This window comes from Bufo bufo, chromosome 5 (assembly GCF_905171765.1).
Source record: "Bufo bufo chromosome 5, aBufBuf1.1, whole genome shotgun sequence".
NCBI classification, from domain to species: domain Eukaryota; kingdom Metazoa; phylum Chordata; class Amphibia; order Anura; family Bufonidae; genus Bufo; species Bufo bufo.
In genome coordinates, this window is record NC_053393.1 from 188994883 (window position 1) to 189066971 (window position 72089).

The window sequence follows — 72089 nt, forward strand, 5'->3', positions numbered from 1 at the left end:
TTTGGAGAGTGTTGCGCTGAATCTGTTGGAACTGCTGAGTGTTCCCCTTGTCTCCCCTCCTCGGTTGGCCAAGGAACTACGGACTCTGCCGCCAGTGTTGTCAGATGGAAATTTTTGGAGCAATTTTTCAACAAGGATCTTCTGTAGAGTTGAGCGGACACCTAGATGTTCGGGTTCGACGGGTTCGGCCTAACTTCACAAAAAAGTTTGAGTTCGGGACCCGTACTTGACCCCGAACCCTAACCCCATTGAAGTCAATGGGGACCCAAACTTTGGAGCACTAAAATGCCTCTAAAAAAGTCATGGAGAGGTCTGCAAATAGCAGTAAAATGTGGTTAAAAGCATGGCAAGTGCTCTGCAAACAAATGTGGATAGTGAAATGACTTCAAATAACATAAAATACGTAAAAATAAAAAATAATAATCTTGATCTAGGAGGAGGAGGTCCATATAAAGTAGGAGGTTGAGGAGGCGGTCGATGTGGCGGTGTAGGTGGAAGCGGTGGTGGAGGAGGAGGAGGTAGCCAACACTGTTTTTTGTTTTTTATTTTATTAAATTTTTTTTTAAATTTGGGTAGACCCAAAAACATTGGGAAATATAAAAAATAAAGCAAAGAGAAAGTGCGCAGGAGTACAACAATAGCTGGGTGAGGCCGGTATACATGTCTATTCTGCACAAGGTACGAACAAGTCCTGTGGTATCCCTGCCGGTTATCACAACAGTTGCAATTATTTGTTCCTATAGCTTTTGTCCCTCTGTATAGTTGCGGTATCTCAGCAGAACCGCACACAAATGCTGCACATGCACTATATATAAATTATATTATAGGTATATCACACCCCTGCCTCAATCAGATTTTTTTGGGGGGTCAACTGGTATATCACACCAGTTCCAATTAGTTGTTCCAATAGCGTTTGTCCCTCTGTATAGCTGCGGTATCTCAGCAGAACCGCACACAAATGCTGCACATGCACTATATATAAATTATATTATAGGTATATCACACCCCTGCCTCAATCAGATTTTTTTGGGGGGTCAACTGGTATATCACACCAGTTGCAATTAGTTGTTCCAATAGCGTTTGTCCCTTTGTATAGCTGCGGTATCGCTGCAGAACCGCACACAACTGGTGCACAATACAAATACACTAATATACTTGCTATGTTAGAAAGTATATTATAAGTATATCACACCCCTCAGTATAAATAAATAAAAAATAATGGTTGCACACACATATAAATAGAGATGTCGCGAATATAAAATTTTCGTTTCGCGAACGCAAATTTCCGCAAATGTTCGCGAACGGGCGAACCGGGCGAACCGCCATAGACTTCAATAGGCAGGCGAATTTTAAAACCCACAGGGACTCTTTCTGGCCACAATAGTGATGGAAAAGTTGTTTCAAGGGGCCTAACACCTGGACTGTGGCATGCCGGAGGGGGATCCATGGCAAAACTGCAACGGAAAATTACGTAGTTGACGCAGAGTCGGGTTTTAATCCATAAAGGGCATAAATCACCAAACATTCCTAAATTGTTTGGAATAACGTGCTTTACCAAACATTCCTAAATTGTTTGGAATAACGTGCTTAAAAACATCCGTATACGATCAGGTATGATGTTGTATCGATCAGGTAGTGTAAGGGTTACGCCCGCTTCACAGTGACAGACCAAACTCCCCGTTTAACGCACCGCAAACAACCGCAAGCAGTCTATTTGCACAACCGCAAACTCCCCATTTGCACAAGGTTGGATACCAAGTTAGCCATGTCCCGTTCCTTTTCCTCACTGATGTCATTGAAGGTCTCTTCCTCCACCCAGCCACATACAACACCAAGGGTCCCCGAAAGGTGACAACAAGCCCCCTGGGACGCCTGCTGTGGTTGGTTTTCCACCTCCTCAAAGCCACCTTCCTCCTCTGACTCCTCTTCTTCAGACTCCTCTCTCTGCGTTGCCGCAGGTCCAGCAATCGACGACAAGGCTGCTTCTGGTGGTGATGGTGACCACAACTCTTCCTCTTCATGCTCATCTATGGCCTGATCCAGCACTCTTCGCAGGGCACGCTCCAGAAAAAAACGCATATGGGATGAGGTCGATGATGTTGCCTTGGGTTTGACTGACCAGGTTTGTCACCTCCGCAAAAGGACGCATGAGCCTACAGCCATTGTGCATGAGCGTTCAGTAACGCGGCCAAAAAATACCCAGCTCCGCAGAGGCTGTCCTCTTTTTTTTTTATTAAAAAAATCTGTTCTTACCAGTTTAATCTCTGTTTTGTCCCCTATCAGGGGCCGGTGTATGGAATAGATTTTAGGAACCGGGAGATGAAAAAAGATGCTTGGTCGGTCCTCTTACTTCCAATTTGGGGCACTGCGCCGTGCAATGTACTGTGCCACCCTATATGAGTGGTGTGTTAAGTAGTACTATTCTTATCAGTTTAATCCCTCTTACGTCCCCTGATAGGTGTATCGAATAGATTTTAGACAACCGCAAAGAGTTGTCAATAGTTGACACACTCATGACATAAATTTTATTCCTCTATGCGTCAATCTTAGTGTAGTGATGACTGTGCTCGTGCGCACGTTTGGAAGATTGCAGGCGATGGCGGTTTTTCAAAGCCTATGGTCGTGCTGAGGTAGTTCAGTGACAGTTAAGTGAACCAGAAAGCAATGATTCTGCAGTGTGGGCCCATAGTTGGCCTAGTAGTCTTTAATGATCACCTTAGATGATCACAAAGAAAATTAATGTTTTTTGTATGAAAAATTATCCAGCCGATCGCTTTTGGTCTGTTCACAATGAAGCAACGACCTTATAATCTGGGGTATGCCAACATTGCCAACACACTCATAGAGGTGATCGCTTCATTGTGATACGCAAGCCCCTTCACCACAACAAGGTAACGATCACGAAGGGGAATTGACACATGTATGTGCCTTTTGTTTTGTTTTGTTTTTGCAGCCACAGTGCAGCACCAGAGGCCAGAAAAATTAGACATGTACACATGCCTGAAAAATTAGGCATTGTTGCAGCCGCTGCTGTAGCTGTGGCCGGAAAAATTTATGTTTTCCAGTCAAAAAGTGCACTAAAACATTGCGATTTGAACCCTAGTTGGTGGCGGAGAAGTCATGCAAGTCATCCGGCATGCAGAGATTAAATACAGCAGCGTGTGGACCATTTTTAGCCCAAGGCATTTTTTTGTCAAATGCATCCCCCACTGTCAGTCCCTTCAGGATCCATGCCTCGTTCATCTTAATAAAGGTGAAGTAATCTAGACTTTTTTGACCTAGGCGACTTCTCTTCTCAGTGACAATACCTCCTGCTGCGCTGAAGGTCCTTTTTGACAGGACACTCTAAGCGGGGCAGGCCAGAAGTTGTATCGCAAATTGGGATAGCTCAGGCCACAGGTCAAGCCTAGACACCCAGTAGTCAAGGGGTTCATCGCTCCTCAGAGTGTCGATATCTGCAGTTAAGGCGAGGTAGTCTGCTACCTGTCGGTCGAGTCGTTCTCTGAGGGTGGACTCCGAAGGGCTGTGGCGATGTGTAGGACTTAAAAAGCTCTGCATATCCTCAACAACACGTCTGTAAAGCGTCCTGTCCTTGCCGGCGTGGTCGTGGTAGGAGGAGGATTACTTTCACCTCTTTCCCTGTTAGAATCCCGTTGTACTGTGACATCACTCTTATACACTGTGTAAAGCATACTTTTTAACTTGTTTTGGAACTGCTGCATCCTTTCCGACTTCCGGTAATTCTGTAACATTTCAGCCACTTTCTGCTTATACCAGGGGTCTAGTAGCGTGGCCACCCAGTACATGTCGTTCTCCTTCAGCCTTTTTATACGAGGGTCCCTCAACAGGCATGACAGCATGAAAGACCCCATTTGCACAAGGTTGGATGCCGAGCTACTCATGTCCCGTTCCTCATCCTCACTGATGTCATTGAAGGTCTGTTCTTCCCCCCAGCCACGTACAACACCACGGGTACCAGATAGGTGACAACGAGCACCCTGGGATGCCTGCTGTGGTTGGTCTTCCTCCTCCTCAAAGCCACATTCCTCCTCTGACTCCTCTTCCAGCGTTGCCGCAGGTCCAGCAAGCGATGATGATAAGGTTGTTTCTTTTTTTTTTATCAACTATGTTTTTATTGACAAAAGTATTCATATAGTTGACATTTATAGCTTTAGTTACATCAAAATGAATAAGGGAGTTACATACTCCAATATAACGGTATCTATCATTTTCAAAGAAGTACAAGTGAAGTAACAGTTGAATCGCCGACAAACCCGGCTCTCATAAATAACAGATGCAGCTACAGGTACATGAGAGCCATATCAGAGTAATAAAAGTCAATAGATAAGGCTGTTTCTTGTGGTGATGGTGACCACAACTCTTCCTCTTCATGCTCATCTACGACCTGATCCAGCACTCTTCGCATGGCACGCTCCAGGAAGAAAACAAATGGGATGATGTCGCTGATGGTGCCTTCAGTGCGACTGACTAGATTTGTCACCTTCTCAAAAGGACGCATGAGCCTACAGGCATTGCGCATGAGCGTCCAGTAACGTGGCAAAAAAATACCCAGCTCTGCAGAGTCTGTCCTAGCACCCCGGTCATACAAATACTCATTGACGGCTTTTTCTTGTTGGAGCAGGCGGTCGAACATTAGGAGTGTTGAGTTCCAACGTGTTGGGCTGTCGCTAATCAAGCGCCTCACTGGCATGTTGTTTTGCCGCTGAATATCGGAAAAGTGCGCCATGGCTGTGTAGGAACGTCTGAAATGGCCAGACACCTTCCTGGCCTGCTTGAGGACGTCCTGTAAGCCTGGGTACTTATGCACAAAGCGTTGTACGATCATATTCAACACATGTGCCATGCACGGCACATGTGTCAACTTGCCCAAATTCAATGCCGCCAACAAATTGCTTCCGTTGTCACACACCACTTTGCCGATCTCCAGTTTGTGCGGGGTCAGCCACTGATCCACCTGTGCGTTCAGGGCGGACAGGAGTTCTGGTCCGGTGTGACTCTCTGCTTTCAGGCAAGTCAACCCCAAGATGGCGTGACACTGTCGTATCCGGGATGTGGAATAGCCCCTGGGGAGCTGGGGGGGTGCAGTTGATTTGGAGCAAGACACAGCAGCAGAAGAGGACTCAGCCGAAGAAGGTTATGGAAGAGGATGGAGTAGGAGGAGTAGAGGAGGTGGCAGCAGGCCTGCCTGAAAGTCGTGGCGGTGTCACCAACTCCTCTGCAGAGCCACGCATTCCATGCTTGGCAACCGTCTGTAGGTTTACCCAATGCGCAGTGTATGTGATATACCTGCCCTGACCGTGCTTTGCAGACCAGGTATCAGTGGTCAGATGGACCCTTGCCCCAACACTGTGTGCCAGACATGCCATGACTTCATTTTCCACAATAGAGTACAGGTTGGGGATTGCCTTTTGTGAAAAAAAAATTCGGCCAGGTACCTTCCACTGCAGTGGACCAATAGCTGCAAATTTTTTGAAGGCCTCAGACTCCACCAGCTTGTATGGTAAAAGCTGGTGGGCTAAGAGTTCCGACAAGCCAGCTGTCAGACGCCGGGCAAGGGGGTGACTCTGTGACATTGGCTTCTTACGCTCAAACATTTCCTTGACAGACACCTGACTGTGGGCAGATCAGGAGGAACTGCTGAAGGTGAGAGGCGGAGTGGCGGGTGGTTGAGAGGGGGCAAGGAGAACAGCAGTGGTTGACGTGGCTGAAGATGCTGGACCAGGAGGAGGATGGTGGCTTTGAGTGTCTGTGCTGCTTGTACTAATCATGTGTTGATCCCATAGGCGTTTGTGATGTGAGATCATGGGCCTTCGCAAAGCAGTTGTACCTAGGTGGGTGTTGGACTTCCCATGACTCAGTTTCTTTTGGCACAGGTTGCAAATGTCATCGCTGTTATCAGCGGCAGACACACAAAAAAAATGCCACACTGCTGAGCTTTGCAATGATGGCATTCTGGTGGTGGCAACAGCATGCGTTGATTGGCGTGCTGTCTGGCTGACCCCGGGTGCCGATGCATGCTGTCTGACTGTGCCACTAGCTCCTTGCGACGACCTCCCCCTGCTTCCAACTCGTCTCCTCCTTCTCTCTGTCTCCCCAGCTGAACTTTCCCCCGTTCTTCCTCTCTTCGATGCGGCACCCACGTGACATCCACGGACACATCGTCATCATCAACCGCTTCACTTGTATCTGACAACTCAGCAAAGGAAGCAGCAGCGGATACAACATCTTCATCATCACACCGTACGTCCATGTGTGTAATGCTGCCTGACTGAGACATATCCCTGTTATCTACATCCTCTGGCAATAATGGTTGCTCATCACTCATTTCTTCCAACTGATGTGTAAATAACTCCTCTGACAGATCATGTGAAGCGGCTGTGGTGCTAGTGTTGGTGGTAGCGGCGGGCGGGTGAGTGGTAACTTGAGAGGTGCCCGAAGCTGAGCTGGAGGAGGATGGTGCGTCAAGCGGAAGCTGTAGAAGATTGGGTGTCCTGTGTAAGCCAGTCAACTATGTCCTCAGAACTTTTCGAGTTCAGGGTACATGGCCTCTGAACACTGGGCATTATTCTAGGGCCAAAGGAAATCACAGCACTACGACCACGACGGCCCCTGCGGGGTGGCCTGCCTCTGCCTGTCATTTTTTTTTAGATTAGTGGTACTATGTGTGCAAGGTACTGTGCCACCCGATATGAGTGGTGGCCAGTGGGCACAGTACAGTCTGTGGTCCTGACACACACTGGCAGGCAACTGCAATTATATTAAAGGGTAGAAATTAAATGACTTTTTTATCTGCAAGGTACTGTGCCACCCGATATGAGTGGTGGGCAGTGGGCACAGTACAATCAGTGGGCCTGACACACACTGGCAGGCAACTGCAATTATATTACAGAGAGAAAATTAAATTACTTTTTTATCTGCAAGGTACTGTGCCACTCGATATGAGTGGTGGGCACTGGCAGTGGGCACAGTACAGTCTGTGGGCCTGACACACACTGACAGGCAACTGCAATTATATTAAAGGGTAAAAATTGAATTACTTTTTTATCTGCAAGGTACTGTGCCACCTGATATGAGTGGTGGGCACTGGCAGTGGGCACAGTACAGTCTGTGGGCCTGACACACACTGGCAGGCAACTGCAATTATATTAGAGGGTAAAAATTAAATTACTTTTTTATCTGCAAGGTACTGTGCCACCCGATATGAGTGGTGACACTGGCAGTGGGCACAGTACAGTCTGTGGGCCTGACACTCACTGGCGAGCAACTGCAATTATATTACAGAGAAAAAAATTAATTACTTTTTTATCTGCAAGGTACTGTGCCACCCGATACGAGTGGTGGGCAGTGGGCACAGTACAGTCTGTGGGCCTGACACACACTGGCAGGCAACTGCAATTATATTAAAGGGTAAAAATTGAATTACTTTTTTATCTGCAAGGTACTGTGCCACCTGATATGAGTGGTGGGCACTGGCAGTGGGCACAGTACAGTCTGTGGGCCTGACACACACTGGCAGGCAACTGCAATTATATTAGAGGGTAAAAATTAAATTACTTTTTTATCTGCAAGGTACTGTGCCACCCGATATGTGTGGTGGGCAGTGGGCACAATACAGTCTGTGGGCCTGACACTTACTGGCAGGCAACTGCAATTATATTACAGAGAAAAAATTAAATGACTTTTTTATCTGCAAGGTACTGTGCCACCCGATATGAGTGGTGACACTGGCAGTGGGCACAGTACAGTCTGTGGGCCTGACACTCACTGGCGAGCAACTGCAATTATATTACAGAGAAAAAATTTAATTACTTTTTTATCTGCAAGGTACTGTGCCACCCGATACGAGTGGTGGGCAGTGGGCACAGTACAGTCTGTGGGCCTGACACTCACTGGCAGGCAACTGCAATTATATTGCTGAGAAAAAATTAAATTTATTTTTTATCTGCAAGGTACTGTGCCTCCTGATATGAGTGGTGGGCAGTCGGAACAGTACAGTCTGTGAGCCTGTGGCCTCTCACACACGGGCAGGCAACTGCAATATATATATATATATATATATATATATATATATATAAAAAAAATACAAAAAGCAGACTGATGTACCAGCCCTAAATAGTTCGAGACATCTCTACATATAAGCAGTAAAGCTAAGAAATGGGGATCATTCTAAATTCAAGTGGTACTATACCTACTATTGGAATCAATGGAAGCTCTTAGCGCATATTTTGATCAAACTTGTGTTGGGCCCATCCACCACGCGTCAAGGTGGCTTCCGCGGACGGGTCCCTATCACTAATATACCGCCTCTCTTGGACTTATCCAAGTCCACATTATCAGGGCAGTGAAGGAACCAGCTTCATTTGTACTTTGTTCAGAAGCCCCAGGCAGATGGGCGTGTGCTCAGTCTAAAAGAGGCGCCACCCTCAGATAAATATTACAAGAAAGTTTAGACTGGCATATTCTTATTCATAATCATAGTCATGGGGGCACATCCATAAGGCAAACATAATAAATAAAAAAATAATAATGGCTGCACACACCTATAAGCAGTAAAGCTGAGAAATGGGGATCATTCTAAATTCAAGTTGTACTATACCTACTATTGGAATCAATGGAAGCTCTTAGCGCACATTTTGATCAAACTTGTGTTGGGCCCATCCACCACGCGTCAAGGTGGCTTCCGCGGATGGGTCCCTATCACTAATATACCGCCTCTCTTGGACTTATCCAAGTCCACATTATCAGGGCAGTGAAGGAACCAGCTTCATTTGTACTTTGCTCATGCCTTCCATTGATTCCAATAGTAGGTATAGTACCACTTGAATTTAGAATGATCCCCATTTCTCAGCTTTACTGCTTATATGTGTGTGCAGCCATTATTTTTTATTTATTTATTATGTTTGCCTTATGGATGTGCACCCATGACTATGATTATGAATAAGAATATGCCAGTCTAAACTTTCTTGTAATACACCCCTCAGTATGTCACACCTATCGAAAGCACACATATACCAGTCCTTAAAAGGACTTTTATGGACCTATTAGCTAGTGTTTGGTGTCCCTAACAGTCTGTCCCTGCTCCACACTGCAACCTCTCCCTACACTGGCAAAAGAGTGAATGTAAAATGGTGGCCAGATTGGGTTTATTTATAGGGTAGGGAGTATGTCCATGTGCTGAAACATCTCAATTGGCTGTCCTGCCCACCTGATGGATGTGTCATGGGTCAAAGTTCAGCACAATGCAAAAGAATATGGCACCGGCGGACATTGCCATATGCTCGCCTGCTCGGCGAACAGCGAACGAGCAAAGTTTGCCGCAAAACAACCGCCGAGCGAACCGCAAGGCCATCTCTATTGACAAGTGACGTGGTTCTTCCTCACAGAAAATGCAGCTACAGAGTTGTCTCTTTCAGGCTCCTTTATTTAAAATGCTCTGTGTTTGGAATCATGAGAAAGATGAACTGTGGATATCTTGATAATTTGTTAGGCCAAAATAATATCGGTATGAATACTGCGTGTTCTGGAATAAGCTGTGGAAAAAACATCTTAAATGTTCAATGAAATTGGTTATATGACAAGTTCTTATGGCTCCACAGTGCTCCAGGGGCCTTTTTAAGACCTATGCTTAGTAAGATTCCTAATTAAAGCTGTCAAAAGTCTTCTGCTGCCTTGGCAAGCAAAATAGTGCATTTTCTAAACCCAGATTTGTAAACGCACAACTGTTTTAATTAGTGTCGAGAGAATTGAAGTCCACTGGACTTAGATATGAATTTAAGGGAAAATTTGGTTCACCGTGAAGCCAAATTTCCTTGTGCTTCATAGTAGCGATTCCACTTTCCCTGAAAAGGCGGTAAAAAAATAAATAAAAAAATCATACTTAGAGCGGGGTCGCATTTGCGTTATTGAATTCTGTTATAGGTTCAGTTACAACAGAGTTATAAAGGAATATAACGGAATTCTAGGACGGTAAGCAAACGCCTTTAAGAGGCATTCCGTTTTGCTCTGTCCTATTACACGTCTATGGGGCCAAATAACAGGTATGTTTTTTTCCGTTATACATGATAGAAAAAAATATTCCGATCGACAAATTGCATCCTGCATTGCACGGGCACCGACTGTGTGCCTGACATCTGTGAACGTGGGCCACTTCACTTGAAAGGGATCCACGATCCTCTCCAATGGTCTGCATGCACTACTTTTTTGCTCTGTGGAGACATGAACAGAAAACCCACAGAACTCCTTAGTCCTTCTGATCCGTGCCTCTGTTCCACACCGCATGGATTTTGGATCCATTCAAGCGAATAGGTCTGCATCTGTGATACGAGGCACACACGGCTTGTGCCGGTATATTGCGAACCCACAGTTTGTGGGCCGCAATATGGGCACGAACCTGCTACGGTCATGTGCACGAGGCCTAAAGCTGAAAACCACTGTTCATGCCAAATGAAATAATCAAATGGCTACTTATACATCAGATATCCATATCCTGAGTGTTTCCCTGTTTACATGCCACAATTTATCAATAATTAATAATTATATATAAGGTACACATTTCGCGAAGTTAAGAAGTGAAAACTGCAGCCATCCCATTATGTTACATTCAGGAATATAAAGCACTAGGGTGGTCTGAAGTGTAACAACAACGAGACAAGTGAAAGCATGCACAAGTGGGATGAGGCTCACCAGAGGAGGTTGTACATTAATTGTCTGACTAATGGCAGATAAATCTCTCCTCCGTAATGCATACCATAGTTTTTTAAAATAAACCCTTTCATTTTTTTTTAAATCTGCATCTCTCCTTTGCCTGCTTTTTATTTTATTATACACGCCTGGTTTCCATGATTGGTTGCCACATTATATTGTACAACCAGGGCCGGACTGGCCTACCGGGATACCGGGAAAATTCTAGTTAGGGCGGTAGCCTTGACTGCCGCATGGCCGGCTGCAGGCAACAGCAAGGAGGCTCCTTGGCAGATGTAATCCAAGTCTCTGCCACCACACTACCAACTTTCCACTTCAAGTATGCAGGCAGAATTGCTCCCTTTTTGACTCCCGCCCTTGGGGCTGGGCCAATTAGAATGCAGTAAGGTTGAAATCCCGGACTGTGTTTGGACAGCGGGGTGATGCCAGTCATGTGGGCTGCAGTAGCATCCTGCTCCCTGTCTCTCCCATCACTCACTGCTCGTCCGCTCTGTGTTCAGGCAGTCCCCACCCCTGTAGTAAAAGCCTCCAGTGCCCGGCTCTCTCCATGACAGCAGCCTGACAGTGTACCCGCCGGCATGGGCTGCAGCAACTCGTCTTCTTCGGGAGGTAAGACCATTGGGAGTAATGCTGCCAGTTGTGCCGTAGTGTCTGCCCTGTTATGTATGGCGCATATACAGCCTATGTATGCTGTGGCTGCTGATACAGCAGTGCATATAATATCAGGTGGAGAGGAATCCCCCATTGTACATTGCTGTGCATTGTACACACTGGGCGTTAATCTGCACAAACGTACCAAGCCAGGTAGGTTTTGCATATAGGACATTTGGCTGGCATGCTGGCTATTGTAGAAGACTTTATTTACCATTTGATGCAATTGATCTCATTGGACTACCATTTTATTTGACCTATTAGGATATATAGAGGTTAATGGGTGGCAGGCGGTGTTTATGATCTCCCCACTGAAACTGAACCTGCCAGTGGGACCCCACTGATCACTGTGGAACCTGCCATGTCACCTTTAGTTCAGGTGGGAGCGGCTGCAGAGCACGGGTGCCATTCTGTTCAATGCTCACCGGCACTGCCTGCCATCCACGATTCCACGCTGCTGGTCCAGGCTGTCCAGTGCTTGAAGAGCCAGCAGAATCAGCACTCAGCCCACTAAGCACAAGGTTAGCACAGATCCCACTGCCCCAAGTACTTACAGGAGGACTATATACCTGAGTATAAATTAAATATGTACTAAGTTGGAATAACCTAGGCATCATCTGGATATAATTATAAATGTACAGCTAACAGCTGGTATAAATTATAAATCTTTAATGGGCCATGCTGGTATAACCTGGGTACCTCCTGTATATAATGATATATGTACAGTAAGTTTTTTTGCACTATTCATCAACTACTGGTTTTGTGTGTGTTGAGTAACTATCTAATATAAAGTAAGTGTCTTCCATTCTTTAAAGTAAAGTTCTTTGATTATTCTTAGTTCTGACCCAATTGGATGGGATGATGGTCTACTGTAGTGTTTCCCTACCAGGATGCCTCCAGCTGTTGCAAAACTACATCTCCAAGCATGCCCTGACAGCCAAACGCTGTCTGGGCATGCTGAGAGTTGTAGTTTTGCAACAGCTGGAGGCATCCTGGTTGGGAAAAGCTGGTCTACTGTGATAATATGAATAATGGGGGTTCTACAAAAGAGCTATTGTGGGGCAAAGTTCATATTCGTGTTTACACACGTGTTTTAAAATGAATGCTTTCTCCTATTATAAACAAGTAAATAATGACGCAATGCTGTGGGGCTGGTATGCAACTTTTTCCAGGGCTGGTTTTTATTCCCAGTCCGGCCCTATGTACAACTCCTGTTTTCTCTAGATCGTCAGGAGCAGGAAAATACTACAGCATACACCTGGAAAATAACAGTCTTTGTGTAGCACAATGTAGAAAATATGCAGAAATGTCAAGTAACAGTAGTTCAGTAAACAGGGTGCAGAATGGACAAAAAAGAAAATTCTAAACACTATGCACATGCAGCAAAAAAATATAAAAAAAATCCTTGTGAATTTGATGGTATGATGGGGATTGCTTTACTTTATTAGCCATAGATTTTTTGCAGATTTACTTTGCCAGGGATTACAGGCCTCCCTGCAGAGGATAAAATTAGCAGTGGAAAAATAAAGTTCATACTGGCATTATTCTTTATAGTAATGCACCTATCATCTTTCTATATTTCAATTGTGTTTTTAAAAGGATACTGTATTCATGATTCTAATTTTTTGAAACTAAAGATTGACTTTCTCTTTCTTAGGACATTGTGCTTGGTTCTTAAAATATGTTCAAGGGATGATCGTGGATGATAGATATGTGTCACCGAGGTTCTTGGCCTTGGTGAAGTAAGAGTCGGTTTCATGTTTGCTGTTTGACAAGTTAGTATGGCTGTAAATAGCTGATCCGGGACGGCTCTTACTGAGAGTGCTGGGTGGGAGACTTCTCCCCACGTTCCAGGCCGGGTCTTGGTTTGGGCTATAAAACACAGGCAGAACTGTCAGGCGGTGTGGATGACTCCTCTCTGACAGTGGAGCTCTGTCACTCTCTGTGTTGGGACCTGGGGGTTTGGGCCTGGATTAAGGCCTGCTACCTTGTTGGTGTGAAAGCAGGTGAATTCTGCTTTGTCCAAGGACTTCTTCTTTGCTACATGGTCTGAACGAACACCAGAATCACAAGGTGACTGTTTTCCTTGAAACTGACTTCTTGTTTTATCATTTACTTAATGTGTGAATAAACACTGAACTGTTTAATTCAAAGACTTTGTTTTTGCCTCTATACTACGTCAGCTAACCTGCCTATCAGAGCGAATCCCCACAATTGGTGGAGGATGCGTGCATCAGCAGTGAGGCTAGCGTGAACGCCAAAATATTTTTTGGTTTGCATTTTTGGGCATGGTTGTATGTCATACATCAAACCAGCAGTATTACAACCAGTGTCCCACGACAAAATGGAGGCTGATGTGAAGGACCTCATGGAGGCTAATATGCAGCAGTGAGAGACAAACCTGCAAACGGGAGGCTAACAAGCAGCAGCAAGAGACCAACCAGTTGCTGCTACAACACGTGATGGCTTTGCAGACAGCAGGAGCAACCCCGAGCGTCTCCACGATGCTCGGAAGCCAGTCCGTGCAGCGATCCCTAAGACGACACCCGCAGACGACATCGAAACCTACCTGGCGGTGTACGAGAAAGTGGCCACAAGGGAGAAGTTACCCCGAGACCAGTGGGCTGAGGTCAGCGCTCCGTTCCTGGCATCCAATTACCAGCGGGTGTATTTCAACCTGCCGGACGATCAAGCGGCCGACTACCAAAAAGTAAAGGGTGAGATTTTGGCAAGACTGGGGGTGAATGTGTTGGTCTGGTCTGGGCCCAGCGGGTGCATCAGTGGGGGTTTAAGCCGGCTGAGCCCGCGAGACCCTAGTATTATGACTTATTCCACCTTTTGCAAAAGTGGCTACAGCCTGATGTGCTGAGTCCCATGGCTAATGCCCTTGAGATGGTTGACCTGGTGGAGCGGTATGAGGCTTCCCGGAATCTACATTTTTTTTTTTTTGAGAGGGGGGCAGTCAAATCCCACCCCAGACCCAGCGACTTTTGCCAACCAAACCAGCCCGGGATGTACCCCCTATGGAGCCAGCTCCGATAGTCTGCTGGCAGTGTCAGGAGCCTGGCCATGTACGAGCTGACTGTCGACATCAGGTGGAACCCATGGACATGAACTATGGCTTCCGTCAGTCGTTATATGCCAGGAAGCTGTGTGCAGTGGGTACCCCAGAAACTCTAAATCACTTGTGCCAGGTGGAAGTGGGAGACACTCCAGCGGAGACCCTGCTTGACTCAGGGAGTCTGGTGTCCCTAGTAAGGGCTCCCCTGGTACGGGCCGCTGAGTATACTGGCCGGAAATTCGGGGTCATGTGCAGTTATGGGGACTTAAAAGACTATCCCACCGCCCTGGTGTCTCTAACCACGGGGATAGGCAGGTGGACTCACAAAGTAGCAGTTACCACAAACTTACACTAAGAACTTATAATAGGGTAAGAATTCCCGGGTTTCCTGGCACTGTGGCCTGCTACGAAAGTGACTGATACCCATGAGACAGGGGTAACCCCAGCAGAGTGGCCTTGCTCCGGGCCAGAACCCTGGGAACCCAAGACCGAAGGACCAGCGGTAGGGGTGACCGCCACTTCGGTGGAATTGGGGGAGACAACCCCACTGAGTGTAATGGTGGGAGACGTGGAGGACTTGCCGCCAGGACCTGAGCTGGCAGATCTCAATGTCTCGGGGATAATTTTGGTACTGCACAACACCGGGATCCAACCCTATCCCGAGCCTGGGAAAATGTATTAATAGTAGATGGTGAACCACAACAAGCTGGGGCAGAGTCGGTGTTCCCCTGTTTTGTGATTCATCAGGATATGTTGTATCGGGTAAACCAGCTGCGGGGTGAACCCATTGAGCAGTTGGTGGTGCCCCAGGCTTATCACAAACTCGATAATTTATAATTAATACATTTTATTTCTCAATCTTTTCATATTTTTCTCTTTGTTATTTCCAATTATGTATGTCGTATATATTTTATGGGGATTATGTTATTTATTTACCCCTAATTTATATTTTTATATAAATGTATTTATTTCAACACAGTTTTGTAATTAGTATTTGTTTCATTGGGGGGCATTTAATATTAGGGATGAGTATTTACTACCTTGCCCCAATGCATGATGTTTTGGTTTTGTACTTTCTTCATATCCTATTTCATTGCCAGTCTAGCTGCCCTCACCTAATACCATGGTGCGCCTGGTCTTCCGCACATGCGCTATGGTGGTGGTTGTAACGGAACGCCTAGCACCCCGACCAGGTACCTCCGTCGATAAATGCTCCTAGTGCTTCCCGAGGACTCCAAGCACTCCACTTGACACTGTAAGCGCTGCAGACCCCACGAACCGCCGAAGCTTGGTGGAGGTCTCGCCGTCTCCTACCCACCCTGGACCTACGACAAAGCTCCAGGCTCCAGTGGGTTAACCTCTCCTAAATGCAGAGAGCAGGAACCATCAACAAGCTCTTACAAGAGCTTATACTCAGGGGAGTATTGTGATATAGCAATCCCCAAGAGTGTAGTTATCCCATTCCCCAAACATGAGCCAAAACTTCATGAAGGTATAAAAACAGGAACTCTCTTTATTTTAACACACAAGCATTTTATACACATCTTCCGACAAGGTTACCACCCACAGGGTTTTGTAAAAACAGCCAATAACCACGTACAATACACTCAGATACTCCCACACAAAATCCTCCCCTCTGCCCGTGATAGAATTACCTCACACTGGGTTGATGCAATCATCACAGGCAGGCGAATACACAATATCCTCTTTCCTGGAGACAACCGAGAAGTAATTCAATTATCTCTCAGGAAAAAGGACATCGCCAGTACACACAGAGAGACAATGGAACAGACCTCCCTACTCAACGTATACAATGTCCCACCCTTTTCAATACACAGACATTTAACATCCGAAAATGGCACAAATTAGACCAGGAGTTCAAGTTAGTCCAAGTCCTTTGTGAACAAATGAGGCCTGGCTGATGAGAGGGCCCATAATCCTGGGGCAAGAGGCTAGTAGCCAGGCCCCTCCAAAACCCAGTGGCGAGGATGGTTTCACCACACATCTCCCCCTCCCAAGGAAGACTAACCAGATACCTGACCTCACGGTCAGTACCTGAGTTAGTCTGGCAGTCCAACCACAACCCAATACTGGACCTGTTGAATTTTGGGGCCTGGCTCTGTTCTGTATGTCCCCAGCTGTTGAGTGGGCATCTGCGACTCCTTGCTTTCTTGTGGTTCTCTAGTTGGAGCTGTAGGTACTTGGTGGGCAGAGGCCGACTGCGCTCTGCACAGATGCCAGCTCTTCCGCTGGGGTAGCCAGTGGGGAGTCAGCCTCTGGACAAGAGGATAGGGGAGGGCAGAGGCCGACTGCGCTCTGCCCAGATGCCAGCTCTTCCGCTGGGGTAGCCTGTGGGAAGTCCGGCTCTGAAGAAGAGGATAGGGGAGGGCAGAGGCCAGCGGCGCTCTGCCCTGATGCCAGCACTTCAGCTGGGGTGCATGGTGCCAACTCCTGCTAGGTAGTAAATGAACGGTTAGGGCAGAGGCCAGCGACGCTCTGCTCTGATGCCAGCTCTTCTGCTGGAGAGGGGTCAGTGGGGTTTAAAGCCTTACCCACTTCCCTCAGTATTGGGCTGGGAGAGAGCTGTGGAGGGGGGCTATCACTTACCCCCTCCTCTGGATACCCCATCTGCTGCTGGGGAGAGAGACCAACTGTCTCCTCTCCCTGTAGAGTATACTGCCGCTGGGTAGTGAGACCGGCTGTCTCCACTACCAGTGATTCTGGTTGTTGCAGAGATGAGGGACCGACAATCTCCTCTCCCTGTACTCCCAGTGGCAGTTGGGGATCTGGGCTGCCTGCCACAGCCACCCTTTTGGGACGGTGGAGTGACTACGGTCCCATCTCCACCTGCCGACTGGGGTTCCTCCCAGTACCAGTCTATGAAGTCCCCTACCTCCACAGTTGGTGTGGAAGTAGGGGATACCTCAGCTGTGACTTGCCAGGGGTAGGGCTGCAGGTCTGGGCCTGGTATCCAACTATCTTGCGCTGGGCTTGAATGGAGCGAAACAACTGTTGATAATCTTGCTCCAGTTCCCAATCCCTTTGGACCAGAAAGGTCAGATCTGCCCTCACCCCACTAGTTGTAGTTAAGTCCCACCTGTAGTCAGTAATGTCCCAAAATCTAGACTCTTCTGTGCTCCCAAAGTCAATGTCTTCAAAAGACTCCCACAATAAACCAGGGCAATTACAGTCAGGTCCATAAATATTGGGACATGGACACAATTCTAACATTTTTGGCTCTATACACCACCACAATAGATTTAAAATGAAACGAACAAGATGTGCTTTAACTGCAGACTGTCAGCTTTAATTTGAGGGTATTTACATCCAAATCAGGTAAACGGTGTAGGAATTACAACAGTTTGCATATGTGCCTCCCACTTGTTAAGAGACCAAAAGTAATGGGACAGAATAATAATCATAAATCAAACTTTCACTTTTTAATACTTGGTTGCAAATCCTTTGCAGTCAACTACAGCCTGAAGTCTGGAACGCATAGACATCACCAGACGCTGGGTTTCATCCCTGGTGATGCTCTGCCAGGCCTCCACTGCAACTGTCTTCAGTTCCTGCTTGTTCTTGGGGCATTTTCCCTTCAGTTTTGTCTTCAGCAAGTGAAATGCATGCTCAATCGGATTCAGGTCAGGTGATTGACTTGGCCATTGCATAACATTCCACTTCTTTCCCTTAAAAAACTCTTTGGTTTCTTTTGCAGTATGCTTTGGGTCATTGTCCATCTGCACTGTGAAGCGCCGTCCAATGAGTTCTGAAGCATTTGGCTGAATATGAGCAGATAATATTGCCCGAAACACTTAAGAATTCATCCTGCTGCTTTTGTCAGCAGTCACATCATCAATAAATACAAGAGAACCAGTTCCATTGGCAGCCATACATGCCCACGCCATGACACTACCACTGCCATGCTTCACTGATGAGGTGGTATGCTTAGGATCATGAGCAGTTCCTTTCCTTCTCCATACTCTTCTCTTCCCATCACTCTGGTACAAGTTGATCTTGGTCTCATCTGTCCATAGGATGTTGTTCCAGAACTGTGAAGGCTTTTTTAGATGTCGTTTGGCAAACTCTAATCTAGCCTTCCTGTTTTTGAGGCTCACCAATGGTTTACATCTTGTGGTGAACCCTCTGTATTCACTCTGGTGAAGTCTTCTCTTGATTGTTGACTTTTACACACATACACCTACCTCCTGGAGAGTGTTCTTGATCTGGCCAACTGTTGTGAAGGGTGTATTCTTCACCAGGGAAAGAATTCTTCGGTCATACACCCTAGTTGTTTTCCGTTGTCTTCCGGGTCTTTTGGTGTTGCTGAGCTCACTGGTGTGTTCCTTCTTTTTAAGAATGTTCCAAACAGTTGTTTTGGCCGCGCCTAATGTTTTTGCTATCTCTCTGATGGGTTTGTTTTGTTTTTTCAGCCTAATGATGGCTTGCTTCACTGATAGTGACAGCTCTTTGGATCTCATCTTGAGAGTGGACAGCAACAGATTCCAAATGCAAATAGCACACTTGAAATGAACTCTGGACCTTTTATCTGCTCATTGTAATTGGGATAATGATGGAATAACAAACACCTAGCCATGGAACAGCTGAGAAGCCAAATGTCCCATTACTTTTGGTTCCTTAACAAGTGGGAGGCACATATGCAAACTGTTGTAATTCCTACACCGTTCACCTGATTTAAATGTAAATACCCTCAAATTAAAGCTGACAGTCTGCAGTTAAAGCACATCTTGTTTGTTTCATTTCAAATCCATTGCGGTGGTGTATAGAGCCAAAAATGTTAGAATTGTCTTGATGTCCCAATATTTATGGACCTGACTGTATATTCCTCACCTTCGGGCTTGGCAAAATCCTCCATCCATGGAGACTGTCGTACTGTGTCCCACCATAGTGCTTGGTAAGCGTCATCCAGCCAGGTTTCCTGCCATACCAGTGTCTCAAGCTCTGACACCCACTCCGTCAATGGTTGCTCTCCCAGTAGAGGTAGTCGCAGCGCCAATCGCATTCGCAATCTCTGCTCCTCACTGGGAAGACTCTCACCCCTCCGACGCTGCACGTCCTCCAGGGCCTGGTGCCATATGCCTTTCCGCTCGGCATCCCTGTAATCCGGGTGATCTTCCTCATGAAATGCTGTGCAGGAACCAACGGCATCCATATTGCTGTAGCCAGGGGCACTGTACGGATACTAGCGTTGCCCTCAATTTTGTAAATCCACGAACAGTGTCTCCGAGCTGCTTCTCCTCACACTAGGACGCCATCCCACTGCTTGCCACCAATGTAACAGAACGCCTAGCACCCCGACCGGGTACCTCCGTCGATAGATGCTACTAGTGCTTCCTGAGGACTCCAAGCACTCCACTTGACACCGTAAGTGCTGCAGACCCTACGAACCGCCGAAGCTTGGTGGAGGTCTCGCCGTCTCCTACCCACCCTGGACCTACGACAAGGCTCCAGTGGGTGAACCTCTCCTAAATGCAGAGAGCAGGAACCATCAACAAGCTCTTACAAGAGCTTATACTCAGGGGAGTATTGTGATATAGCAATCCCCAAGAGTGTAGTTATCCCATTCCCCAAACATGAGCCAAAACTTCATGAAGGTATAAAAACAGGAACTCTCTTTATTTTAACACGCAAGCATTTTATACACATCTTCCAACAAGGTTACCACCCACAGGGTTTTGTAAAAACAGCCAATAACCACGTACAATACACTCAGACACTCCCACACAAAATCCTCCCCTCTGCCCGTGATAGAATTACCTCACACTGGGTTGATGCAATCATTAGTCCTATTGATGCCATCATCAGTCCTAACCTCAGTATCTGAGGAAAGGGATTTAGGGGTCATTATTTCAGAAGACTTAAAGATAGGCAGACAATGTCATAGAGCAGCAGGAAAGGCTAGCAGAATGCTTGGGTGTATAGGGGGAGGCATTACTAGTAGAAAGAGGGAGGTGCTCATGCCGCTCTACAGAGCACTAGTGAGACCTCATTTGGAGTATTTTGCTCAGTACTGGAAACCATATCTCCAGAAGGATATTGATACTTTGCAGAGAGTTCAGAGAAGAGCTACTAAACTGGTACATGGATTGCAGGATAAAACTTACCAGGAAAGATTAAAGGACCTTAACATGTATAGCTTGGAAGAAAGACGAGACAGAGGGGATATGATAGAAACTTTTAAATACATAAAGGGAATCAACAAGGTAAAAGAGGAGAGAATATTTAAAAGAAGAAAAACTGCTACAAGAGGACATAGTTTTAAATTAGAGGGGCAAAGGTTTAAAAGTAATATCAGGAAGTATTACTTTACTGAGAGAGTAGTGGATGCATGGAATAGCCTTCCTGCAGAAGTGGTAGCTGCAAATACAGTGAAGGAGTTTAAGCATGCATGGGATAGGCATAAGGCCATCCTTCATATAAGATAGGGCCAGGGGCTATCCATAGTACTCAGTATATTGGGCAGACTAGATGGGCCAAACGGTTCTTATCTGCCGCATTCTATGTTTCTATCACAGGCAGGCGAATACACAATATCCTCTGTCCTGGAGACAACCGAGAAGTAATTCAATTATCTCTCAGGAAAAAGGACATCGCCAGTACACACAGAGAGACAATGGAACAGACCTCCCTACTCAACGTATACAATGTCCCACCCTTTTCAATACACAGACATTTAACATCCGAAAATGGCACTAATTAGACCAGGAGTTCAAGTTAGTCCAAGTCCTTTGTGAACAAATGAGGCCTGGCTGATGAGAGGGCCCATAATCCTGGGGCAAGAGGCTAGTAGCCAGGCCCCTCCAAAACCCAGTGGCGAGGTTGGTTTCGCCACAGTGGTGCGTCTCGTTGCTCTGTGGAGACGCAGATCGCATGCCTGGCCATGGCCCTCCTCTTCCGGACCATGTGGTGCATGCGCACCCACAGGCTGCATGGGCGGCGACTCAAGCACCATATAGTGAGCGACGCCTTCTATTTTACAAAGGTGAGATGTGGCAAGCTAATGGTAGCCCAACCTATCATATTCTACTTGAGCCCTTGTTTAAACTCTGGGCCAATAAACGTTCCTCATGACCATCTGTGTTCTAATTTTAGCTCTATATATACTTAACACCAATGCCAGTGTAGTCACTACCTCCTTGAAAAAGCGGCACACGAAACGTGGACTGATGGTGCTTGTGTGTTCTTTGGACTTTGTTGTGGTCAGTATCTATTTTTATTCTTGTAAGCACAGCTTTACTTTATGGTTATCTTCACTAAATTGTGATGATATACATTTACTATCACAGGTTTACACTGTGTATATCGTATAATAACTTTTGTTCGTACATTTGATCCTCATAGTGTCAGAATAACTGTGCCAATATTACGTGCAGTGCATGTGCTCATATTTGTTTATTCTAGTGTGGCCTACTATTTGTGTAGCCCATTATTTTGGTATAATACCTACATCCATTGCTAACCGCATTTGTGCACTTACACTTCATTTAAAAGTCTACCAAAACACGCACCACCAGCCCTATTGTTTTTAATCATGTTTTGAATTGTTGTGTCATGTCGCTCATGTGTAATATGTTGCCTATAATAAAATTATGTATTTATTGATTACATTTTGTGGTTCCATATCTCTTTTGTTGATACAGTGATGATCCATATATTCCTTTAGGTGTTCTTGTTATAGTTAGCCCACCAACATGTTCTCGGGGGTTATCTGGGAATGCAGAAAACATAGGACCGAATACTACAACGGTTTTACTGGCCCAGTGAGCTTAGGGAGGTGGACGAATTCTGTAAGTATTGCCCGACCTGCAAGGAAACTAGCCCCCAGCACCTTTTCAGCAGTCCCTTGGTACCTCTCCCGATCATCGAGGTACAGTTTGAGCGAATCGCTATGGACCTCGTAGGCCCAGTACCGAAATCCGCTAGAGGATACCAACACATCTTGGTCATCCTAGACTATGCCACTCGGTACCCGGAGGCAGTGACACTGCGAGATGCAGCGGCTAAACTTAAAGCTAAGGAGCTAATGGAAATGTTCTCTCGAGTGGGGCTACCTAAAGAGGTTCTAACTAACCAGGGGACCCCTTTTTTGTCCAAGGTCATGAGGGAACTCTGTAAGTTGCTGTATATCAAACAGTTACGGATGTCTGTGTACCATCCGCAAACGGACAATCTGGTTGAAAGGTTTAACAAAACATTAAAAACCATGTTAAAAAGGGTGGTGTCTAAAGATAGGACAGAATAAGGTCCTAGTCCTTCCTATCTCATGTTCACTGTGTGAGAGGTACCCCAGGCTTCTACTGGGTTCTCGCCCTTCGAATTGCTATATGGTAGACATCCTCGTGGTTTGTTGGACGTAGCCAAAGAGGCGTGGGAACAGCAACCCACTCCGCATAAAAGTGTCCTTGAGTATGTTACCAAGATGCAACAGCGGATACAGACAGTTTTGCCTCTTGTCAGGGAGCCTATGGAGTCCACTCAGTGAGCCCAGAGTCGGCTCTATAATTGGCAGGCTCAGGTATGGATCTTTAACCTGGGTGATTGGGTTTTGGTTCTGGTGCCGACCGTGGACAGTAATTTCCTGGCCAGGTGGCAGGGGCCCTACGAGGTACTTGAGAAAATTGGAGAGGTTCATTACAAGGTACACCAGCCAGGGAGGCAAAAGCTGGAGCAGGTGTACCATGTGAATTTACTCAAACTGTGGAAAGATAGGAAAACCTGTACTGAAGACAGCCTGCGGCCAGGTTTTCTAGGGGAAGCAGTTTCGGCCCCTCTGTCTGAAGCAAGGGAAGTGGCTGCCACAGTAACAATTGCTGACAGCCTCTCCTCTAAGCAGGCTCAGGAGGCCAGGGAGTTTAAGTTTATTATCCGGAACACAGATGTGTTCTCGGACCTTCCTGGATGCACTTCCACTATTCGGCATGACATTGTCACTGAGCCTCAGGCGAAAGTCCGGCAAAAACCATACCGGGTACCTGAGGCTTGGAGACAAGCCATTTCGCAAGAAGTGCAGATGATGCTAAGGTTAGACGTCATTGAGGAGTCTAAAAGTGAGCGGGATAGTCCTATAGTGCTAATACCCAAGCCGGACGGGACACTTCGGTTTTGTAATGATTTCTGAAAACTAAACGAGATCTCTAAGTTCGATGCATATCCCATGCCCCGAGTCGATAAGCTTATTAAAAGGTTAGGACAAACCCGGAATTTTTCCGTTTTGAACCTCAGAAAAGGGTATTGGCAGGTGCCCTTAACAGAGGCTGCTAAAGAAAGAACTGCCTTCATCACACCAGAGGGGCTATATCAGTACAAGGTGTTACCCTTTGGTTTGCATGGCGCCCTCGCCACCTTTTAAAGGCTTATGGACATTGTACTTCGGCGTACCTGGACGATATCGTTATCCACAGTGTCAACTCTCAAAGTCACTTATGAAAAGTACAGGCTGTAGTGGACTCCCTTAGAAAGGCTGGGCTAACCGCTAACCCCCAAAAATGCACGATAGGGTTAGAGGAAACTAAGTACCTGGGGTATGTCATTGGGCGCGGAGTGATCAAACCTCTAGCGAACAAAATAGAGGCGATTCGATATTGGCCCCGAATTGTCACCACTAGGCAAGTAAGGTCATTGCTGGGAATCGTGGGCTATTAAATGAGGTTTGTTCCCCACTTTGCTACAGTTGCCTTGCCATTGACAGGGCTCTTGAAGGGACACAAGTCAATGATGGTTCGCTGGAATGATCGGGCGGAAGAGGCTTTCTCTGCTTTGAAGTCGGCCCTGTGTGGGTCCCCGGTTTCGGTGACGCCCAACTCCAAAAGGGAGTTTATAGTACAGACCGATGACTCTGAAGTAGGCCTCGGTGCTGTACTGTCTCAGGAAGTCAAAGGGGAAGAGCATCCCATTGTCTTCCTCAGCCATAAGATCACCCCAGCCATGACCAGGTACAGTATAGTGGAGAGAGAGTGCCTGGCTATCAAGTTGGCACTAGAGTCTCTCCGCTATTATATGTTGGGGAGAAAGTTCCGTTTGGTGACTGACCACTCCCCTCTCAAGTGGATGAGCCAGCCCAAGGACAGAAATGCCCAGGTCACCCGATTGTTTCTCTCCCAACAATTATTTTTAATTTTCGGTGGTACACAGGGCAGGCCGGTTGCAAAGAAACGCGGATGCCCTGTCCCGGGTACATTGTTTGATGTGTGTTAACTCCCTCAGGGTTAAACAAAGGGGGGAGGTATGTAGGAAGGTTCAAGGGATGATCATGGATGATAGATATTTGTCACCGAGGTTCCTGGCCTCGGTGAAGTAAGAGCTGGTTTTATGTGTTAGCAGCAGTTGCTGTTTGACACGTTGCTATTTAGTATGGCTGTAAATAGCTTATCCGGGACGGCTCTTACTGGATGTAGTCAAAGTTCTGGGTGGGTGACTACTCCCCATGTTCCAGGCCGGGTATTGGTTTGGGCTATAAAACATAGGCAGCACTGTCAGGTGGTGTGGATGACTTCTCTCTGACAGTGGAGCTCTGTTAGTCTCTGTGTTGGGACCTGGGAGTTTGGGCCTGGATTAAGGCCTGCTACCTTGTTGGTGTGAAAGGAGGAGGATTCTGCTTTGTCCAAGGAATTCTCCTTTGCTGGATGTGTGAACGAACACCAAAATCAAAATGTGACTGTTTTTCTTAAAACTGACTTTTTGTTTTGTCATTTACTTAATAATGTGAATAATCAATGAACTGTTTAATTCAAAGACTTTGTTGTTGCCTCTATACTGCGTCCGCTAACCTGGCTATCAGAGCAAATCCCCACTATATATATATACTTTTTACTCTTGATATAGATTCAATTTTGAGACCATTATATATTAGAGGCTTACAATACATATTACTCAAATGGACCAAGCAATAATATGTTCTAAGCATTTAATCTAAAGCTGGCTGTTCCTTTAGAGAATGTCTGTTTTTTGACTCATCAGATTATTTATAATATATTTAGTAACAAGCATGTATACATGTTGAACGTCTGCAGGCATATATGACATTGTGATAATGTTACCATCTGTTAGTATAAGCATCACTTACTGGACATACTGTAATGATTTCTGTCAATGTCATTATTACAAGTATGATTCCTAGCTTGCGGTTATACACAATGCCTCTACCCTACATCAGAAAACAACTGGAGCCTAATAATTGACCTAATGACAAATGGCCTAAGAAGAGACCACAAACTTTGCTAAAATGATAGCTCAATCCAAATTGCCTTTAGTCTGCGACTTCTCTTGAAATATATCAACAGTCTACTAAAAATAATGTATCCAAAAATGGTATCTAGATCTGAAAAAAAAAATTATACTATGTTCCCCTGAGTACAGTGAAGGTAGTTATGAAGCAAGCATAGAGTATATTTATAATAAAATATATAGGTTTTGATCAGTTTCAAAATGTATAATTTTCATCGAATTCTCCTTTTTTAAAAATTATTTTAGATGTACCGGTAATAATTAATTAAAAACATTTATTAAAGCAGGTAGTAGAGATTAGATAATTTCTCAAATTTGAAAAAATTGGTTCAATCGGAATTTATTTGTGTTGAATCGCGTTAAAAAACATCTATTTCCTGGCTGCAGAGAGCCTTTATAGTGATGTAAAACACTGTGCCTTGCAGTAACACGCATAGGGAGTCTGCTATGGCAGTGAAACAATACTGTGAGTCAGTATTACATTAGGAGACCACAGAGTGGCAAGGTCACATACTGCGGTGGTGGTGTCACTGCTGTGTCTCGGTCCCGTTGTGGTTTGCTGTGACACGTCTGCCGTGCATGCAGTTGCCACAATGTGTCTGGGTCCTCTGCCTCATCTTCCTCATCGCCCTGTAGCTCCTCTAGCTGCTCCTGATCCTCCTCTCATGTCACCTATGTAGCAAAACTACCCATTTCGCTACACATTACTTGTGCTTCAAAGTCCTCTTCCTCCAGTTCAGCCCCCACAAGTCTCATATGTCCGTGAGATCTAGGCACCAGGTCTCCAGTTTCCTGACCAGCCAGATTTACTAGCATCTGTTCCAGGACATGAAGCAGTGGAATGACGTTGGCCTTCTCAAAGGGCCTGAGAAAACGGCAGGTGTCACGCATGAGTTGCCACTGGCTGACATAGAAGTTACACAAGAGAGTACTCCTGTCCGCTTGGATCATCAAGAAACAGTTTATGGCATTTTTCTGTTAGTATAGTCTGTCCAACATATGGAGGGTGGAATTCCAATGGGTGGAAACATCGCAGATCAGCCTATTTTGGGGGATGTCGTTCTGCTGCTGCAGCTCAAGGAGGGTGTGCTTTGCGGTGTACGAGTGGCTGAAGAGCATGGAAAGTTTCCTGGACATTTTAAGGATGTCTTGCAGATGGGTGGAAGATCTCAGGAACCGGTGGACAACCAGATTGAACAAGTGTGCCATGCAGATGGCTCAGCCCTCCTTGATGCAGTGCCGACACCATGTTCTTCCCGTTGTTGGTCACCATGGTTCTGATTTTGAGTTGTCGCGGAGAAAGCCAGGATTCGATTTCTTGATGAAGGACATGGAGCAGTTCCTCTCCTGTGTGGCTCCATTCACCCAGGCAAACGAGGTGCAGAACAGCGTGAGACCGCCATGCCCTGCACATGTGGTATGCTGGAGGGGCACTGTGAATTGTTTCTGCAGTGGAGGATGAGGACACGGTGGAGGATGAGGAGGCAGAGGCGGACATTGTCGCAGGACCAGCGGTGTGAGGACATGGAGGTGGAAGCGGCGTCACCTGGCTGGTGTGGCTCTGCAGGAGAGGACATGTATTGTCCCTGACCGTAGTTATAGCTCCACACATCGGCGCTGCTGAGCACTTTGGCATACACCGACAGGTTCAAGGACTAGCCCACATTCTGTTCTACATACGTGTGCAGAGCTGGTACTACCTTTTTGGCAAAGAAATGACAGATTGGGACTCTCCACCTCGGCACAAGCCATCAGTTCTCTGAAAGGTGCAGAGTCCACCACTTGGAAAGGGAGGAACTGCAGAAACAGTAACTTGGCCAGGAGCACATTCAGCTTCCGTGCCGTTGGAAGAGTGCACACATACTGTTGTCTCTTGGCAATCACTTTGATGATCGATTGCTGATGGAATGACGGACGAGGAGTAGGAGGAGAAGCAGGAGCATCAGGACCATCAGATGATGGGAAGGACAGACCGCTCCCTTTAGCTGAGGTGGTGGAGCCTTGACTGCCTGAAATCGGGTGCGTGTCACTGGGTAATGTAGCGGTTGCTGCGGCAGGCTGGACCACCTCATCAGAGCCACGATTCTCCCAGGACACTTTATGGTGATGCTGCATATGTTGACGCAGGGCCATGGTGCCAACATTGGCACCCTGGCCATGCTACACCTTCTGCCCACAGATTCTACAAATGCCCATGTTCACCTCCTCCGGCTGCTTAACAAAATACTGCCATGCCCTTTTATTAATACACGCAAAAAATGGCTTTAGATCATATAACTGCACCACTAAACGTCAAATATATATTTTTTTGCCACTAATACACGACAAAAAGGTCTGTAATTTTCTCACTTCATTACACAACGGCAAATACTTTTTTTTGTGCCACTAATACATGCAAAAAAGGGCTTTAGAACATATAACTGAACCTCTGAACGGCAAACATATATTTTTTTGCTACTAATACACACCAAAAAGGGCTGTAGAACATATAACTGCACCGCTGAACGGCAAATATATATGTTTTTACAACTAATACACGCCAAAAAGGGCTGTAATTTCCTCACTTCACCTCACAAGGCTAATTTTATTTTTGTGCCACTAATACACGCAAAAAAAAGGGCTTTAGAACTTCACCGCTGAATGGCAAATAATATATATTTTTTTGCCACTAATACACGCCAAAAAGAAAAATTGCATGCTGTATTTAAAGGTTTCAGCAAAAAACAAAACGCCAGGGTCTGATGCACTTCTAGTAAAATTTTACTTAACATTCTGGAATGTATTGAAAGGAGACTTGATGGCTATCTTCAAGGAAGCTTTAAATACAGAAGTGTTGCCAGAATCTTGGAGGAAAGGTATCGTGACATTACTATACAAAAAAGGCGACAAATCACAATTAGAAAATTGGAGACCAATCACACTTCTAAATACGGATTACAAAGTTATGGCCAAGTTGCTTATGAACCGGATTAAAAAAGTAATTGGCAAAGTAATACATAAAGACCAAGTATGTGCAGTCCCAGGTAGAGGAGTATGGGGAAATCTGAACATAATAAGAGACTGTATCTGGTATAAGAAGGAGAGAAAACAAGATCTAGCCATACTATCCTTGGAATTTCTCAAAGCATATGACAGAGTGTCACATGAGTTTCTATGGCTGGTGCTGAAGCAAATTAACTTTCCAAATGTTGTAATGAAACCGATATCATTGCTCTACAAAGAATCCTTCAGCCAAATTCTTATTAATGGTTTTCTGTCTGGAAAAGTCACTTTGTTTTCCGGAGTCAAGCAAGGTTGTCCCTTGTCACCCATTTTCTTTATTTGTGTTTGGGAGCCATTACTCTTGCTACTACGAAAAGACAAGATAATCAAGGGTGTCTCTATACCTGGTGGTAATGGACTTACTGTTAAAACAGGGGCCTACATGGATAATGTCACAATCTTGTGCACAACAATACCTGCATTGAGGACAGCCGTACAAATTATCTAATTCTTTTGCCAAGTTTCTGCCTTTTGTCTTAATAGAACGTAGTGTGATTGCTTTGCCATAGGAGATTGTAGAGAAGCAAATATTGTAACTAAAAATACAAAAAGAGCAGATAAAATACTTGGAGTAATGTTTGATGACAATTACAACGGTCAAAAGAGTTGGGAGGAATTCAAAGCAAAAATGTTTTTTTGGAGTTTGCGCAAATTACCAATAGAAAGAAAAAATTTGATCTTTAAAGCCCTAATAATCCCAATTCTACTGTAAATTAATGTAGTCTTCCCTCCAAGTGATCAGTGTCTGAAATCTTCAGAAGGTAATCTTTTAGTTTATTTGGAGCTCGAAAATTGATAAAGTCAACAGGGAGACAATGTATACACAAAAAAAGTTTAGACGCAAAGGGATACCAATTATTAAGAAAATTCTGTACCTGCATTTCTTTTCCCTGTGCTTCAGGGTGATTAAAAGAACTGAGAATACCTGGTCTTATTTCCTAAAGTATGCAGCAGGACATTTGTTCCGGAAATGCCAATAGATACAAATTCCTTTAACAGTACCAGTGTTGCTTATTCCACCAACGCAATATGTATTAATTGAGATCATTCGACAGTACTCCCTAGAGAATTGTGAAAGAGACTGTTTGGATAATGATGAAAAAATAATACTACATCTGGATAATAAGAAACAAGTCTGTCCAGTCTCAAATTATACAGAAGCCAAGTCTTTGGAATGTTTGAAGCTATGTAATTGCGCTTACCTCTCAAACTGTTCAAAAGACTTAGCCTGGATGGTAATGCAGGATTGTCTACCGACGAGAGCCTTTCAGCACAGGGGAGAATTGGTGTCAACGGCAAAGTGTCCAAGAAGTGACTGTGTTATGGATGAAATTGTAAGCGTGCACATAACTTATGGAGGAGAATGGGTGTGTTGCTGAAGCATACTTGTGATCTGGGGTTCTTGAATCACAAACTAGTAATGTATAGACTTTGTACTGTGCCGCAGACAGGTAAGAAGCAGGTATTATGGACTATGGTGAACTGCTTGAAAAATACATTATGGAAAGTTCGTAATATTTTGTTGTTCAGAAGAGACTTGATTGATGAAAAAAAAAGCATCAAACTTGGTTTAAGTGATATTTATGTTTTCTATTTACGTGACAGAAAACGTTAAGGTGCTAGAGCCGCTACATTGTGGAATATTAACATGTGAAAAGTTTTTTTAGTTTTATAATAAAAATGTAAAGCTGGTCTTGTATGTCTCATAGTGCACAAGGCTGCCATTGTAAGGTATGGTGACTGTACCTGTCTCATGTGTAGGTTGTTGGCTTGCACATACCCGGCTTTTGGCATACAGCCTTTGTGTGATTGTCTGTTATATGTTGTTTATTGTGAGTTATAGGTAATGATTTATTTTAAAAAAGCAAATAATATAGCATCTATAATTTTTTTTAATTAATAATAGGTAGGAAAATACTTATAATAAAAGTTAATTAATGATAGGTAAAATAATAACTATAAAAAAAAATAGGTATGGATGATAGCATAATAAGGATTAAAAATAGCTATATACAATAAGTGAGAAAAGATTATAGGTTTATCTAGTCCAGGGATGCTCAATCTGCAGCCCTCAAGCTGTTGCTAAAACTACAACTCCCAGCGTGCACTAATAGCTGTAGACTATTCAGGCATGCGGGGAGTTGTAGTTTTGCAACACCTGGAGGGCTGCAGGTTGGGCATCACTGATTTAGTGATAACAAAAAATCTAGAATATTGGCTAGTACGAAGATATGACCATATATTCTAGATCTTCGTGAATTCTAAAAGTGCTGATATTCTCGATCAAAAAATCGTTTTTAGATATATTCGCGCTCAACACTACTATTGAGCAAAATATACATTTTCAAGTCTTTCCTAGCACTGTCCATAGAGCCTGCTAACGCCTCTCCATGCATTAAGGACTAGAGATTAGAGTTGAGCGAACACCTGGATGTTCGGGTTCGAGAAGTTCGGCCGAACTTCCCGTAAATGTTCGGGTTCGGGATCCGAACCCGAACCGAACTTCGTCCCGAAACCGAACCCCATTGAAGTCAATGGGGACCCGAACTTTTGGGCACTAAAAAGGCTGTAAAACAGCCCAGGAAAGAGCTAGAGGGCTGCAAAAGGCAGCAACATGTAGGTAAATCCCCTGCAAACAAATGTGGATAGGGAAATGAATTAAAATTAAAATTAAAAAAATAAAAATGAACCAATATCAAATATTGGACAGAGGTCCCATAGCAGAGAATCTGGCTTCACGTCAGCAGAGAATCAGTCTCTTCATGCCATAGCAAAGAATCTGGCTTCATGTCAGCAGAGAATCAGTCTCTTCATGCCATAGCAGAGAATCTGGCTTCATGTCAGCGCAGAATCAGTCTTCATGTCATAGCAGAGAATCAGGCTTCACGTCACCCACCACTGGAACAGGCCACTGTCACACATTTAGGCCCCGGCACCCAGACAGAGGAGAGCGGTCCCGTAACAGAGAATCTGGCCTTATGTCAGCGCAGAATCTGTCTTCATGTCATAGCAGAGAATCAGGCTTCACGTCACCCACCACTGGAACAGGCCACTGTCACACATTTAGGCCCCGGCACCCAGACAGAGGAGAGCGGTCCCGTAACAGAGAATCTGGCCTTATGTCAGCGCAGAATCTGTCTTCATGTCATAGCAGAGAATCAGGCTTCACGTCACCCACCACTGGAACAGGCCACTGTCACACATTTAGGCCCAGGCACCCAGGCAGAGGAGAGAGGTCCCGTAACAGAGAATCTGGCCTTATGTCAGCGCAGAATCTGTCTTCATGTCATAGCAGAGAATCAGGCTTCACGTCACCCACCACTGGAACAGGCCACTGTCACACATTTAGGCCCAGGCACCCAGGCAGAGGAGAGAGGTCCCGTAACAGAGAATCTGGCCTTATGTCAGCGCAGAATCTGTCTTCATGTCATAGCAGAGAATCAAGCTTTACGTCACCCACCACTGGAACAGGCCACTGTCACACATTTAGGCCCAGGCACCCAGGCAGAGGAGAGAGGTCCCGTAACAGAGAATCTGGCCTTATGTCAGCGCAGAATCTGTCTTCATATCATAGCAGAGAATCAGGCTTCACGTCACCCACCACTGGAACAGGCCACTGTCACACATTTAAGCCCCGGCACCCAGACAGAGGAGAGCGGTCCCGTAACAGAGAATCTGGCCTTATGTCAGCGCAGAATCTGTATTCATGTCATAGCAGAGAATCAGGCTTCACGTCACCCACCACTGGAACAGGCCACTGTCACACATTTAGGCCCCGGCACCCAGACAGAGGAGAGCGGTCCCGTAACAGAGAATCTGGCCTTATGTCAGCGCAGAATCTGTATTCATGTCATAGCAGAGAATCAGGCTTCACGTCACCCACCACTGGAACAGGCCACTGTCACACATTTAGGCCCAGGCACCCAGGCAGAGGAGAGAGGTCCCGTAACAGAGAATCTGGCCTTATGTCAACGCAGAATCTGTATTCATGTCATAGCAGAGAATCAGGCTTCACGTCACCCACCACTGGAACAGGCCACTGTCACACATTTAGGCCCAGGCACCCAGGCAGAGGAGAGAGGTCCCGTAACAGAGAATCTGGCCTTATGTCAGCGCAGAATCTGTATTCATGTCATAGCAGAGAATCAGGCTTCACGTCACCCACCACTGGAACAGGCCACTGTCACACATTTAGGCCCCGGCACCCAGACAGAGGAGAGCGGTCCCGTAACAGAGAATCTGGCCTTATGTCAGCGCAGAATCTGTCTTCATGTCATAGCAGAGAATCAGGCTTCACGTCAGCCACCACTGGAACAGGCCACTGTCACACATTTAGGCCAAGGCACCCAGGCAGAGGAGAGAGGTCCCGTAACAGAGAATCTGGCCTTATGTCAGCGCAGAATCTGTCTTCATGTCATAGCAGAGAATCAGGCTTCAGGTCAGCCACCACTGGAACAGGCCACTGTCACACATTTAGGCCCCGGCACCCAGACAGAGGAGAGCGGTTCCGTAACAGAGAATCTGGCCTTATGTCAGCGCAGAATCTGTCTTCATGTCATAGCAGAGAATCAGGCTTCAGGTCAGCCACCACTGGAACAGGCCACTGTCACACATTTAGGCCCCGGCACCCAGGCAGAGGAGAGCGGTCCCGTAACAGAGAATATGGCCTTATGTCAGCGCAGAATCTGTATTCATGTCATAGCAGAGAATCAGGCTTCACGTCACCCACCACTGGAACAGGCCACTGTCACACATTTAGGCCCCGGCACCCAGACAGAGTAGAGGTTCATTCAACTTTGGGTTGACCCGCAATATAATGGTAAAATGAAATTAAAAATAGTATTGAATGAGGAAGTGCCCTGGAGTAGAATAATATATTGTTAAGCGGAGGTAGTTAATATCTAATCTGCACAAGGGATGGACAGGTCCTGTGGGATCCATGCCTGGTTCATTTTTATGAACGTCAGCTTGTCCACATTGGCTGTAGACAGGTGGCTGCGTTTGTCTGTAATGACGCCCCCTGCCGTGCTGAATACACGTTCAGACAAAACGCTGGCCGCCGGGCAGGCCAGCACCTCCAAAGCATAAAAGGCTAGCTCTGGCCACGTGGACAATTTGGAGACCCAGAAGTTGAATGGGGCCGAACCATCAGTCAGTACGTGGAGGGGTGTGCACAGGTACTGTTCCACCATGTTAGTGAAATGTTGCCTCCTGCTAACACGTTCCGTATCAGGTGGTGGTGCACTTAGCTGTGGCGTGTTGACAAAACTTTTCCACATCTCTGCCATGCTAATCCTGCCTTCAGAGGAGCTGGGCGTGACACAGCTGCGTTGGCGACCTCTTGCTCCTCCTCTGCCTTCGCCTTGGGCTTCCACTGGTTCCCCTGTGACATTTGGGAATGCTCTCAGTAGCGCGTCTACCAACGTGCGCTTGTACTCGCGCATCTTCCTATCACGCTCCAGTGTAGGAAGTAAGGTGGGCACATTGTCTTTGTACCGGGGATCCAGCAGGGTGGCAACCCAGTAGTCCGCACACGTTAAAATGTGGGCAACTCTGCTGTCGTTGCGCAGGCACTGCAGCATGTAGTCGCTCATGTGTGCCAGGCTGCCCAGAGGTAAGGACAAGCTGTCCTCTGTGGGAGGTGTATCGTCATCGTCCTGTGTTTCCCCCCAGCCACGCACCAGTGATGGGCCCGAGCTGCTTTGGGTGCCACCCCGCTGTGAACATGCTTCATCCTCATCCTCCTCCACCTCCTCCTCATCCTCGTCCTCCTCGTCTACTGGAGGACGAGTAGTGGGCCCTGTCTGGCCACATTTGTACCTGGCCTCTAGTGTTGCAAAAAACCTCCCTCTGAGTCACTTCGAAGAGACTGGCCTGAAAGTGCTAAAAATGACCCCTCTTCCTCCTCTTCCTCCTGGGCCACCTCCTCTTCCATCATCGCCCTAAGTGTTTTCTCAAGGAGACATAGAAGTGGTATTGTAACGCTGATAACGGCGTCATCGCCACTGGCCATGTTGGTGGAGTACTCGAAACAGCGCAACAGGGCACACAGGTCTCGCATGGAGGCCCAGTCATTGGTGGTGAAGTGGGTCTGATCCGCAGTGCGACTGACCCGTGCGTGCTGCAGCTGAAAATCCACTATGGCCTGCTGCTGCTCGCACAGTCTGTCCAGCATATGCAAGGTGGAGTTCCACCTGGTGGGCACGTCGCATATGAGGCGGTGAGCGGGAAGGCCGAAGTTATGCTGTAGCGCAGACAGGCGAGCAGCGGCAGGGTGTGAACGCCGGAAGCGTGAACAGACGGCCCGCACTTTATGCAGCAGCTCTGACATGTCGGGGTAGTTGAGAATGAACTTCTGCACCACCAAATTCAGCACATGCGCCAGGCAAGGGATGTGCGTCAAACCGGCTAGTCCCAGAGCTGCAACGAGATTTCGCCCATTATCGCACACCACCAGGCCGGGCTTGAGGCTCACCGGCAGCAACCACTCGTCGGTCTGTTGTTGTATACCCCACCACAACTCCTGTGCGGTGTGGGGCCTGTCCCCCAAACATATGAGTTTCAGAATGGCCTGCTGACGTTTACCCCGTGCTGTGCTGAAGTTGGTGGTGAAGGTGTGTGGCTGACTGGATGAGCAGGTGGAAGAAGAGGAGGAGGAAGCTGAGTAGGAGGAGGAGGAGACAGGAGGCAAAGAATGTTGCCCTGCGATCCTTGGCGGCGGAAGGACGTGCGCCAAATAGCTCTCCGCCTGGGGCCCAGCCGCCACTACATTTACCCAGTGTGCAGTTAGGGAGATATAGCGTCCCTGGCCGTGCTTACTGGTCCACGTATCTGTGGTTAGGTGGACCTTGCCACAGATGGCGTTGCGCAGTGCACACTTGATTTTATCGGACACTTGTTTGTGCAGGGAAGGCACGGCTCTCTTGGAGAAGTAGTGGCGGCTGGGAACAACATACTGTGGGACAGCAAGTGACATGAGCTGTTTGAAGCTGTGTGTGTCCACCAGCCTAAATGACAGCATTTCATAGGCCAGTAGTTTAGAAATGCTGGCATTCAGGGCCAGGGATCGAGGGTGGCTAGGTGGGAATTTACGCTTTCTCTCAAATGTTTGTGAGATGGAGAGCTGAACGCTGCCGTGTGACATGGTTGAGATGCTTGGTGACGCAGGTGGTGGTGTTGGTGGTACATCCCATGTTTGCTGGGCGGCAGGTGCCAACGTACCTCAAGAGGCGGAGGAAGAGGCCGAGGCGGCGGCAGCAGCAGCAGAAGAGGCCGAGGCGGCAGCAGCAGAAGAGGTAGCAGGGGGAGCCTGAGTGACTTCCTTGTTTTTAAGGTGTTTACTCCACTGCAGTTCATGCTTTGCATGCAGGTGCCTGGTCATGCAGGTTGTGCTAAGGTTCAGAACGTTAATGCCTCGCTTCAGGCTCTGATGGCACAGCGTGCAAACCACTCGGGTCTTGTCGTCAGCACATTGTTTGAAGAAGTGCCATGCCAGGGAACTCCTTGAAGCTGCCTTTGGGGTGCTCGGTCCCAGATGGTGGCGGTCAGTAGCAGGCGGAGTCTCTTGGCGGCGGGTGTTCTGATTTTGCCCACTGCTCCCTCTTTTGCTACGCTGTTGGCTCGGTCTCACCACTGCCTCTTCCTCCGAACTGTGAAAGTCAATGGCACGACCTTCATTCCATGTGGGGTCTAGGACCTCATCGTCCCCTGCATCGTCTTCCACCCAGTCTTGATCCCTGACCTCCTGTTCAGTCTGCACACTGCAGAAAGACGCAGCAGTTGGCACCTGTGTTTCGTCATCATCAGAGACGTGCTGAGGTGGTATTCCCATGTCCTCATCATCAGGAAAAATAAGTGTTTGTGCGTTAGTGCATTCTATCTCTTCCACCCCTGGGGAAGGGCTAGGTGGATGCCCTTGGGAAACCCTGGCAGCAGAGTCTTCAAACAGCATAAGAGACTGCTGCAAAACTTGAGGCTCAGACAGTTTCCCTGATATGCATGGGGGTGATGTGACAGACCGATGGGCTTGGTTTTCATGCGCCATCTGTGCGCTTTCTGCAGAAGACTGGGTGGGAGATAATGTGAACGTGCTGGATCCACTGTCGGCCACCCAATTGACTAATGCCTGTACCTGTTCAGGCCTTACCATCCTTAGAACGGCATTGGGCCCCACCAAATATCGCTGTAAATTCTGCTGGCTACTGGGACCTGAGGTAGTTGGTTCACTAGGACGTGTGGCTGTGGCAGAACGGCCACGTCCTCTCCCAGCACCAGAGGGTCCACTAACACCACCACGACCATGTCCACGTCCGCGTCCGCGTCCCTTATTAGATGTTTTCCTCATTGTTCCCGTTCACCACAATTTTGAGAATGGCAAATTTGGGAATGCTTTTTCAACCCAGAACAAAAAGTCTGCTTTTCTGGTCACTGCAAATAACTTGACCAGCTAAAACTGTGCAGATTTGGTTGAATAGAGATGTGAGACCTGTTTTTTTTTTTGCGCTGTGTGACAGTTATAGGTTTAATCACAGAATGACACTTCTATCAGCACGCTAGCGTGTGTCTTAGGTTTTTCTGAATGACACTATCAATACCTTCAATGTAAGATTTTCTTTTTGGGATAGATTTCAAGTAGGCCTCAAATACCACAAACTAGTTATTTTGAGAATGGCAAATTTGGGAATGCTTTTTCAACCCAGAACAAAAAGTCTGCTTTTACGGTCACTACAAATAACTTGACCAGCTAAAACTGTGCAGATTTGGTTGAATAGAGATGTGAGACCTGTTTTTTTTTGCGCTGTGTGACAGTTATAGGTTTAATCACAGAATGACACTTCTATCAGCACGCTAGCGTGTGTCTTAGGTTTTTCTGAATGACACTATCAATACCTTCAATGTAAGATTTTCTTTTTGGGATAGATTTCAAGTAGGCCTCAAATACCACAAACTAGTTATTTTGAGAATGGCAAATTTGGGAATGCTTTTTCAACCCAGAACAAAAAGTCTGCTTTTACGGTCACTACAAATAACTTGACCAGCTAAAACTGTGCAGATTTGGTTGAATAGAGATGTGAGACCTGTTTTTTTTTGCGCTGTGTGACAGTTATAGGTTTAATCACAGAATGACACTTCTATAAGCACGCTAGCGTGTGTCTTAGGTTTTTCTGAATGACACTATCAATACCTTCAATGTAAGATTTTCTTTTTGGGATAGATATCAAGTAGGCCTCAAATACCACAAACTAGTTATTTTGAGAATGGCAAATTTGGGAATGCTTTTTCAACCCAGAACAAAAAGTCTGCTTTTACGGTCACTACAAATAACTTGACCAGCTAAAACTGTGCAGATTTGGTTGAATAGAGATGTGAGACCTGTTTTTTTTTGCGCTGTGTGACAGTTATAGGTTTAATCACAGAATGACACTTCTATCAGCACGCTAGCGTGTGTCTTAGGTTTTTCTGAATGACACTATCAATACCTTCAATGTAAGATTTTCTTTTTGGGATAGATTTCAAGTAGGCCTCAAATACCACAAACTAGTTATTTTGAGAATGGCAAATTTGGGAATGCTTTTTCAACCCAGAACAAAAAGTCTGCTTTTACGGTCACTACAAATAACTTGACCAGCTAAAACTGTGCAGATTTGGTTGAATAGAGATGTGAGACCTGTTTTTTTTTGCGCTGAGTGACAGTTATAGGTTTAATCACAGAATGACACTTCTATCAGCACGCTAGCGTGTGTCTTAGGTTTTTCTGAATGACACTATCAATACCTTCAATGTAAGATTTTCTTTTTGGGATAGATTTCAAGTAGGCCTCAAATACCACAAACTAGTTATTTTGAGAATGGCAAATTTGGGAATGCTTTTTCAACCCAGAACAAAAAGTCTGCTTTTACGGTCACTACAAATAACTTGACCAGCTAAAACTGTGCAGATTTGGTTGAATAGAGATGTGAGACCTGTTTTTTTTTGCGCTGTGTGACAGTTATAGGTTTAATCACAGAATGACACTTCTATAAGCACGCTAGCGTGTGTCTTAGGTTTTTCTGAATGACACTATCAATACCTTCAATGTAAGATTTTCTTTTTGGGATAGATATCAAGTAGGCCTCAAATACCACAAACTAGTTATTTTCAGAATGGCAAATTTGGGAATGCTTTTTCAACCCAGAACAAAAAGTCTGCTTTTACGGTCACTACAAATAACTTGACCAGCTAAAACTGCAGATTTGGTTGAATAGAAATGTCAGGTCTATTTTTTAGGCGCTGGGTGACAGACTCAACTTGCCCCTGATGTAATATATGGCCAAAAAATAACCAAACTGTTGATGGTTAAATGCACTTGGGTGACACAGGCTCAGCCTGCAGCTGATGTAGTATATGGCCAAAAAATAACCAGACTGTTGATGGTTAAATGCACTTCGGTGACACATGCTCAGCCTGCAGCTGATGTAGGATATATCACAAAATAACCACACTATCGATGGTTAAATACACTTGGTGATAGCTCGTGCTGGCGCACCACAAGTCACAAAATGGCCGCCGATGACCCCAGAAAAAAAGTGATCTAAAAACGCTCTGGGCAGCCTCAAAAAAGTGAGCAAGTCAATAATAGCACTTCAATGATCCACAGCTGCAGATCGATCACAGAATGAAGTCTTTTGGAGGAGTTAATCTGCCTAATCTCGCCCTAACGTCGCAGCTGCAACCTCTCCCTATACTGATCATAGCAGAGTGACGTGCGGCGCTACGTGACTCCAGCTTAAATAGAGGCTGGGTCACATGGTGCACTGGCCAATCACAGCCATGCCAATAGTAGGCATGGCTGTGATGGCTTCTTGGGCCAAGTAGTATGACGCTTGTTGATTGGCTGCTTTGCAGCCTTTCAAAAAGCGCCAAGAAAGCGCCGAACACCGAACCCGGACTTTTACGAAAATGTTCGGGTTGGGGTCCGTGTCACGGACACCCCAAAATTCGGTACGAACCCGAACTATACAGTTCGGGTTCGCTCATCCCTACTAGAGATGAGTGAATTTTTCAAAAAGTCGATTCGGCTGGTTCACAGAATTTTTCGGAAAAATCGTGTTAAAAAAACGTCTATTTCCGGGCTGCAGAGAGCCTTTATTGGTGTGTAGAACACTTATTTGGGCAGTCACGTGGCCAAAACTGACCAAATAACTCAAGAATCAACTCAGCCTTACAGTTAGATGTTACCGTCAAGAAGAAGCTCACTCCTTTTACACCATTGTCAGCTTATTCCACATAGATGTCTACAGAACCTGTTCTATTAAACGCTTATAAAAGTAGAGCCCCCTGGACAGAGTGGAGAGGGTGTTAGTAGTAAGTTTGTCTTGATGTCACTGATTATTTTGTCCTTCCTCTGATCCGTCAGAACAATACCCCCAAAAAACGGATCCTGTCTGTGGAGCATCTGCCTTCACTCAGTCAGCATTTGGTCAGTAATCCATCAGTATTGCTAAAGCCAAAAAAACCAGGAGTGGATCTAAAACAGAGATGACACGTGAACCGAATATTTGCATGTCTTCTGTGTTTTGTACGCACTCCTGCTTTTTGCTACAAATTCATAAGCCAATTCTGATGGGACCATACAGGCCTTAATGCTGCTACACAAACAGGATCTGTTGTGCATCTCATTTTTCCTTCCTTCTGACAGATCAGAAGAAAGGTCAAATAAATGCTGATGTCAGCCAGACCGAAAGCCAAAATAGTGGACCAGTCATGAAGTGGGGCGGGTGGCAACAGCATAAGAAGTCCACCTATGATATAGTGGTGAGGTGGAAGCAGCATGAGGAGACCACAGAGTGGCCCAATGACAGGGTCTGGAGGTGGCGGCAGTATGAGGAGGCCACCGAGTGGCACAATGACCGAGTCTGGAGGTGGCAGCAGCATGAGTAGGCCACAGAGTGGCACAATGACAGAGTCTGGAGGTTGCAGCAGCATGAGTAGGCCACAGAGTGGCACAATGACAGAGTCTGGAGGTTGCAGCAGCATCAGGAGGAGGCCACAGAGTGGCACAATGACCAAGTCTGGAGGTGGCAGCATCAGGAGGAGGCCACAGAGTGGCCCAACGATATAGTCTGGAGGTGGCTGCAGCATGATTAGGCCACAGAGTGGCACAATGACAGAGTCTGGAGGTTGCAGCAGCATGAGTAGGCCACAGAGTGGCACAATGACAGAGTCTGGAGGTTGCAGCAGCATCAGGAGGAGGCCACAGAGTGGCACAATGACCAAGTCTGGAGGTGGCAGCATCAGGAGGAGGCCACAGAGTGGCCCAACGATATAGTCTGGAGGTGGCTGCAGCATGATTAGGCCACAGAGTGGCACAATGACAGAGTCTGGAGGTGGCAACAGCAGCATCAGGAGAAGGCCACAGAGTGGCACAATGGCAAAGTCTGGAGGTGGCAGCAGCATGAGTAGGCCACAGAGAGACACAACAACAGAGTCTGTAGGTGACAGCAGCAGCAGTATCAGGAGGAGGCCAAAGAGTGGCACAATGTCACGGCCACAGTTTTGGCCGTGACTCCTTGGGAGCCGCATACAGTTGCCCGCGGTTTGGGTTGTTGTTTCAACCGCAGCTTGAGGCTTGATGTTGTTTGCCTCAAGTGCGGTTGCCGCGGACAACAGGTATGTGTGCGGTCCCTTTGGAGTTTGTGTGCGTGTATGTATGCACTGTTGTTAGTCTGTGTGCACTCTGTGTATTGTGTGGTGTGCACGGACACCTTTCCTGCACTGTGGTTGCCTGTGGCAACGTTTGGTGATGTGTACATGTGGTGGCAGTGTCCCGGCCTTTGGGGCTGACTCCCAGGACACGGTTGCCACCCATGTCGTTGCTGCGGTAACAACCACAGTGTGTTTGTTGTGTTGGACATTTTCCTTTAAGTTGGTGTTTTCCCTTTCCTGTGGTGCTGGAAGGGTTAACTCCCTTCCCAGTGTGTGTGATGTCACTGGGTGTGTCTGACCGTTGGGTGTGGCCTCTCAGGCCTATATAGTCTCTCACTTTGGCATGGCTCAGTAGGTTGCTTCAGTCATGCTTTGCTGTAGCAGCCTCCTATGATTTCCATCTGCTTGTAAGGGCCACCCTTCCGGTCATAAGTTCTAATACCATGATGTGTTGTTGATGTCTTGTGTCTTTGGTTTTTGTGCAGCTATGGATGTCCTGATCCCTGTGTGTCTTCATGTGTGTGCTGTTTACCTTTGTCTGTGTGGACAGCCTTTCCTTAGCACGGGTTCCAGTCAGCAAGGTTGAGACAGGTTTGTGTGGAACTGTTTGGTTCACCTGTCTTATCCATAGTCATGTTTATGTACCCCCCTTCTTCATGCTGCTTGGCCAGTGAGACTCCTGCTCCTCCGTGCCTAGGAGGAGTGGGTTGTCATACCCTGCTCCTTAGCCCAGGGACCGGTCGGAGGGTAAGTCAGGGATCTGAGGTTCCTGCGCATGGGTCCTCCTACCATCAAGGTCGGCCCATGCAGGTAGGAGACAGGGTCAGCGTTAGGGACGCAACAGGCGGTGACCTGCTCCCTGATTCCGCACGGCTGAGGATTTCCCCCATCCTCAGCCGTGACAGTATGACCGGAAAGGCTCCTTGCTTGGAGGTTCCCTCGAAAGAGGGGGCAGCATGTACCGCCATCTATGGATGGGTGCATGCGCGTTCTCCGGAGGGAGAGCGTTATAGGGGTATCACCGGTTACGGTGCGGTGAGTGGCATTCCCCGCCATTCCTTTCTCACTGTGTCCGTGTTGGTGTCTCCTTGTTTGTCATTCCCCTCCCCCCTCCCATTGTTTTTTGTGCCTCACCAACCTTCCCCTTTTGTTGTTGGGAGGGGCTTTGAGGGGTGGGAGTATCCGTCCCTCGAAAGAGGGTGAAGCATGTACCGCCGTCTGCGGAAGGGGTACATGCTCGCTCTTCGGAGGGAGAATTCTGGGGGTTTCGCCTCTGACGGCGCGGTGAGTGGCGCTTCCCCGCCATCCCTTCACCGTTGCCTCGTTTGGCGTCCCCCTGATTTTATGGCACCGGTGTGTTTGTTTGGTGTGCGGGTGCACACCTTCGAAAGAGGGTGCAGCATGCAGTGCCATCCCCTTGTGGCCTGCATGCGCGTTCTCCGGAGGGAGAGCGTTCCGGGGGGATCACCGTTAACGGCACGGTTGGTGGCTTATTCCCCGCCACCTTACCTTCCGTGTCCGTGTTGGTGATCCCTCGTCCCTCTCCATGTTCCCATCTCTGGTCGTTTGCTGGCAGCACTCCGTAAATGGTCCAGCTGCGTGCTGGTTAGGAGTGTCTGCTGGCAGCGACTGGAGTGGGGACGTGTGTGGAGAGTCCCCTCGTTCATCTCTCTGTGGTTCTCCCCCCTGTGTCGCTGGTGCGGGCTGCAGGCCTCGTCGGACTGGCTGAGTTGTGCTGGGAGAGGATGCAGCTGGCAGCGACATTTTGGGAACCGTATCTGAGAGTGGACGTCCCCTTCTCCCATCCCCTTGTGTGAGTCCCTCACGTGTTTTGTTTTTGGTGGGGGGGGCTTTGAGGGGTGGGAGTGTCACGGCTACGGTTTTGGCCGTGACTCCTTGGGAGCCGCATACAGTTGCCCGCGGTTTGGGTTGTTGTTTCAACCGCAGTTTGAGGCTTGATGTTGTTTGCCTCAAGTGCGGTTGCCGCGGACAACAGGTATGTGTGCGGTCCCTTTGGAGTTTGTGTGCGTGTATGTATGCACTGTTGTTAGTCTGTGTGCACTCTGTGTATTGTGTGGTGTGCGCGGACACCTTTCCTGCACTGTGGTTGCCCGTGGCAACGTTTGGTGATGTGTACATGTGGTGGCAGTGTCCCGGCCTTTGGGGCTGACTCCCAGGACACGGTTGCCACCCATGTCGTTGCCTGCGGCAACAACCATAGTGTGTTTGTTGTGTTGGATACTTTCCTTTAAGTTGGTGTTTTCCCTTTCCTGTGGTGCTGGAAGGGTTAACTCCCTTCCCAGTGTGTGTGATGTCACTGGGTGTGTCTGACCGTTGGGTGTGGCCTCTCAGGCCTATATAGCCTCTCACTTTGGCATGGCTCAGTAGGTTGCTTCAGCCATGCTTTGCTATAGCAGCCTCCTGTGATTTCTATCTTCTTGTAAGGGCCACCCTTCTGGTCATAAGTTCTAATACCGTGATGTATTGTTGATGTCTTGTGTCTTTGGTTTTTGTGCAGCTATGGATGTCCTGATCCCTGTGTGTCTTCATGTGTGTGCTGTTTACCTTTGTCTGTGTGGATAGCCTTTCCTTAGCACGGGTTCCAGTCAGCAAGGCTGAGACAGGTTTGTGTGGAACTGTTTGGTTCACCTGTCTTATCTATAGTCATGTTTATGTACCCCCCTTCTTCATGCTGCTTGGCCAGTGAGACTCCTGCTCCTCCGTGCCTAGGAGGAGTGGGTTGTCTTACCCTGCTCCTTAGCCCAGGGACCGGTCGGAGGGTAAGTCAGGGATCCGAGGTTCCTGCGCATGGGTCCTCCTACCATCAAGGTCGGCCCATGCAGGTAGAAGACAGGGTCAGCGTTAGGGACGCAACAGGAGGTGACCTGCTCCCTGATTCTGTGTTCCTGGCGAGTAGCGACTGGACATCTTCCGTCACCGCTCGGCTGAGGATTTCCCCCATCCTCAGCCGTGACACACAATGACCGAGTCTGGTGGTGGCAGCATCAGGAGGAGGCCACAGAGTGGCACAATGACCGAGTCTGGAGGTGGCAGCAGCATGAGTAGGCCATAGCGTGGCACAACAACAGAGTCTGGAGGTGGCAGCAGAATCAGGAGGCCACAGAGTGGCACAATGACAGAGAGTCAATCGACCAAGATACTTCTGGGGGAACCTGCCTGGCATGAACAGGCCTCTAGTAGCTGCAGACAATGACAAGACAAAGCGTCAAGTTAGCTTTGAGCCCGGAAGAGTCGCAAAGTTCATCAAGATACGTCACTAAAGATTTTTTCAGCCTATTACCCGCAGTGCTGACCGCAGAATAAATTTAGTTTTTCGACCGAAATACTACAATAAAGATTTTACCACATATTACTACAGCGCTGAACACTGAATAAAATTAGTTTTTCCACCAAAATAAGTCACAAAAGATTTTACCGCATATAACTGCAGCACTGAACGTTTAATCAATTAGTTTTTCCACCGATTTTACCGCATATAACAGAGCATGGAGATGGGGAGGGTGTTTGGATTCCCCCGCACTATACGGACGTCTCAGAAATGAACCACTGCACCTGGGAAGGTCATGGAGCCTCCCGGTCATCCGGCATCTATTAGCTTCACTGAAGGATTATTTTGAAAGTGTGTAGAAGCTAGTGTTGATCACGAATATTCGAATTTCGAATTGTTATCGCGAATATAGGTACTTCGAAAATTCGCGAATATTTCAAATACATTGATATATATTCGTAATTTCGAATATTCAATTTTTTTTTAAATCAGTACACATGATCCCTCCCTGCTTCTAGCTTGTGGGCCAATGAGAAGGCTGCAGTATATTTGACTTTAGGAGTAGTGTTGTTTGCGAATTTTCGCATTTTTATTGCAATTTTTTTCAACTTACAACTTATAGACAAAGAAGATTATAGCACTATATTAGCTAAATTGCTCTATATTCATTTTTTTTCCGAATATTTGCTATATTGCTATAACTTCGTAATATTCTAAAACAAGAAACGAATTTAGAGCAATTTAGCTAATATAGTGCTATAATCTTCTTTGTCTAATAGTTGTAATTTTTTTCTCATGTGAAGTTCAGATTGGAAAAAAATTACAAATATAAAAAAGAAAAGATTATAGCACTATATTAGCTAAATTGCTCTAAATTTGTTTTTTTCGAATATTCACTATATTGCTATATATTCTTGTTTTAGAATATTACGAATATTCGAAAAAACTAAGTTATAGCAATATATTTTTCAAATATAGGTTGAAATTTTTTTTTGCATATTACACGATCATTACCTTGCCGATTTTTCGAGTAAAAAAAATCGTAGAATATAACGAATATTCGAATTTGCGAATATTCGACGAATATTCTACAAAATATTTGTGAAATATCGCAAATTCGAATATGACCCCTGCCGCTCATCACTACTGCTGACCCCCTTTTTTACGTAAAAATGTTGGCCAACAAGCTTTTGAGATCTTTTTTTTTTTTCTTAGTGACTTGTGCCACTGCATGTTCTTCTTCATCTTTCTGTTCTGCTCCGCCACTTGCTGGTAGTTGAAGAATGGAAGCTCTCTGCAAAAGCTCTTCTTTTACTTCATCTTCAATAGACACAAATGTTGCCCATTATGTGAGATGATACTTTGGGGGTCACTTACTATTAATGTGAGACACATGGGGTCTAGTACAAAAGCATGTACCCAGCCTGACATTAAAAATAAGTCTAACATGTTTAAAACATGGTAGTAGCAAGATTGCGGTTAATGAGTCATATTAACCCCAAATCTTGCTGGCTGCCTGATACATATGTTTTTTGCCTGCCTTTATTTTGAGACAGGCTAATCACTCTTGCACTGGGTGTGGGCTGGCTGCTTTTCAGTGCACGTGTGCACACTGACACTGGGGCTCGGGCTGACGCTGGGGAGGACACAAGACACTCAGGAGGAGAAGGAGGCTGCTGTCACTGGTGCCATTCGCCATGTTCACTAGCTCAGACGGTGCAGCAGTTTATTACCTCCCCGTCCCCCCTCCTGCTTTAATTAGACGCACAGTCATTGATAGCAGTGGTGCGAGCAGCTTCAGAACCCGCTCACTTCATTGGGCTCAGCGGCGGCCACAGAACATCTGTCTGGCCACAGAACATTAGCGCACACCGAGCTCCATGTTCTCTCATTAAGGGGAGATACTGGGCTGCGCAGCAGCGCAGCTGTTACGCTGAGCGCTCCGGGTCCCCTGCTGGCCTCGGAGCGCTCACAGCGTATGCCCCCAGGCAGCACTCCAGCGTCTCGGCGTGTGCGTCCTCGCTCTCTAGGGTGCGCGCCGGGACTCTTAGATTCAAAGGACCAGTGCACCAGTGATTGGTGCCTGGTCCAAAGGGGTTATTAAGGGTTAAGGTTGTGAGAGGCAGTGCTAACTTAATTAGGCTGCACCTGTGCACTGCCCATTTATACCTTCTCCTCCCACAGCTTTCTGCCGGATCTTTGTGCCTCAGAGAAAGCGTTCCCTACGATGTTAGTTTGCCTTACCTGTTGCCGTACCCGTTGCTACCGTCCACTCGCCTTTGAACCTTTGCCGCCTGACCGCTGCTACGTCCGACTACGCTCTTACCTTCTCCCTGTGTACCACGCCTTATCAGCTGCCAGAGAGGTCGAGTTGTTACTAGGGGACACGACCTGGTAGTTACCGCCGCGGCAAATCCACCCCGCCTTGCGGCGGGCTCTGGTGAAGACCAGTAACTGCTTAGAACCGGTCCTCTAGTACTACCCGCGCCATCGCCTCTCTGGTCCAGAGGATTCACTACCTGTCCTGCCGGTTCGTGACAGCAGCCCAGTGTAGGAATAATGCAAATCCCAGTACCGAATCGATACTAGTATAAAAGTATCGATTGGGTATCGATATTTCGATACTCGCAACAACCCTATTCAGGGCAAACATTGTGATATGGTTGGCAAAGTCAAGGATTTTTAGTGGGTCAGCATGCATGATTTGGTTACATTGATATGTATTAAAATGTTATATTTCTGAACATAAATATCACTGTGAGGTACAAGGAAGATCCCCTACACATACACATCTTTAGGAAGTTAGAGACCAGCCAGTAGCCTTTGAGGTAATGGCATTAATCCCCAGCCAGAATGGACCAAGAAGGCAAATGGACCAGAAAATCGAACATCCTACTCTCCACATGTCCAACTGTAGGGAATATTTTCCCTAACACCATGGGGACTATACCTGGACAACAAAAAACATAAGGGGTCTTTTATTAAACAGAAATAGGTCTATTTTAGGCATATTTATGGCATAGATTGCAGTACAGACCCTTTGTGCCACAATCTGTGAATTTCCCCACTCACGCCAGGTCTCAAAAAGTGGGCGTGGTGTGTCAGGGAGGAAGACAGGTCTAAAGGCCCTTGTCATCTACCATTTTATAAGCATGTTTTAGGCATAGAAAATGGTCTAAATGTATCACACTTAGGAATCTGGATTACATTTAGAAGTGGTGGAGGATCCTTCAATGTAGCGGCTAGCGCCTCTATATAACTGTGGTGGATCCACCGCTAGTGCAGGGCCTCTTTAAGACCGGCTTCCAAAATGCAGGTCTTAATAAATGTTCCCCAGAGTATATGGAAAGATTCATAGTTATAAAGATTACTCCTGCCCATGTGCCTTATTTATTTATATGGACATCATAGAAGGGGATTTCCTACTCAGGACCACTATGTATGAGCCAGAAGTAACCCTACCTATGAGCTAATTGTCGAATACTCAAGTATTCTATGCTTTACAAAACCTTATAGTCACTTCTCAAAGGAAATTCTTGGGAGTGTTGGCAGTCTTGCCTTTCCCCAACAAAATTAGCATTTTGCATGGGTAGGGGCTGATCCAAACTAAAAGAGTCTGGTTCTGTTCAGACAAACTTTTTAAATGGACTTAAATTTAAAAAGAAAGTTATTCAAGGGGGAAACTTTTTATGTAGCAAAGGACTATTTGGGACCCTTCCGGCCATATGGCCTAGTAGTAACCTCAGTCAACTCCCTATTGCTACCTATCATACACTAAGATTTACTAGTAATAATTGCTGAATATTTTGCTTTTAATAAATTTTATTGCATTAATAAATATAAATATTAAAATCAATAATAATAATTTAATTAGTAGCTGTAATCATAGTAAAATGACAGCAATGAAATGTATCAACAATCACAACAGTGAAAATATGGCATAATGAGATTCATTCTTTAGTTTTATTTGCTTTCTAGACAATTTTCTTGTGTACCTGAAACAAAATATAATGTTATTTGTAATAAAGTTATTTTGCTGACAGTCAGCAGTCCCAGAATGCATAATGTTTGCTTCATGGGACCCATACAAATTAATTAAAATTATTAAATCTAATTTACAGATAAACAACTTTAATACAATGTAATTAAAATTCTCAGTATGAGTTTAGTTAATGTCATTTGTTCAGGGATATTTTTAGTCCTTTGAAAGCTAATAAATTTATATGAAATAAATAAATAAAGACGCATACTTAAAGGAAATGTTATTGATTTTTATTGTGCTGTATTAACTAAACTTCAAGATAAGAAACTTACAAAATAGCAAACATATTATGCAGTGGCATTTTTAAATATTTTTTATACTTTTTATTGCTTAATATATTACACTATGCATCTGCTATTTAAAATAATGTATTTAATTGTGCTTAGTAGCTAAACTCAGCAGCCTTCCAGGGAGTAGCTTTCAGGATAGTAAAGGAAGGTCCTCTAGGGAAAAGAAACAATGTAAAAGAGGAAAAATCATTAAAGCATACAGTAGCTCAGCTTTCTGACAATTTAAATGTACGGGAAAAAAATAGAACAATTGGCTAAATCGTTAGCTGCTTTATAGTTTCTGAATTTAGCTATTTCTCTTTTTTTGTTTTTCAAAGTATGCTAGTTGACATTCCGAAATAGTCAGCAGTTTTACTTTATTATACTGCTCTGGCTTGGCTATATCCTTTGGCCCCATACAAATGAATGGAGGGCGGCCACGCATGAGGGCATATCTTAGCAATACGCCTTCATTGTTTGAGATGACACAACACCTTAAATCAACCATCCATAATCTCACTGCTTTTATAGCAAACTCCTCTTCAGTGGATGCCTATTTTTTTTTTTAATGCCTATGTATAAAATATATATATATATATATATATATATATATATATATATATATAAAGCTCTGAAATGATTTATTTGTCTCATTTTTTGACATCACAGAAACCTGACATTTTAACACTCACCTAAAGAATTATTAGGAACACCATACTAATACGGTGTTGGACCTTCTTTTGCCTTCAGAACTACCTTATTTCTACGTGGCATTGATTCAACAAGGTGCTGATAGCATGCTTTAGAAATGTTGGCCCATATTGATAGGATAGCATCTTGCAGTTGATGGAGATTTGAGGGATGCACATCCAGGGCACGAAGCTCCCGTTCCACCACATCCCAAAGATGCTCTATTGGGTTGAGATCTGGTGAACTCATTGTCATGTTCAAGAAACCAATTTGAAATGATTCGAGCTTTGTGACATGGTGCATTATCCTGCTGGAAGTAGCCATCAGAGGATGGGTACATGTTCTCATTCTGTTTACGCCAAATTCGGACTCTACCATTTGAATGTCTCAACAGAAATCGAGACTCATCAGACCAGGCAACATTTTTCCAGTCTTCAACAGTCCAATTTTGGTGAGCTCGTGCAAATTGTAGCCTCTTTTTCCTATTTGTAGTGGAGATGAGTGGTACCCGGTGGGGTCTTCTGCTGTTGTAGCCCATCCGCCTCAAGGTTGTGCGTGTTGTGGCTTCACAAATGCTTTGCTTCATACCTCGGTTGTAACGAGTGGTTATTTCAGTCAACGTTGCTCTTCTATCAGCTTGAATCAGTCGGCCCATTTTCCACTGACCTCTAGCATCCACAAGGCATTTTTGCCCACAGGACTGCCGCATACTGGTTGTTTTTCCCTTTTCACACCATTCTTTGTAAACCCTAGAAATGGTTGTGCGTGAAAATCCCAGTAACTGAGCAGATTGTGAAATACTCAGACCGGCCCGTCTGGCACCAACAACCATGCCACGCTCAAAATTGCTTAAATCACCTTTCTTTCCCATTCTGACATTCAGTTTGGAGTTCAGGAGATTGTCTTGACCAGGAGCACCCCCCTAAATGCATTGAAGCAACTGCCATGTGATTGGTTGTCTAGATAATTGCATTAATGAGAAATAGAACAGGTGTTCCTAATAATTCTTTAGGTGAGTGTATATATATATATATATATATATATATATATATATAGTACAGACCAAAAGTTTGGACACACCTTCTCATTCAAAGAGTTTTCTTTATTTTCATGACTATGAAAATAGTAGATTCACACTGAAGGCATCAAAACTATGAATTAACACATGTGGAATTATATACATAACAAACAAGTGTGAAACAACTGAAAATATGTCATATTCTAGGTTCTTCAAAGTAGCCACCTTTTGCTTTGATTACTGGTTTGCACACTCTTGGCATTCTCTTGATGAGCTTCAAGAGGTAGTCCCCTGAAATGGTTTTCACTTCATAGGTGTGCCCTGTCAGGTTTAATAAGTGGGATTTCTTGCCTTATAAATGGGCTTGGGACCATCAGTGGCGTTGAGGAGAAGTCAGGTGGATACACAGCTGATAGTCCTACTGAATAGACTGTTAGAATTTGTATTATGGGAAGAAAAAAGCAGCTACGGTAAGCAAAGAAAAACGAGTGGCCATCATTACTTTAAGAAATAAAGGTCAGTCAGTCAGCCGAAAAATTGGGAAAACTTTGAAAGTAAGGGCTATTTGACCATGAAGGAGAGTGATGGGGTGCTGCGCCAGATGACCTGGCCTCCACAGTCACCGGACCTGAACCCAATCGAGATGGTTTGGGGTGAGCTGGACCGCAGAGTGAAGGCAAAGGGGCCAACAAGTGCTAAGCATCTCTGGGAACTCCTTCAAGACTGTTGGAAGACCATTTCAGGGGACTACCTCTTGAAGCTTATCAAGAGAATTCCAAGAGTGGGCAAAGCAGTAATCAAAGCAATAGGTGGCTACTTTGAAGAACCTAGAATATGACATATTTTCAGTTGTTTCACACTTGTTTGTTATGTATATAATTCCACATGTGTTAATTCATAGTTTTGATGACTTCATAGTCATGAAAATAAAGAAAACTCTTTGAATGAGAAGGTGTGTCCAAACTTTTGGTCTGTACTGTATATATTGGATATAAAAAGTCTACACACCTCTGTTAAAATGTCAGGTTTCTGTGATGTCAAAAATGAGACAAATAAATCATTTCACAACTTTTTACACCTTTAATGTGATGTGACCTATAAACTGTACAACTCAATTGAAAAACAAGCTGAAATCTTTTAGGTAGAGGGAAGAAAAAAATATAAAAATAATATGGTTGCATAAGTCTCCCCCCCCCCCCTTAAACTAATACTTTTTTGAGCACCTTTTGATATTATTACAGCAAATAGTCTTTTTGGGTATGAGTCTATCAGCATGGCACATTTTGACTTGGCAAGATTTACCCACTCTTCTTTTCAAAAACAATCCTAATCTGTCAGATTGTGGGGGCATCTCCTGTGCACAGCCCTCTTCAGATCACTCCACAGATTTTGAATCGGATTTAGGTCTGGGCTCTGGCTGGGCCATTCTAAAACTTTAATCTTCTTCTGGTGAAGCCATTCCTTTGTTGATTTGCATGTATGCTTTGGGTTGTTGTCATGCTGAAAGATGAAGTTCCTGTTCATGTTCAGCTTTCTAGGAGAAGCCTGAAGGTTTTGTGCCAATATTGACTGGTATTTGGAACTGTTCATAATTCCCTCTAACTTAAATAAGACCCTAATTCCAGATGAAGAAAAACAGCCCCAAAGCATGATGCTGCTACCACCATGCTTCACTGTGGGTATGGTGTTCTTTTGGTGATGTGCAGTGTTGTTTTTCCGCCAAACATATCTTTTGGAATTATGGCCAAAATGTTCAACCTTGGTTTCATCAGACTATAACACCTTTTCCCACATACTTTTGGGAGACTTCAGATGTGTTTTTGCAAAATATAGCCTGGTTTGGATGTTTTTCTTCATAAGAAAAGGCTTTCATCTTGCCACTCTACCCCATAGCCCAGACATATGAAGAATACGGGAGATTGTGGTCACATTTACCACACAGCCAGTACTTGCCAGATATTCCTGCAGCTACTTTTAATGTTGCTATAGGCCTCTTGGTAGCCTCCCAGACCAGTTTTCTTCTTGTCTTTTCATCAATTTTGGAGGGACGTCCAGTTCTTGGTAATGTCACTGTTGTGCCATATTTTCTCCACTTGATGATGACTGTCTTCACTGTGTTCCATGGTATATCTAATGCCTTGGAAATTCTTTTGTACCCTTCTCCTTACTGATACCTTTTAACAATTAGATCCCTCTGATGCTTTGGAAGCTCTCTGTGGACCATGGCTTTTGCTGTCTGATGCGACTAAGAACATTTCAGGAAAGACCAACTAGAGCAGCTGAACTTTATTTGGGGTTAATCAGAGGCACTTTAAATGATTGCAGGTGTATGCTGACTCCTATTTAACATGATTTTGAATGTGATTGCTTAATTCTGAACACAGCTACATCCCCAGTTAGAAGATGGTATGCACACTTATGCAACCACATTATTTTTTTGTTTTCTTCCCTCCACCTAAAAGATTTCAGTTTGTTTTTTCAATTGAGTGGTACAGTTTATAGGTCACATTAAAGGTGGAAAAAGTTCTGAAATGATTTATCTTTGTCTCGTTTTTTTTTACAGCACAGAAACCTGACATTTTAACAGGGGCCTGTAGACTTTTTATATCCACTGTGTATATATATATATATATATATATATATATATTACTCACAAAATGTTAGGGACATTTGGCTTGTGGGTGAAATTTCAGGTGGAACCTAAAATGGACTCTAACCTTTACAGGAGAACTTAATGTGACCTTCTGCAAACTTTTGAATGCACATTTCCAACTGTTACTGTTCTCTAACAAGGAGCTCAATAGCAAAATTCACAACAGGTGTTTGATCCATGAATCGACCAATAAATTTCATGGTTCAATTAGAATTGGTATTTAAACAGTCCTCCTCATCATGCTGTTTACATTTTGACATTGTGAGGCAACGATGACACCTACCAATTGATCAACAGTACCTCGCCATTGTGAGGCTTCAAGCAGGATGTTCTCAGATGGAAGTGGCCACTGAGCTTAGAGTGTCACAGAATGTCATCATCAGGTTGCATAGATATACAGAGAGACTAGAAGAGTCACAGAAAGGCATAGATGTGGACGTCATTTGGTCACATCCTACACTGATGACCTCTTAATTGTAAACAATGACCTGTGGAACTGGACGTTGAATGCCACAAATTTAACCGCCTCAGGACCGCCGTACGCAGGATTGCGTCCTGGCAGCGGCCCTGCTATTCTGGGTGGACACATATATACGCGTCCTCTCGTGAGAGGCGAGATTTCCTGTGAACGCACGCACACAGGTGCGCGTGTTCACAGGATCGGAAGGTAAGCGAGTGGATCTCCAGCCTGCCAGCGGCGATTGTTCGCTGGCAGGCTGGCGATGCGATTTTTTTAACCCCTAACAGGTATATTAGACGCTGTTTTGATGACAGCGTCTAATATACCTGCTACCTGGTCCTCTGGTGGTCCCCTTTGCTTGGATCGACCACCAGAGGACACAGGCAGCTCAGTAATAAGTAGCACCAAACACCACTACACTACACCCCCCCTGTCACTTATTAACCCCTTATTAACCCCTGATCACCCCTGATCACCCCATATAGACTCCATGATCACCTCCCTGTCATTGATCACCCCCTTGTAAGGCTTCATTCAGACGTCCGTATGTTTTTTACGGATCCACTGATACATGGATCGGATCCGCAAAACACATACGGACGTCTGAATGGAGCCTTACAGGGGGGTGATCAATGACGGGGGTGATCCCCCCATATAGACTCCCTGATCACCCCCTGTCATTGATCACCCCCCTGTCATTGATCACCCCCCTGTAAGGCTCCATTCAGACGTCCGTATGCTTTTTACAGATCCACGGATACATGGATCGGATCCGCAAAACACATACGTACTTCTGAATGGAGCCTTACAGGGGGGTGATCAATGACAGGGGGGTGATAACCCCATATACACTCCCTGATCACCCCCCTGTAAGGCTCCATTCAGACATTTTTTTGGCCCAAGTTAGCGGAAATTTATTATTTTTTTTTCTTACAAAGTCTCATATTCCACTAATTTGTGTAAAAAAAAAAAAACACACATGAACTCACCATACCCCTCACGGAAACCAAATGCGTAACATTTTTTAGACATTTATATTCCAGACTTCTTCTCACGCTTTAGGGCCCCAGTATAAATACCCCATATGTGACCCCATTTCGGAAAGTAGACACCCCAAGGTATTCGCTAAGGGGCATATTGAGTCCATGAAAGATTGAAATTTTTGTCCCAAGTTAGCGGAAAGGGAGACTTTGTGAGAAAAAACAAAAAAAAATCAATTTCCGCTAACTTGTGGCAAAAAAAAAAAATTCTATGAACTCGCCATGCCCCTCATTGAATACCTTGGGGTGTCTTCTTTCCAAAATGGGGTCACATGTGGGGTATTTATACTGCCCTGGCATTTTAGTGGCCCTAAAGCGTGAGAAGAAGTCTGGGATCCAAATGTCTAAAAATGCCCTCCTAAAAGAAATGTGGGCCCCTTTGCGCATCTAGGCTGCAAAAAAGTGTCACACATCTGGTATCGCCGTACTCAGGAGAAGTTGGGGAATGTGTTTTGGGGTGTCATTTTACATATACCCATGCTGAGTGAGATAAATATCTTGGTCAAATGCCAACTTTGTATAAAAAAATTGAAAAAGGTGTCTTTTGCTGAGATATTTATCTCACCCAGCATGGGTATATGTAAAATTACACCCCAAAACACATTGCCCAACTTCTCCTGAGTACGGCAATACCAGATGTGTGACACTTTTTTGCAGCCTAGGTGGGCAAAGGGGCCCACATTCCAAAGAGCACCTTTAGGATTTCACAGGTCATTTTTTACACATTTCGATTTCAAACTACTTACCACACATTAGGGCCCCTAGAATGCCAGGGCAGTATAACTACCCCACAAGTGACCCCATTTTGGAAAGAAGACACCCCAAGGTATTTCGTGTTGGGCATAGTGAGTTCATGGAAGTTTTTATTTTTTGTCACAAGTTAGTGGAATATGAGACTTTGTAAGAAAAAAAAAAATCATCATTTTCCGCTAACTTGTGACAAAAAATAAAAAGTTCTATGAACTCACTATGCCCATCAGCGAATACCTTAGGGTGTCTACTTTCCGAAATGGGGTCATTTGTGGGGTGTTTGTACTGTCTGGCCATTGTAGAACCTCAGGAAACATGACAGGTGCTCAGAAAGTCAGAGCTGCTTCAAAAAGCGGAAATTCACATTTTTGTACCATAGTTTGTAAACGCTATAACTTTTACCCAAACCATTTTTTTTACCCAAACATTTTTTTTTTATCAAAGACATGTAGAACAATAAATTTAGTGAAAAATTTATATATGGATGACGTTTTTTTTGCAAAATTTTACAACTGAAAGTGAAAAATTTCATTTTTTTGCAAAAAAATCGTTACATTTCGATTAATAACAAAAAAAGTTAAAATGTCAGCAGCAATGAAATTCCACCAAATGAAAGCTCTATTAGTGAGAAGAAAAGGAGGTAAAATGTATTTGGGTGGTAAGTTGCATGACCGAGCAATAAATGGTGAAAGTAGTGTAGTACAGAAGTGTAAAAAGTGGTCTGGTCATTAAGGGTGTTTAAGCTAGGGGGGCTAAAGTGGTTAAGGGAGGTGAGAGGCACCCAAGTGTCACGTCGGACGATTTGAAACTGTTTATCTCAGAGTGGTCATCATGTTAAATGACCTGAAATAGTACCCGACCAAAGGTGTTATCATCTTGCATGGGCCAGGCAGCATCTACGCTAGATGAGGGACCACTAGGCCTCATTGCTGTTCACTGATAAAAGTCGGTTCACACTGAGCAGAAATGATTGCCACCATTGATGCTGGAGATGACAAGGAGAGTACTATCCATCAGCCACTGTTGTCACTAGACGAGCCATTGGTGGTGGTTGTGGTGTTACAGTGTGGGCAGGTGTGTCTAGTAAATACAGAGCTGCCCTACACTTTGTGAATTGTACAGTGGCAAGCCCATAGTACTTGAATAACATCATTAATCCAGCCATTGTGCCTCTGCATCAACACAGGCCTAATTTTATCTTCATGGACGACAATGCGCCAGCTAATCAAGGTTGCATCATTAGGGAACGGCTGATGGAAAGTGTAATACCTCAAATGGAGTTTCCTGCATTTTCTCCAGACCTTAATCCCATTGAAAACCTATAGGATCAGCTGAGTCGCCGTGTAGAGGCTCGTAACTCTGTTCCCCAGAACCTCATTGACCTGAGGGCTACCCTTCTAAAAGAGTGGGATGCCATGCCTCAGCAGACAATAAGTCAACTTGTGAACAGCATGAGACGTTGCTGTCAAGCTGTAATTGATGCTCAAGGCTATATGATTGATGCTCAAGGCTATATGACAAGTTATTGAGACATTTTCATTTTTGCGGGGGTATACCCACCACTGGTATTGTCTTTTGTTTCAATAAATTGTTTGAGATGAGGAAATCACTAGAGATGAGCAAATTTTTCCAAAATTCGATTCAGTGCTGTAGAACACTGTGCCTTGCAGTAACACGCATAGGGAGTCTGCTATGGTAATGAAATAATACTGTGAGTCAGTATGACATGCAGATGACAGGCGTCGCTCTTAGAATCACTGCACACTTCACTTATTTGGGCAGTCACGGGGCCAAAACTGACCAAATAACTCAAGTATGAACTCAGCCTTACAGGTCGATATTAGCGCCAAGAAGAAGAGAACTTCTTTTGTGTCAGCTGATTCCACATAGATGTCTACAGAACCTGTTCTATTAAACATTTATAGAAGTAGAGCCCCCCGACAAAGTGGAAAGGGTGCCAGCAGTAAGTTTGTGTTGACGTCACTGATTAATTTGCCCCTCCTGATCCGTCAGAACAATAACCCAAAAAAATAGATCCAGTCTGTGGAGCATCCTCCTTCACTCGGTCAGCATTTGGTCAGTAATCCATCAATATTGCTAATACCAAAAAAAAGAGGAGTGGATCCAAAACAGAGATGACACGTGAATGAAATATTTGCATGTCTTTTTGATGTGTTTTGTACCCACTTCTGTTTTTGGCTACCAAATCGGAAGCCAATTCTGATGGGACCATATAGGCCTTACAGCTGCTACACAGACAGGATCCATTGTGTGTCTCATTTTTCCTTCCTTCTGACAGATCAGAAGAAGGGTCAAATAAATAAAGATGTCAGCCACGCCGAAAGGAAAAATAGTGGCCTAGTCATGAAGTGGGGAGGGTGAGAACAGTATGAGAAGTCCACAGAGTGGCCCTATGACATAGTGGTGAGGTGGAAGCAGCATGAGGAGACCACAGAGCGGCCCAATGACAGAGTCTGGAGGTGGGGGCAGCATCAGGAGGAGGCCACAGAGTGGCACAATGACAGTGTGGAGGTGGCGGCAGCAGCATCAGGAGGAGGCCACAGAGTGGTGCAATGATAGTGTGGAGGTGGCATCAGCATGAGGAGACCACAGAGTGGAAAGGTGACATAGTGTGGCGTGGCAGCTGCATGGAGAGGCCACAGAGTGGCAAGGTGACATAGTGTGGAGGCAGCAACAGCATTAGGAGGCCACAGAGTGGCAAGGTGACATAGTGTGGAGGTGGCAGCAGCATCAGGAGACCACAGAGTGACCCGGTGACAGAGTGGGGGGGAGGGTGGCAATACCAGTACCAGCTCAAGATGTTGGATGAAATAAGGAGCACTTGGCATCAGAAGTGTGGCATCAGGCGGGTGGCAGCATCAGAATAGTAGCTGAGGCAGGTAGCCAGAAAAAAAGATCTCTTTTGTGAAAGTATTGATGTGGCACCATGGATGATCTAGTCTGATGCATCATTCATTGGTGGGTGGAAATCCTGGCTGATTCACGCCTGATTCATCTTGACAAAGGTCAGTCTCTTTTTCGGCGGACAGGCTAGTTCTTCTTGGGATAACTATGGCCGCCGCTTTTCCAGGGAAAACTCGGCCAGTTGTGTCCACAAATCCAGTTTGGCTGCCCAGTAGTCCAGCGGATCTTCAATGCGGGGTAGCAGGGAACTGTCCAAGTATGCCACCACCTACTGGTTCAGCTCCCTCTCCAGGTCAAACTGCTGCTACTGCTAGTGAGTAGTTTCTTCACTAGGCGGGTGAAGAAAGCTGCTCATCAATGACTCTAGACTCAAGTTGCTGCTGATGGAGCTGGAACTGCTCCTACCCCCCCACCCTGCCACAGCAGCCATGGCAGAGGAACGTGAGGGCAGAGGGCCGTCCAGTTAGGCCTGCGAGAGGATGGACGATGGTGCAAATAGGCAATAGTGATGGACGAACATTGGCTGGGACGATTTCACAAACGCATGTTCGCGATCAAATGTTCGCGAACCGCGCATTCGCGGCATGCCCCTTTGACTTTAATGGCAGATGAACCTGAAAAACATTCAGGTCATATTTGCAGCCACCAAATACTTACTAGAAGTGCACAAATAATCCCACAACATGGACAGTGACATACCAGAGGGGGATCGATTGCAAAAATTCCCACAAAAAATATGTATTTTAATCAGGGGCCATTTTGATATGTCTTAAAGGGAAATTCTCAGAAATGTGCCCTTCTGGAGCTTAGAAATTTTTTATTTTAGGCCACGGGAGTACAGGCCCCAAAAATTAGACATTCACCTGACAGAAAATAACAAGTGATTATGTGGCTGGAGGTATATAAGACTGTCAGTAAATAACAATTTTACTGTAGGCCAGTACAGGCCCCCAAAATTAGGCATTCACCTAACAGAAAAGAACAAGTGATTATACGGCTGGAGGTACATTAGGCAGTCACTGAATAACAATTTTACTGTAGGCCAGTGGAGTACAGGCCCCCAAAATTAGACATTCACCTGACAGAAAATAACAAGTGATTATGAGGCTGGAGGTATATAAGACTGTCAGTGGATAACAATTTTACTGTAGGCCAGTACAGGCCCCCAAAATTAGGCATTCACCTAACAGAAAAGAACAAGTGATTATATGGCTGGAGGTACATTAGGCGGTCACTGAATAACAATTTTACTGTAGGCCAGTGGAGTACAGGCCCCCAAAATTAGGCATTCACCTGACAGAAAAGGCCTTTTATGCCGCTGTATATACATAAGACAAGGACCATTCTTTGTTCTGGGTGGTGGCGGATATATGTGGGCTGGCATGAGGAAATTCAATTACACGTGGTTGTCATAGGTGTTGAATTTCTCTGAGAACTATCCTTCATTCATTTTTAGAAATGTGAGGTAGTCCACACTATCGTGAGCTAGGCGAGTGCGCTTATTGGTCACGATCCCCCCTGCTGCACTGAACGTCCTTTCGGACAGGACACTCGTCGAGGGGCAAGCCAAGAATGCCATGGCAAATTGTGCCAGCTCTGGCTACAGGTCAAGCCTGCACACCCAGTACTCCAGGGGTTCCTGGCTTCCCAGAGCGTCCACATTTGCCGTTAACCCAATGTAGTGGGACACCTGTCGATACAGGCGTTCCCTGAGGCTGGATTCGGAGGGCAGCTCTCGATGGGTTGACTGCAAGAATGATCTCATATCCGAAGTAAACAACACACCTTCAAACCACCCTTTTTTTGCAGACGCAATAGGATTGGTACCCGCACCTGTTTAGCTGTGGGTGGAAATTCCACTGCCAGCGCCCACAACAGCGGAATGTAGCATCTCTCACAGCAAGGCCTGCAAATGCTGCATTCTGCCAGCCCTCTATGATGCTGGTAGCATGTCCACCATTTTGTGCATGTATTGGGGGTGTGTAAGATCTTCTAAAATGGCCAGAGATTTTCCTGGCCTGCCACAAGACGTCCTGGACCCCGGGGTATTTGGCAACGAATCGCTGCACGACTAAGTTCAGAACGTGTGCCATGCACAGCACGTGTGTCACTTTGTTCTGTTTCAGCGCGCTCAGTAGATTGGCACCGTTGTTGCACACCAATTTACCAACTGATAAATTGAGTGGGGTTAGCCACTGATCGGCCTGTGACCACAGAGCTGAAAGCAGTGCTGGACCGGTGTGGCTCTTGGCTTCTAGGCATAACAGCCGCAGCACAGCATGGCAACGTTTAACCTAGCATGTCGATAAGGTTCTGGAAAGCTTGGGGGGTGCAGTGGAAGAGACAGTAGCAGTGGAAAAGAGTCAGCCGAGGAGGAGACAGATGATGGAGTAGGAGGAGGAGAAGAAGAGGCAGGCCTGCATGCAATCCGTGGCGGTAACACCAAATCCACTTGGGAGCCATGGGTTTCATGCTTGATGGTCATCAGAAGGTTCACCCACTGGGCAGTAAAAGTTATGTACCTTCCCTGCCCGTGTTTGCTAGACCATGTGTCTGTGGTCAGATGTATCTTGGTACCGACACTGTGTGCCAGAGATATATTCACTTGCCGCTGAACGTGGCCATATAGCACTGGGATGCCATTCTGGGAGAAATATTTCCTTCCGGGGACTTTCCATTGCAGTGTGCCAATGGCCACAAATTTTCTAAAGGCCTCCGAGTCCACCAGTTTATATGGCAGTAGTTAGCAGGCTAGCAGTACCGACAAGCCAGCTGTCAGCTGTTTGGAAACAGGGTTATCCGGCGTCATGAACTTTTTCCGCTCAAACATTTGGGCCATCTAAGCCTGCCTTCTGCCAGATGAACGTGACGACGGCATGGTGGAAGGTGGAGTGAAGGACAAATGGGAGGAGAGAGAAGGAGAAGAGTCAGGACTTGGAGCGCCGGGGGAGTGGCTTTGTGGGTTCTGACGGCGCTGCTCCCACTGGGCTCAGTGATGGCAGGCCAGGAGCTTTCTTAAGGCTGTTGTCCCTAGGTGAGTGTTGGCTTACAGCGACTTATGCGTTGACAGCACAGGCTGCAGATGGCAACACTATTGTCAGCAGCTGACATGTTAAACAAATGTCCACACTGCGGAGCCATGTGCTGGCGTCCTGGGAGCGCAAGATGTGACCGTGTATGGTGGATGGCTTGCTCCAGATACATTTGCAGTCTGCTTTTTGCCACCAGTACTGTCACGACCATGGTCATGGTCGTGACTCCTTGTGACGCATGCAGTTGCCCGCAGTCTGGTATTGTTCTCAACCAGGTGAGGGCTGCTAGTATGTTGCCTCACGTGTGGTTGCCGCTGGCAACATAAGGTTCTTGGCAGTGGAGCAGCCTGAGCTGGTGGCTAGGCGGCTCGCTGTCTATGCATGCGCTTGCTTCTGGCAATGTGTAGTTTTATGTGTGCACTTTGTTTGTTTGGTGTTCACGGGATTTAGTTGCAGCTCCCATTATCCTTTAACATCGCACGGTTGAGGGTTTCCCTCACTCTCATCCGTGACAGGTACACTGCGAGTTCTGCCTGCTTCTCCTCCTTCACCTCCCTATCTGCTACTCCTTCTCTCTCTCTCTGAACTCATCTCCTCTTCCTCTCTTGTGGGCACCCATGTGACGTCCATCGACACGTCATCATCGTCACGTTCACCACCACTGACATTAGAGATCTCGGAGTAGGCAGCAAAAGCGGGAACCACCCTCTTGGGCAGATATGGGTACTGTCATCAGACAGCTTGGGGGGCGGCTGTTGCTACCTCCTCTTCCTCGTCCGATGCCAAGAATGGCTGCGTATCGATAAGGTCTGGGAATGGATGGGAAAATAATTACTCTAACTCGAGTGGAGGGGCTATGGTGGTGATGGTGGTGTCTTTGGAGGTGCACACAGCAAACAGTGAGGAGGGTGCAGATACAAAGTATGAGGAGTGTGCAGAAGTGGAAGGCTGAGTGAGCCACTCAACCAACTCTGGTGTGTCCTTTGACGTAATCGCACACACCTTCTCCAACTTAGTGCACCTGCCTGACCCCTACCACCCCTGCGGATTGGCCTGAATCTTCCTCTGCCTGTCATTTTCAAAATTACCCTGTGCCAAAGTCCCTAGAGAAGAGCAGTATTTGTGGAAGCAGGTATATCGCAGGCCTCAATCAGTATTTGGTGGAAGATGGTATTTCAAACCCCTTAATCAGTATTTTGTGGAAGTAGGTGTATCGCAGACCTTATTCAATATTTGGTGGAAGCAGGTATATCAATCACTTTAATCAGTATTTTGTGGAAGCAGGTGTATCACAGGCTTCAATCAATATTTGGTTGAAGCAGGTATATCAATCCTCTTAAACAGTATTTTGTGGAAGCAGGTGTATCGCAGGCCTCAATCAATATTTGGTGGAAGCAGGTAAATCGCACCCCTCAATCAGTATTTTGTGGAAACAGGTATATGGAACCCCTTAATCAATATTTAGTGGAAACAGGTATATCACTCCCTTCAATCTGTATTTTGTGGAAGCTGTTATATCAAACTCCTTAATCAGTATTTTGCGAAAGCAGGTATATCGCACCCCTCAATCAGTATTTTGTGGAAGCAGGTGTATCGCAGGCCTCAATCAGTATTTGGTGGAAGCAGGTATATAGCACCCCTCAATCAGTATTTTGTTGAAGCAGGTATATAGAACCCCATAATCATTATTTGGTGAAAGCAGGTGTATCGCACCCCTCAATCAGTATTTTGTGGAAGCAGGTGTATCGCAGGCCTCAATCAATATTTGGTGGGAGCAGGTATATCGCACCCCTCAATCAGTATTTTGTGGAAGCAGATATATATCCCCTTAATCAATGTTTGGTGGAAGCAGGTATATCGCACCCCTCAATCTATATTTTGTGGAAGTAGGTATGTCAAACCTCTTAATCAGTATTTTGTGGAAGCAGGTATATCACACCCCTCAATCAGTATTTTGTGGAAGCAGGTATATCGCAGGCTTCAATCAATATGTGGTGGAAGCAGGTATATCGCACCCCTCAATCTGTATTTTGTGGAAGCAGTTATATCAAACCCCTCAATCAGTTTTTTTGGGGGGCAACAGGTATATCACACCCGTTGAAATAGTTGTGCCAATAGCGCTTGTCCCTCTATATACCTGCAGTATCACACCAGAACTGCACACAACTGCTGCACAATACAAATGCACTGTAATATACTTTCTATGTTAGAATATCGATAGCACACCTATACCAGTCCTTAAAAGGACTTTTTTTGGCCTATTAGCTAGTGTTTAGTGTCTCTAACAGTCTGTGCCTGCTCCACAAAGCAATCTCTCCCTACACTGGCAAAACACAGAATGTAAAATGGCTTCCAGGTCGGGTTCTGTTATAGGGTGGGGGGGTGTCCATGTGCTGAAACGTCTCAATTGGCTGTCCTGTCCCACCTGATGGCTATGTCATAGGTCGAAGTTCGGTGCAATGCAAAAGAATATGGCGCATGCAAACATCGCCATATGTTCGCATATTCGGCAAATCACGAACGAGCAAAGTTCGCATCGAAATGAACGCCGGGAGAACCGCAATGCCATCTCTAATAGACAGTAATGTTGAGCGGCATAGGCAATATTCCTTTTTTCATGTTATTTCATGCATAATATTCGCAATATATTCTAGAATTCGTGATCTCCAGTCATTATTTTCACGATTGCCCAAATCGACACTAATGATGCGCATATTTTTTGCGCAATACATGCAATTTCACATTTTATCAGGTCTGAGTAGATATCACTGATTGGTGCATTAAGTATTGTTGTGACATCATAGCACTATGTCTGTAGCATGTATGTATGGACAGCAGAGAAACAGTAATCCTATCACACTACCTAACACCCTGCACTGGATCCTATCAGCTACACTATATCACTATATAACCTACAGTGACTATCTCCCACTAACTATCTGTATTATATACAGTCAGGTCCATAAATATTGGGACATCAAGACAATTCTAACCTTTTTGGCTCTATACACCACAGCAATGGATTTGAAATGAAACAAACAAGATGTGCTTTAACTGCAGACTGTCAGCTTTAATTTGAGGGTATTTACATTTAAATCAGGTGAATGGTGTAGGAATTACAACAGTTTGCATATGTGCCTCCCACTTGTTAAGGAACCAAAAGTAATGGGACATTTGGCTTCTCAGCTGTTCCATGGCTAGGTGTTTGTTATTCCATCATTATCCCAATTACAATGAGCAGATAAAAGGTCCAGAGTTCATTTCAAGTGTGCTATTTGCATTTGGAATCTGTTGCTGTCCACTCTCAGTGAAGCAAGCCATCATTAGGCTGAAAAAACAAAACAAACCCATCAGAGAGATAGCAAAAACATTAGGCGCGGCCAAAACAACTGTTTGGAAAATTCTTCAAAAGAAGGAACACACCAGTGAGCTCAGCAACACCAAAAGACCCGGAAGACAACGGAAAACAACTAGGGTGTATGACCGAAGAATTCTTTCCCTGGTGAAGAATACACCCTTCACAACAGTTGGCCAGATCAAGAACACTCTCCAGGAGGTAGGTGTATGTGTGTCAAAGTCAACAATCAAGAGAAGACTTCACCAGAGTGAATACAGAGGGTTCACCACAAGATGTAAACCATTGGTGAGCCTCAAAAACAGGAAGGCTAGATTAGAGTTTGCCAAACGACATCTAAAAAAGCCTTCACAGTTCTGGAACAACATCCTATGGACAGATGAGACCAAGATCAACTTGTACCAGAGTGATGGGAAGAGAAGAGTATGGAGAAGGAAAGGAACTGCTCATGATCCTAAGCATACCACCTCATCAGTGAAGCATGGCAGTGGTAGTGTCATGGCGTGGGCATGTATGGCTGCCAATGGAACTGGTTCTCTTGTATTTATTGATGATGTGACTGCTGACAAAAGCAGCAGGATGAATTCTTAAGTGTTTCGGGCAATATTATCTGCTCATATTCAGCCAAATGCTTCAGAACTCATTGGACGGCGCTTCACAGTGCAGATGGACAATGACCCAAAGCATACTGCAAAAGCAACCAAAGAGTTTTTTAAGGGAAAGAAGTGGAATGTTATGCAATGGCCAAGTCAATCACCTGACCTGAATACGATTGAGCATGCATTTCACTTGCTGAAGACAAAACTGAAGGGAAAATGCCCCAAGAACAAGCAGGAACTGAAGACAGTTGGAGTGGAGGCCTGGCAGAGCATCACCAGGGATGAAACCCAGCGTCTGGTGATGTCTATGCGTTCCAGACTTCAGGCTGTAGTTGACTGCAAAGGATTTGCAACCAAGTATTAAAAAGTGAAAGTTTGATTTATGATTATTATTCTGTCCCATTACTTTTGGTCTCTTAACAAGTGGGAGGCACATATGCAAACTGTTGTAATTCCTACACCGTTCACCTGATTTGGATGTAAATGCCCTCAAATTAAAGCTGACAGTCTGCAGTTAAAGCACATCTTGTTCGTTTCATTTTAAATCTATTTTGGTGGTGTATAGAGCCAAAAATGTTAGAATTGTGTCCATGTCCCAATATTTATGGACCTGACTGTATATAATTGAAGAACATTTTAGGGTTAGTTTTACTCTTTTTGGCAATTAATCTCTCGGTCTGTAGTTTGGCTGCTTTTATTTGTTTTTTACATGTTCTATTTTTTTCCTTATAGTTTTTCAGTGCTTCCGTGCTACCCTCCTGTTTTAGTGATTTATATGCTTTCTTTTTGTCATTTATTGCTTTCTTTACAGTTCTATTTATCCACATTGGTTTATTTTTGTTCCTTAACCTTTTATTCCCATACGGTATGTACCTCTCACAATGAGATTTTAGGATGTTTTTAAAGATATCCCATTTTGTGGCTGTATTTTTATTTTTGAGGACTTTGTCCCAGTTAGTTAGGCCTATGGCCTCTCTTAGTTGGCTAAATTTAGCTTTTTTGAAGTTTGGTATTTTTGTTCCTCCTTGTAGAAACGCTCTTTTGAATGATAATTGGAAGGTTATTACTTTATGGTCACTATTTCCCAGGTGTCCACCAACTTGCACGTCTGTTGTTCTGTCAAGCCTATTGGTTAATACTAAGTCCAGTATGGCCGTCCCTCTAGTCGGGTCCTGAACCAGTTGGGAGAGGTTATTGTCTTTGGTTATTGCCAAGAACCTGTTTCCCTTATGAGATATACAAGTTTCAGTTTCCCAGTCTATATCTGGGTAGTTGAAGTCCCCCATAATAACCACCTCATTATGATTTGCCACCTCGTCTATCTCGTTTAGTAGTAGATTTTCTGTGGACTCTGGTATATTAGGTGGTTTATAGTAAACTCCTATTAGTAATTTATTGTTGTTTTTAGATCCATGTATCTCTACCCACAGTGACTCCACATGTTCATGTCCCTCACTTATATCTTCACGGAGTGTGGGCTTTAGACAGGACTTTGCATAAAGGCAGACCCCTCCCCCTCTCCGGTTTTGATGATCCTTTCTAAACAGACTGTAACCTTGTACATTAACTGCCCAGTCATAGCTATCATCCAGTTATGTCTCCGTTATTCCCACTATGTCATAGTCCTCCTCACACATCACTAATTCCAGCTCCCCAGTTTTATTAGTCAGGCTTCTGGCATTAGTATACATGCATTTGAGAGGTTTATGTATATTTTTTACCCTACACATTTCCTTCAGAACTGTTCTAGTCCCTCCTTCCATTCCTCCCCCAGTCCCACTACCTTGCCCCCGGTCTCTATCTGCACTATCTTCCCCTCCTATTGTGTAATTTCCCTCCCCTCCATTCCCTAGTTTAAACACTCCTCCAACCTCCAGCCCGTCCCTACGATAGAGCTTGTAGCCGATAGAGAAGTCGGCCCAGTTCTCCAGGAACCCAAACCCCTCCTTCCTACACCAGTTCTTGAGCCCCTTGTTAATCTCCCTAATCTCCCACTGCCTTACTTTTGTGGCTCGTGGTAAAGGCAGTATTTCGGAAAATACTACCTTTGAGATCCTTGCCCTAAGCTTTTGACCTAAATCCCTGAAATCATTTTTAAGGATTCTCCACCTACCTCTAACTTTGTCACAAAGCACATTTTTTTGTAAGTAGTGAGCACAATGATAGGGAACGGCTATTGCACCGCCCCCTGTCATTGAACCCATGGGCGGATTGGCCATAGACCCTACAAGGAAATTTACCGGTGGGCTAATGCCCCATGGGGCCATCCAATTCCCCCTTACTGCCGCTTACCGTGTACATAATGAGCTCTCAACTATAATAAATGCTATGAGAATCAAACACTCATGTATCCAGCCAGCGACCACACATGCCCTCTTGAATTCAACAGCTGTGGCCCGCACCTTACTCCTAAGCCCCCTGCTCCTTAGACAACTGAAGGAGGAGGACAGAAGATGATAGCTATTGAGGGACACCACAGAGCTTTTGGGGCAGTATATTGTGCTACACTGTGTTATTGGGTTCTGCAGGGATGGTATTTTGCGCTATGGTTTTGTTGACCTCGCCTGCTTGTGTTGCCCCACCTTCTGTTAATTTGGACCTGCCTACAAAATGGGGCCACTTTTATTTTTATTTTTTCCACGGCCACTTTAGGTTCCCAGTCCACCCCTGATTGAACCCCTCAGATACCGCATTCATCGCTGATCATGGCATCTGAGAATAATAGTGAGAGCTTTCAGGGATTTAACCATTGGAAAAAAAATAATACTCACCTTATCCATTCAAGAGCAAAGAGGCTGCCACGGCCATCTTGATCGAAGATCCCCCGCAAAATAATACTTCATCACGCATGAGATTTTGCACACGATCTTGAATGAAGATGGCAGCGGCGTCCTCTTTGCACTCAAGTGTTGAGTATGATTATTATTTTTTTTACCACCTTTTCGGGGAAAATTTATTAGTTATCACGGAGCACAAGGAAATTCGGCTTAACTGTGAATTTAATTTTCCCTGAAATTCGGATCGAAGTCCACTTTGGATAATTCGATTCACTCAACCCTAATGGGAGCCCAAGGAGATTTGAGCGCTCTGATAACTTTGAACGAGGTCTCAGATCTTAAATAGCATGTTAGGGTTGAGGCTTGTTCCTAATCATCTTTATGAAAGGCCAGGTAATGCAAAATTCAAAGTTTTATAACTACCCAGACTCCTCTAACCTTTCCCCAAAAACAGCAGCCATGGGGGTCTTCTTAGCAGCTGCCAACACTCATTTTCAGCATTTTCAGTTTGCCGTTTCCTCAAGTCAAAATTTTATTAAGAAGTGACAGTTAACAGAAACTCCAAGGTCAAGAGAAGGTCTAGTACACCAATAAAAATTAGGATTAGGGCCCCTCCATCGCGCCCGGTTGTTCCCGACACTGCTACTAGGCCCAAACCGGCCCCGCTCCGCACGCCGGCTGGTGCGGCGGAGGCGGCCGGAATTGCCACTCCGCCGCCCAGAAGAGATAGCCCCAGGCCAGGTTAGCTTAATCCAGTGGTCCTGATAGAGATTACCGGTCACACCCAGACCCAGTTTGTATATATAGAGATGCCTGGAGGTGTATAAACTCCAATTTAAATGTGCCTGCTTTCCATCTACAGGCTACATTTGGGTGCACCTGTGAGGCCTGGGCCATATCAGCCAGTCTTGAGTGTGACTCGCAGACTCCTCCCTCCTCCCATTGCTAGCATGGTTACATGCTGGAGGTAACTGGTAAACTGTTTGTGAGTAGGCTTCATGCTCCTGTAATTTCCCCACTGGCTCCAGGTATTGCCCACATGGCCCAGGTAGGTGAGTCTTAGGTCCCGAGCTACTTGAGAAACCTTGGCGCGGTGCTCGGACTCAGACATGTCCTACACCATAGGACATGTTGGCTAATCTCTTAATTTTAAAATCAGTTTGAGGGTTTAGTAAGACCGCAGAGTGCACCTGTCTTTGCTATTATTTTGTTATATTGTCAAGTTGAGCTATCAAAAGCAAGAGCGCCCCCTGATGAGGTTCAGCAGCTTCAGCAGCGAGGAGGACCTACACGTCCTTCTCTAAAAACGCTCTTTTCTAAAAATAAAGGACTATTGGGAGTGTGGACTGGTCTTGAAGACTGAGAGACTGTTGGCCAGTTTTGTTGTTTCCGGTTGCCACTAGTTACAGCCTTGGCTGGATGGCCACTCTTGTCAGGACTCCCCCCATCTTCAAATACTATTTTATGCCCCAGTTCACATTGTTTTACCCCCTTTCTCAGGTTACTTGAGAGCCTCATGGAACTATGGTTCTCATCATGCTGCTGTTTCATATGTGCTTTTAAATAACATTTTATACCTTTTTAATTGGATTACAATTGACTTTTGTGTGTTTCCAGAGGATTCCACATCAAGCACTTCAAGAAAAAAGGACTCAATTCATATTTGAGCGTATTATGGCACTAATAAATGCATAACGTTTTTGCACTGTTTTCCAACATGTCTACATGCAACGTTACAAGCTTGCACCCAAAGAAAGGAATCAAACGTGTACCTGAGCTCTTTGTGATCTCTATTGCTATATTATTGCACTATATTTTTGCAATTAAGTTTACAGGTTAAGCAACGTTCAAGTAACATATGCCCATTGTGTGTATTCTTTTCTAGGTGCCGCAATGTGACCTTCATGCACTTATTGTGAAATTGCACAAACTTTTGCACTTAGCTAGATATTTCACATCTTACTTCTGTGTGCCTTGCTTTACAGCTCTTGTCTCTCACCCGTTTTTATGGACTGCCTCTGCGGACGCTTAATACTAATGGTCTACACCCAGTGTTGGATGCCCATAGGTACCCAGGGTAGGACCAAGTGGTAAGTCCCAGGCATGTCCAGTAACTACATGGGTAACCCCGCTGCTTCAGGAATGGTTAGAGGAGTTTTTGACCCCTCCTTCCCGTTTGTTATTTGTTAATGATTTCTCCCATCCTGAGGTGTCTTCCAGGAGTTTCATGGGATTATCATACCCTCCTCCTGTGACATTGCCAGAAGTGCATGGAGAAGTTGATACCCCCTTCTGTACCTTTGCCTAAGGTGTAAGCCTCAACATATAGAGCCATTTTAGCTACCCATAGTCACCATAGTGATCGTGCTATAAACCTTATATTTTGACTTTGGTGCAGGGAAGGAATACAGAATAAAGCCACCCTTCCATTTGCGGGCATTTCACTACATAATGGTGGGATTACAGAGTAAAGACACCCCCATGCTATCTTTGGTGTTCAATGGCCGAAATACTTCAAAGTCAGTCAGTAGTGATTGCTTAGTGCAGACCTTTGGTTCACTAGTTATACCGAGAGGGAAACTGTTACTTAGGACACCCTCCTCATGCGGGCAGGAACATCAGGGTAGCCGTTTCATGTTTGTCTTCGTTTGTCTTATGTGTATTACATGCAGCACTTTGTATTTATTTGGGTACCCCAAAGCTGGTTCCTCCCCTCCTAAGCATAAGCCAAGGGCGGCTTAACTCAAAGTAAGGGGGGATGTAACACCCCAGAGTTGTGTTTCTACATGCCTCTACCCCGCTACTGTCTGTTAAGAGTGTCACGGAACCATGAACCAGACGTACAACAAGGGATAAGTGAAAATAAGAAGGCTTTATTGAAAATAAAGCTGTAAAGCAAAAGTCCAAACGGATGGCGAAACCGAAGCAGAGTCTTTGCGAAGCCAGAGGTCAGGAACCAGAAGGGTAGTCAGACGAAGCCAGGATCAGGAACCAGCAGAGTAGTCAGACGAAGCCAGGATCAGGAACCAGCAGGGTAGTCGGACGAAACCAGGATCAGGAACCAGAAGCAGCAGCAGTCTAGAAGCATGTGAACACAGGAGGACCAAGCAAGGAACTGAAGCCACAGACCTCCTATATATATGAGCTAGGCATCCAGCTCCTCCCAGTGGGAAGGAGGAGCCGCAGGGTGGGATGCTACAAGAAACCCAGAAACCAAGATGGCCGCCAGCACATGTCAAACGAAGGAGAACAGCAAGAAGGTAAGACCATGACAGTACCTCCCCCTCAAGGGCCCCTCCTCCGCGGAGTAAAGAACGGTTTCTGAGGGAAGCGTGCGTGGAAGGCTCGGAGCAAGGCAGGAGCATGGACATCTGCGGAGGGAACCCAGGAACGCTCCTCTGGACCATAACCACGCCAATGGACCAAAAACTGCACCCGACCGCGGACCAGGCGTGAGTCCAGGATATTGCTCACCTCATACTCCTCACGATTACCCACTTGGACCGGACGAGGCCGAGGAACCGAGGAAGTGAAACGATTACACACCAGTGGCTTCAACAGGGAGACATGAAACACGTTGGAGATCCGCATGCCAGGAGGAAGCGCAAGGGCATAGGCTACCGGGTTTACCCTGCGAAGCACTCGGAAGGGACCAACAAAGCGAGGCGCCAGCTTGGGAGTGGGCACTCGAAGGTTGAGGTTGCGGGTGGACAACCATACACGGTCTCCGACCTGGTAGGAAGGAGCAGGCGCTCGTCTGCGATCAGCCTGGAGTCTCTGGCGCTGCGC